This window comes from Megalops cyprinoides, chromosome 2 (genome assembly GCF_013368585.1).
Source record: "Megalops cyprinoides isolate fMegCyp1 chromosome 2, fMegCyp1.pri, whole genome shotgun sequence".
Lineage (NCBI taxonomy): Eukaryota > Metazoa > Chordata > Actinopteri > Elopiformes > Megalopidae > Megalops > Megalops cyprinoides.
In genome coordinates, this window is record NC_050584.1 from 64,298,940 (window position 1) to 64,368,991 (window position 70,052).

A 70,052-nucleotide genomic window follows, 5' to 3' on the forward strand; every position below is an offset into this window, starting at 1 on the left:
ACATGACTGTGGGGAGCAGAGTAAGGTAGAGCACTGGATTCTGAACTATTTCAGTTAAACTGCTGATCATTTCTGTTTTCAAATTGCCTTAAAAGAAAAACAAAGGCACCGCTGCAATGTTGGCAGCAAAGCCCATTGGGTGCCTCTACCGCCCTCTGCTGGCGAGCGTTCTTGCACTTGAACCCAGAGAGTACTCTGTATTCTGGTACTGCCAACACACAAGTATGTCTAAGACGCATATACTGTATGGAGACATTTGGAATTAGGGGCATTTTAGGAGCTGCTGTCACATGCCATTGCTTGCTGGATCAATTGATTTCAACAACAATAACAATAACGAGCTCATTCACAGAGGTATAGAGGTGTTTCGTATGTACCAAATTTCATAAAAAGTTGAGATGTTACTGTCAAATACAAGGGCTTTTTACAGATAGATCTTTATGTTTAGAGCACAGGTTTTTTTTGTTTGTTTGTTTTTTACCTTGTATTTCTTACTGATAATTTAAGCAGATGCTGCGAAAAATTCTTCAGTGCGTCTCAAGAACAGAACCCTGCTGTTTTCGGGAACAGCGATAAATTTGCTGTTTCAACTGTGACCACATGGTGGCAGCATATTTCCATATTATGGATCTGTGGTATTGAAGCATAAAGTGAAGATCCAAATACGAGGATATGTGAGCCTGGCTGTAGAATATTTCTGAGACAGTAATCCCATGACATCAGTTTGTGACAAAAACTGACCGCATATTGGAATATGGCTAAAATGATCAACTTGAATCAAAAATACCTAGCAGTACCCTTTCTTTGGAAAACAAGTCACGGTGTTACCAGTTTATTACTATTTTGTAGGGAAAAGGGACCAATTCAGTTTTCACCAACACCTTATCAGAGATACAAATTGTTTTTTAATTAATCACCGATGTTGCAAAAGACTTCCATGTGCTAATGAAACTCTTTATTTGGAGATCCTAAAGGTTCTGCAACATTGGTTAAAATCACTCCACGGGTAAGGCGCCAGAGTCAGTTAAAAAAAAATTAAAACTGTTAATGACTACATACACAACCCTGATTCAAAAGACATGTTTTCACCTGAAAAGCCTGGGTCATTTTCTTTCCCTCTCTCACTAAAGCTGCGGGTCACAGCCCTGCTGGTCGGACATGGTCATTTTGCTGAGGTCGATGCCGTTGCTGATGAAAGCGTTCTTGGCGCTGCTGACGGCGTCCTCTGGAATCCAGCGGGAGCGCCCGATGATCCAGGCGTAGTCCACGTGGAAGATCCCCATTATGCCGGTGCAGGAGTAGACCGCCGCCACCGTCTCGTAGTCAGTGTACAGGACCCAGTACGGGCTGTATGGCGAGACTGTGTAAAGGACATGCGCACAGAACGGGGGGGGGGGGGAGTAAACGAGAGAGAAAACAAGAGAGAGAAGGGGAGGGTGAAGGAGGGAGAGAGAGAGAAAGAGAGAGACACAGAGGGAAAGAGAGGGAGAGAGAGGGAGGGGGAGAGCAGAGGGAGAAAGGGGGGGGGGGAGAAGGAGAAAAAGAGAGAAAGAGAGAGAGACAGAAAGAGGGAAAGGTAGATGGAGAGATGGAGAGGGAAGGTGTGAGCGATGGAGAGAAAGAGAGAGGAATAGAGAGGGTAAGAGAGAAATAGAAAGAGAGAGGAGGAGAGAGGGAGGGATGTAAAGGCACTTTAGTGTTGTGTCCTTGAGGCCTGGGTCATTTGGCACAGCTGGTTGTTCCACTGTTACTTTCAGTTGAATGATGCACAGCGTCAATTCTAGCCAACTACAGTAAAAAAAAAAAAAATACAGTAAAACTCAGAAGTATATTTGACCCAGTTTCTCAGTCAGTACGTTTGCACACAGTAACGATATTTTGCCAGTAGAGGTGGAGGTTGGATCAAAGGGGCTATAACTGACTATAAGGCCTTCTGAGAGAACCTCTTTGGAAAACTAGTGAAGTTCATCTTGAAGCTCATCTTGCCTCAGTACTCACAGTAGGAGAAGCTGACTCCCAGCTTGGCCGGTTCGTTAAAGTCTTGCACGACTGCTGTCCCCTCCACTGTGTTAGGCTTTCCATTCCTAAGGGAAGACAGCCATGGCAGGTGTAACCCACATAACAAAGGTGAGCAAAATACTTGGCTAAAGAAAGATTTTTAATACAGATTTAATAAGGGCTGCAATATAACATAATGGTTAACGAGCAGGACCCTTAACCGAAGGGTTGCCAGTTCAATTCCCCGCTGGGGCACTGCTGCTGCACCCTTGGGCAAGGCACTTAACCCACAATTGCTTAGATAAATATCCAGCCGTATAAATGGATAACATTGTTTAAAAAAAAAAAAAAAAAAAAAAAAAGCTTTAGCCGATTTAAGTCGCTTTGGATGAGAACGCCTGCTAAATGCCAATATTGTAATGTATAAGTTTAAATCAAGAGGTTGCTGGTTCAAACCCACCTGCTGTGGTGACCTAGAGCAGCGTTTCCCAACCCTGCTCCTGAAGGCACACCGTCCTGCATATCTTCTATCTATCCCTGCTCTACCTACCTGACTGAACTCATCAGTGGCACTTTTGATTAGCTGAGCACACCTGATTTAGTCAAGCAGGAAGGATACATAGAAGATATGCAGGACAGTGTGCCTCCAGGAGCAGGGTTGGGAAACACGGACCTAGAGTAATGCATTTCAGATGCCTCTAGCAAACACCCAACTGCACAAACGGCTCCCTGTGTACCCAAGATGCAAAGCTGACGTCGCCCAGGATAAAGCTGTCTGCTGAGCCAATGAAGCACCAGCAATGCATTGCTTTGTCTAATTGACATCATGAGGAGCACGTGCTGTCCGCCGGCGGCATAGACACTCACATCAGTTCTGTGTTGACCACTTTGATGGATTCGTCAGCCCTCATTGAGTAATTGGCCTCTGCACATTCTCCTTTCTGCCAGAGGTTCGGCAGCCTGGCAATTTCATACCACTTTCCCAGGTACTGCAACAGGAGTCGAAAGAGAGGTGGAACCAAAAATCTTCAGTATTGAAATATATAAACTTTTAAATACAAAATGTACATATATCACATTCTGTAATGATGGGTTGTTTGAAATTGTTTATCTCCATTTCTATCTGTAGAAAATGTTCATTCTTTTTTTTTGCTCTGGGGCAGCTGTTTTGAAAACAGTGCAATACCACCTGAAAAGATTGATTGATTGATTGATTGTTTGATTGGTTGGTGGTTGATTAGTTGATTGATTGATTGGTTGGTTGGTTGATTGATTGGTTGATTGGTTGATTGATTGATTGATTGACTAGGGGGATTGTACCTTCTGGAGCTCAAAGTTGGGCTGGACAGTAGCATCTGGACAGGAGCCCCAGTGGAACACCTGGCCGCTGACGAGGGGCAGGAGCAGGGGCAACAAGAGGGCGAAAGAGGCCTTCATTCTTCACCAGTGTTCCTCCTGAAACAGCACAGTACCTCAGCAATGTCACAACAAATATGACACATCCCCCATCACTAAAAGCTGCAGATCCCCTGCCAAGAACACCTCCCACCCCTGAATGCTAAAGTTTCCACCCCAGGAGGAGACACCCCACCCCCAAATCCTAAAATTCCCCTCCCAGGAGGACATTGCTCACCCCTGAATGCTAAAGATCCCCTCCCAAGAGGACACGTCCCACCTCTGAATACTAAGGTTGCCCTCCTAAAAGGACACGTCCTACCCCTGGAATAAAGCTCCAGTCTCAGGTACAGCTGTGTTATTATGCCTTTTAACAGCATACAAAAATAGAAAATAAAATATAAAAATGTATACTCTCATATTCTCCCTAGGGCCTATGGGCACCAGCTAGGCAATAGGAACAGCTATAGGTTCTGCGGGCACTTCAGGAACATATAGAGATCCACTTCCAAAACCACATCGTGCTTAATGCCCAAAATCTCAACCAAACATGCCTGCACCCAAGCAGCTGGGATGTCAATTTTTGGAATGATGAGTTTTACTTTAACGTTCACGTTTCTCCGAAAGCAGAAACCAGATTATCTGTTGTTACCATGTTTTTGTGTGCAGGGTTTTCATGACTTTTGTAAGAGTCTGTGAGGTTGGCTTTCATCACCTTTATGCAATGGAGTTGGTTTTGCCATCTGATACGCTCTGTGTTTTACATTCTGCCCACAGCTCCGGCCCCATTCAAGGCTTCCGTGTGATTGTGTTGCTTTTGCAGTTACACAGGCTAAACCAGTCCCAGGATTAGGTATGTTTTGTGTTTAAGGGTGGGTGGAGTTTTTTGGGTGCTGTTCTAAATGAGGGTTTGTCGCAGTCTTCACAGGAGACCAAACGACCGCGGGGTGATTCTGGATACCCGATCCAGTCGGGGGGGGGGGGGGGGGGGGGGGGGGGGGTGGGGGGCATTAACATGCAAACGTCAGGGCTTATGTTCCAGTTGCTGAAACAACATAATCAGCAGGGCTGAGTGCTGGTTACAGAGCAGAATGTGCAATAGCTGCTGGCTCGAGTCCCCGGTTTTATACCTTCAGCCAAAGTACCGAACCTCAGCTACTTTAGCATGCACAAATGAAAAATGTTGTAGAAATGTCAGCTATGCCTGTTTCCCCAGTCCAGGGTGCCTGCTATACAAATAAATGGTATAAAGCTGTGATTTGTGCAAATTAAACAGCACTTGTACCAGAGGTGGAAAACCCCGGCTTCAGAAAGTAAAAGTCCTGCCACGTATTTGTTCTAGCCTTTCGCTAAACAAGGTGATTTCACTAATTAGCTCCTCTACGTGGCTGAAGAGTTGTGCTAATTAAATTCAGCTGGTGTAATGAATGGCTAGAACAAATATGTGGCAGGACTTTTACTTTCTGAAGCCGGGGTGTCCACCTCTGACTTGTACACAAGATGCATTGGTACACAGCTCGCTCTAAATGGTGCTTAGGCATGGACCTCTAGAGAACCTCTATTTCGCAGCAGTTTCATTCTCAGTGAAATGTGGCAAGTTGATAGTAATTTCATGTGTTAGAGACGCCTGGCTAGAGCCTAATCATGTGACAAATATCACAATGCCAAAACAAGATCTTTGATTTTTCTCTCTTGTAAGGGATTGTTTTTTTTTTTCTTTCAAACTATGAAAACCAATTACAACATAACCTGACCAGTCTATCCAAGGGAACCAGATCAAATGCATATCTGACAATGAGTCAAGTTAGGTCCAGAAAGACCCTTCTGAAGTGAAAAATACAGCAGACACAACAGGTGAAAAGACAGAAGCATTGTGGTTTTTTATCCTTACAATTGCTTTCATGGCATGAAGTAGCATTTGTGGATTTGGTATTTATTTCTTTGAATGTATTTATTGAATAGGAAAACAAACAAAATAAATGAAATGCATATCTCAGTCGGATGGGTTACGCAAGGTTAAAACCAGAGGAAGTCAGTTCTTACCTGTGTGTCTTCTTCAGATTGCTCTCTGATGCTCTGGGAGAACGCCAGTGTTTTTCCTCTCCTCCCACAGGGTTGCTTAGCAGGAGTGTAGTGGCTGAAACGAACGGCTGATTCAGTTTCACTGCGGTCCGTGAACAATAGCCAACATGCCACAAGGCTGGGTCTTGACCCCGACAGCCAATTGGAGGGGAGCGCTCTGATGATTTAACCGCTACGTGGCAAGTGGGCCACGTCCCCGGGGGGACAGGGGACTCGGTCACTCTGTCTCATGCTGCGTGTCACACCCTCAAACAGGGGCGGCGGTGTAGCAGTGCAGACAAGGAGCAGGGCTCGTAGCTGTAAAGGTTGCGGGTTCAATTCCCCGCTGGGGCACTGCTGCTGTACTTAACCCACAATTGCTTCAATAAATATCTGGCTGTATAAATGGATAGCGTTTAAAAATTGCAACCTGTATAAGCCACTCTGGATACGAGTGTCTGCTAAATGCTAATAATGTTATGCAATGAAACAAGCGCTAGTGTTTTGTTAGACCGTGCCTCTTCTCTCCCACCACCACTTACACGGTAGGCCACTCAGACAAAGCCCAGGAGCCAGCCCCCTCCCTGGGCTGGCCTCCTTTACTGCTGACCCCGGTGGGTCCTCAGTCCTGGATCCTTCGGCACAGGTGTCCAGGCGCAGGTTTTGGTTCAGGTCCAAGGCCCTTCCAGACACAGTCAGCAAGAGCTGCTGCAATACCTTCCCTGTTGAGATTTCCATAGCGCTGGAGGCTCAAACCCATCCTGCATCTGGAACGTCTAAATCGCTATCCGAATCGCCTGCATCTGCATATGCTCGAACTCAATCTTCTCTTCCTATCCATCAGAGATGGCAATCGGTTCACACCCGTGGGCCTTTGTGATGCGCAGCTCCACTTTTCCCCCTTGCATGGAGTGCAGGAAGCTCATGATTAGGCCTCCATTTCAGCGTTCTCCGGGCTCTGTTACCTGAATGTGATGCCATCTCTATCAGTGGCCTCATCTGTTTCAGAGACAACGGGAGAACTTTGGCACTCCACCCTGCCTCCACGGCCTGCTGTGGCGGCAGGTGACATTAATATATCTTTATCTGTGCATGGGTGTCTGGCAGGAGAAAGCAAGATTATTGGATAGGAGCCAGAAGCGCCGAGCCCTATAGAATCTGGAGAGGTGGAGCCCTGCCTTCCTCAATGGCTGAACTGGCATTGCTCATTGTCAGGGTGTGCTGTGCTCAGTATTGTATGTTGTATAAGACCTGGCTTCTTCCAAAGAAAGAAACTTCATTTATCTGTCTAGGGCTTTGTTTTTTTTTTTTTGTTTGTTTTTTTTTTCTATTCACCATGACTTGGTTTTAATTTCAGTTTGATTGTATACACTGCAGCATTTCTAACCTGCGTCATCATTAATAAATGATATTCCGTATGTACTTCACAGAGTAAGTACAAAAGATGGTGAAAAACATTCAAATAACTAATTTATTTGTTTCTCTTAGTCACTCTTGATAAAAAAAGGTTTATTATTAATCTAAGATGATGGAATGGAAAACAACAAAGTTACTAACATGTATGAGCTTGTTTTGGAGTAATGCTGATGTTTAGAAAAAAGGTTAGGGGTGGAGGGTGAATTTGGCAATCTGGAAAACATCACTCACAAAGAGGTAATTCATTTGTTGGAAAAGATAGAGGCAGTCTCATGAGCTAGATAGATAGATAGATAGTTGTTATTGAATTAAACTACAACTTAACACAGTCATCATTAGAGGGTAGGTAACTGAGCAAGCTGGTTGTGCATTCCTATTAACATTAGGTTGGTTAACATTGTTAACATGTGGCTACAAGCCCTGCTCTTTACCACTACACCGCACTGCTACACCCATACAGTGCATTGTGTGCATTTAACTTCTAAGCAAGGGACGAACACAGATCACTCAGTGCTGAGCCCGATGCGTCATTGGCTGTAGACTCTCCACCAGCGAAATAAAATGTGAGCAGGGAATTTCCCCAACAGGAGAGACTCAGAGGACTGAAACGATAGAATTCCAGAATTTTCTCACAAACAATTCCGTCACCGGGAAGACTCTGCTGTCTTTCTGTAAATGACATTAAAAAAGACCTCATTCGTATGAGTCACCCTTCCCTCGATTACCCTAAATGGCTCCTGCATGGCCTCATTCTCTTGCTTGCTGAGCAGAAAGGAAGAGAGCAGGGGCAGAGACACACGTCTTTCCCTGTTCAGGTGCACAGAGGTCATCTCTGTTACCCACGCTGACGTGTCAGGAGACGTGTCAGTCTGAGACACAAACAGGGTTTCCCTACATCACTCTGAGGTGCGGTTAAGGATGCCAGATGTGTATCAGAGATCTTCATAGGAAAAAAATGAAAGTTGATTCAGAAAGCATTGGTCCTTTTACAAAGCTTCCATCAGGAAGAGCAGGACTACTGGTGTGGTAACAATGACAGACTCCAGCAGCTTTTACCAAGATCCTACTGTGAACCCATCCACACAGCAGCACCGATAGGACATCCTGAGTAATTAAAACATAGCAACACATGGTGGTGAATGGCAGCCCCCAAAAGACCTGCAATTAATTTAAGAAAAGATCTTAGATTACTCAATTTTTCTTTACTTCAGCTTGCACTCAAACACTTAAACATTCCTGTCCACCACCAATTTCACGTACTTTCAAGAGAATCTGGGAAGGCCTTACCAAATATCGGTCTGATTTTACACTGACGCTTATACATCTTGCTATGATTCTATCATTGATCATTTAAGCACATGCTCTTACAGGATGGTTAGAGCCATCATAAATGCACAGTACACCCCACCGCTGTCTATGGACACAACAGGAATATGCTGTTCTACCTGAAACCACATGGTGGCAGTATACCTCCCCCTTTTAGACCAACAGGACTGAAACTGAAAATGAGTTGTCCAACAAAAACACCACAGGAGAGTCTGGTTTCTGGAATTTTATTTTAATTGCGAATTACGTTAGTAACCCCACGATATCAACAAAAAAAATTAAATAAATTCTACATGTTTATTATGTGGTTGCAATTATGAATTCTCAGATAGGACACTTGAATTTTTCAAACCGTCTCAAATCTGTCAGAAATGAATGGCAAAGTTACCTTCTTAGAAGGACACATCCTACCCCTGAAAGCTAAAAATAAAGCGTTATTGTACCTTTTAGCAATATACTTAAACATACTTAAACTTAACCTAAACTGTATTAAAAATCTATTAAACTAATGGCCTACTTTTTTTAGAGAACATTTTTAAGCTATGCCAGTTACAAGGCAGATATTTTACACCAGAAGTTAAGGGGTTGTATTCATAAAGCAATTTTAGGAAAACCTCTTGCTAAAGAAAGGAATTATTAGGACTAGGAATTATTGTAGTTTATTAATCACAAAAGTTGCAACAGCCATCTTTTTTCTGATATAGAGACCGTAAAGATTAAGTGCTCGTGGTTAAAATTACTTTATGAATAAGGAGCCGAAGCCAAACCTTCCCTTCATTTGAGAAAAAAATAATAAAATCTGCTGATGGCCCTATATAGGCCGCTTTTCTCTCTCTGTCACCTAAGGCTCCTTCTCGCAGCCCTGCTGGTCAGTCAGGATCATTTTGCTGATGTCGATGTTGTCGCTGGCCAGCATGTTCTTGGCGAAGTTGATGGTGGTCTCGGGAAGTGTGCGCGTGCGGCCGAGGATCCAGGCGAAATCCACATGGAACAGCCTCACCACGTCGGTGCACGAGTACACCACCGCAGACGTGACGTAGTCGGTGGACAACACCCAGTACGGGCTGTAGGGCGTGACTGTGACACAGAGAGAGAGAGAGAGGGAGGGACAGAGAGGGACAGGGAGAGACAGAGAGACTTAACTTGTACAAAGCTCTTTAATGTTTCTTAAATGTATTATTCAGAGAAAAAGTACCAAAAAAAAATTTTTGAAAAACTTTCAAGCATGCAAACCTACATTTTCAAAAACCAGAACTCTCTTTGCTAATATAGTGCTCATCGATTTGACGAATATATGATATAATTATTTATCGGAGGGAGAAGGAGAGAGCGTGAGACAGACGGGGAAAGGGAAAGAGAAGGAGGTAGGAGGGGAGAAAGAGAGAGAGGAAGGGACAAGGAAGGGAGAAATTCAGAAGAAAGGAACGGGAGAGAGAAAAAAGAGAGGAAGGGAGAGGGAGGAAGTCATGCAAAGTTCATTCATACTGACGATAATCCATTTACGCAGCACTCCATTCCGTACCTTGTTAACCGCCCTACTCATAAGGTGAACCTCAGCATACTGCATATTGAGTAAAACTTAAGCTGTACCCAGAGAGGTTGCTGGTTAAAACCTTGGGGGGAAGATGGGACGCTACTTTTATAAATTTGATTCAAGCCTTAACCTGAAATGCTCCAGTTTAAAATATACAGCTGCGTGAATGGATAACATGTAAACTGGTTTGCTATTCTAGTCACCCAGAACTGTTCGGTGCTCTCTGCTTGAGACTTGGGTTTGGTCTCATTTGGCACAACAGGCTCAGCCAGTCTTGCTTTAAGTGCATCATAACTTGCTTTATGATGCACAGTGGCAGTTAGCAGCTCTAGCCAGCCTTGTAATGAACACTGTATAGCAGAACACGCCAGACACGTACACAAAGAGGATGACCTTTTACCCCGAGCTTCCTGCTTATTACGTCTGCCTGACAGCTATTCGTTCCCCCATGGTACTCACAGTAGGAGAAGCTGACTCCCAGCTTGGCTGGCTCTTTGATGTCTTGCACCACAGCCGTCCCTTCGATAGACCTCACCCTCCCTTTACTGTGGGAAAACAAAGCAAAAAAAGTTAGCAAAGTCGTTGAGAACTGAAACATAGGGTTAATGACATGAAACATACTGTCATTTATTTTCTTTGGATGCATGAAATGGATTCAGCATACCAACAGCAATTACTGGTTATAGCTCACAAGCAATATAACCAGTAATGAATCAGAAGGTTGCTCATTCAAATCCTTGGGTGGGGCACTGTGGTTGTAACCTAAGGTATATTATTTCAAATGATATAGTGCTGTATATCAAAGATGTACGGTGCACCAAGATCCATTGGTCATCCAGGCTAAGGTAAAACCATAAATAAATGTTAGCGCACTCTCACACATAACTGACGCCGTGTTAGGATATGCCACGTCAGCACACTTACAGGAATTCCGTGTTGAGAACTTTAATGGTTCCATCAGCTCTCAGGGAGTAATTAGCCTCTATGCATTTTCCCCTCTCAAAAGACGCTGGCAGTTTCTCAATTTCATACCACTTTCCAAGGTACTGCAGTTGGAGAATTAGAAAAAACATCATACAACAACCAGTTAACACAATACACAATAACACAAGTGAACAGTGGCACGTATCGTATTCTAAAGAGCCTTGGACCTCGAGGGTAGACAGCCATGGTCCCGGACTGGCAGAGATGTTTCAAGTTTTTTGTTCCATACGAGCTCCTAATAACATTATTGGATTAATTATTATGCTAAATTAATTCAGGTGACCTCATGCTTGGGCCTGTTATTCACTTAGTGTAATAATTGATCCAATTATGTGATTAAGGGTTCAGAAAGAAAAAAAAAAAAACGGAAACATCACCAGCACTCCAGGCAGTACCGGAGAGCTACCTCTGCAGTAGGGTTTCAGTCCTGGTCTGGGCTGTTGTGAACTTAAATATAGCACTTTTAATCTTACAAAATAAAATTGTATATTAAAAAAATGTAATCTAATGGTTCAGCGCACTCGCTAGCTTTACCTGCTAGTTTGTACCCTGGCCAACCATTGAAACCTGGTCATGCAGTGCTTCTAATATTGTTGACTCCGTATGGTTATTTGCTTGTGCTTTATTCTACTTCACTTATAAGTCGCTTTGGATAAAAGTGTCTGCCAAATGACGCTTTTATCCAAAGCAACTTACTGTAAATGTAAGTGTAATGCAATGCTCCTGGAATCATTCGGCTGCACAAATGCTTCACAATGGTCGTGATGCGAAAATGCCAGTTTCCTTCACATTAGTGATGGGAGAGTATGGATTTGTAGATCCAAAATGGGTGGACCTATCACATGCTATCAATGACTCATCCTGAAGACATTTTTCACCTCCTTCTTGAATTTGTCCAGTGTGCTTCAGACAGCATAACTGAGACTTCCCTACATACCACCATCCAAAGCTAGGTAAATCAGCCTGATTAACTGTAAACAAGGCCAGTATATTACATGCAGCAGAGATGAATTGCCATACAGCCTAAGCATGAAGGATGCATCTGAAGTGGTCACAGTGGTACTTATATTTGGCTTGGAGTCTAACAAAAGGGATGGACCTCCCATTTGGACAGCATGAACAGGGAAAACAAAAAGGGATAGGAGGGATGCTGTGAACAGGAAGTGGTAAGCGGGGTTTTTACTGTTGTGGCTGGGACCAGTTTGTCAGTTGCTTGGTTAACTGCACAGAGGCTGTTTGAAAATTGGGAGGGACAAGATGGCACCTTTTGGAGGTTGAAGTTGGGCTGGACGACGGGCTCTGGACAGGGGCCCCAGTGGAACACCTGGCCGCTGACGAGGGGCAGGAGCAGGGGCAACAAGAGGGCGAAAGAGGCCTTCATTTTTCACCAGTGTTCCTCCTGAAACAGGCAGCACAGTACCTCAGCACCCCTGAATGCTAAACTTCCCTTCCCGAGAGGAGACTTCCCACCCCTGAATGCGAGAGTTCCAGTTCCAAAAGAACACATCCCACCCCTGAATGCTAAAGTTCCCGTTCAAAAAGAACACATCCCACCCCTGAATGCGAAACTTCCCCTCCCAAGACGAAACTTCCCACCCCTGAATGCTAAAGTTCCCATTCCAAAAGAACACATCCCTCCCCAGAATGCTAAAGTTCCCATTCCAAAAGAACACATCCCACCCCCGAATGCTAAACTTCCCCTCCCAAGAGGAGATGTCCCATCCATGAATGCTAAATTTTCCCTCCTAAACAGACACATCCTACTGCTAAAAGTCCACTCCCAAAAGGACATATCAAAACTCTGAATGCTAAAGTGCCACTCCTAAGCATGACAGACACATCCTACTCCTGATAAAAGTTACTCTCCTAGGTATGGCTCTGCTAATGTACCCTTCAGAAACACACTTCAGCAACACCCTCACCCTGAATCACACTGAAACATCCCGCGGCATAAATGGGTAATGTGTAAAAAATGTAACCTATATAATTCACCCTTGTAAGGCCGCCAGCTAAGCAAGAGCAACAGCTAAAGGCTCCGCTGGCCGTTATGTGCACCTTAGTCAGTAAGAGCTGGGAAATACAGAAACAGATCACAAAGATCTTAACGGTGATTCTGATCATCTGGCACACAATTAATTTTGTGTTGTCTACGAATTCAGCTTTCCCGCTTCTTCGAACCCGGACACCTTTTTACTCCACAAAGTTTTTTTTCATCGTGGATTTTTTTACTCTTTCATGTGACGAGGTGCACTGACGTTGGAGACAGTCTTGTTGTGGCGATGTTGCCCAGTGATAATGCCTAACAGGTGTAGAGAGCTCGAGCCGGGGCCTTAAGCTTAAGGCGCAGGACTTTGTAACCGGAAAGTTGCTGGCTCGATTCCCCACTGGGGTACTGCTTCTGTATGCTTGGGCAAGGTACTTAACCCACAGTTATCTTAGTAAATATCCAGCTGTATAAATGGATAACATTGTTAAAAAAAACTGTAACTGATGTAAGTTGCTAAGGATAAGCATCTGCTACATGCCAAAAATGTTACAAAAAAAAAAAAAAAATGTAATGAGCTTTAGCTCTGATTCCAGATCAAGGCTTCTGTGTCCCCCCATGTTGCTATACCTGTTAAGCCGGTCTCAGGGTTGCCAAGGCAACTGTGTTTTATGTTTTCATGTTCACTGTGGGCGGGATTCTAGGATGCTTTTCCCTCTGAGGGTTGTCCCTCATTACAAAACAAGGACCCAAGCCACCTGGGGTAATTACACACACACACACACACACACCTGAATGAGTAACCCACACAATAACGAGGGGCATAGGGCAGTAGTTACTAAACTAGGTGTATGGAGTCAAAAGGTTGCAGGTTCAAGCCCAGCATCACGCAGCTTTAAGCAGAGCTCTCAGGCTGAACTGCTCCTCTGTTTAAATGGATAAATTTGTATAAATGTTGATGTCAATAAAGGCATCCCCTGAGGAAGCAAATAATGTAATTTAGTGGTCTAATAAAATGTCCCTGCATTTGAACAGTATGAAACAATGTTGTTGAATTCACATTACACATAGCTGTGCATTTAGTATGATGGTTCACTGTGCCACATTTTGAGATGATTACGGGATATTTTCTGCCTTGTTAAATGCAGAGGCCTGGACAGAGTGGTTACCGTGTCACTTCACTGCAGAGGACAACCTCGTTATGCATAGAATGAATTAAACACTTAAACACTGCGACCTGACAATCTTGATACGTGACGTGGTAGTCCAATTCACTGACCGAGGAGCCTCTAAGCAATGACTTAACTTTCAGTGAACAAAATGCGGTCACAGCAATGCAGTCAAATTCAATGAAAATAAAACCACCCCGCTTGAACCCATCTACAGGCGTATGTAAAACGTTGCGACAAATATATGTCTTGTCTTTTTTTTTTTCTTGTTCATTTGTTTTCGAACCACCAAAAACTATTGTTCATCTGTTATAAAGCTGTAAATTGCTTACCTGTTGCACGAAGAATCAAGTCTAATGTATTCAGAGTTAAATTCTCTCCTTAGTCAATCTATTAAAGTAATTTCTATGACAGATTTACTACGCGTTTGGTCCTTTAGACTGCGTTTGTGGTACACAGCAAGTTAGGTTTGTTTGGTGTTAAGAGCTTACCTCCGTCTGTAGACAGCTCTCGGCCGCGCTGGGACTCTCGCTGATGCGTCGCTTACGGAGGATGAACGACGGGTTTTGTTGCGTCAGGAGGCGTTTCTAACATGGACTTGGTGATTAGCTAAATTATTGTCATGGGACATTCCAGGGCTAACGTTATTAAACAGACTCTCGCTTACCTTTCTGTGAGAGGCCACTTTTGTTGCGTTTTTTTCCCCGTTTATTAACTTTTGATTTAAAAGAAATAATAGAAGCATATCTCTCTCACTACCCCCCTCTATAGATAATATATACAGAGACAGAGGTATACAGAGGGAGAGAGAGGGGGGGAGGGGGGATGGAATAATATTGTATATTGTGCTTTACCAGTAATGGTTTCAACAAACAATGTAAGAATGAGATCATGTATGAATATTTATGAATATTTAACTAATAAGCATTGGGCCGTCTTTTGTCGTCAAAACAGCTCCATACGGGTTGGAATGCTGTTACACAAGTTTTGAACTCCTTCTGCTATGGTATTGGACCGATCTTCAGGAAGAAGTCTTCAGGGCTTTCAAAATATATTAGATCTGCTGCATTGGTTTAGAAACTCGCATATTAACGTGGTTTGTTTCAAACGTGTTTCACAGCAGGAACATATTGCTAATTAGTATTTACATTAATATGAAGCACACGTGTAGACGTAAATTGGGACTTAGCTACAAAATGCGTGTCTTTTTTATATATTCGTTTCTCTACTCCCTATGCATAATTCCAAATAAGGTTCTCTCTTTAATTCTGAGTTTTGTACATCTTGTGTGTCATTTTTGATCTTCAGACTAATGCTGTCATGTAACACCCGATGGAAACGACCCGTTCACATCCGAACTGCTGTACCGCAGTTCTAACATTGAACACAGGGGGTCGCGTCTCACCAGAATAAGGAATGAGAGAAGCCAAAAGAGGAACGGGAGACGTGCTGAATGTTCCTAATGCAGTTTTATTGTTACTATTCATTGTATAAGGTCACACACTGCACACATTGTCGATACTCAGATATATCAGGAAACAATGAGTTACAATCATTCAAGCAGGAATTCTCTTAACGACGTGCCAAATATTAGGCCTAAGTAGAAGTTAGCGTGTAAAGAAATAACCACATTCACCTTTTCGAGATTTATTTGTCCTTGTCAAGGCAGCGTAATAATTTGTTTCAGTGTTTTTCTGTTGGGCGCGTTATGGAGAAGTGTCCGGCTGTGGGGTGGAGTTAAAACCCGTGGCCGGATCTCTTGCCTTTGGCCTCATGCCACATACAGTTAAACCCAGGATATATGACCAGCACCAATTATACTCGTGCCAGGCCAAGATAACTAGCCCTCACCCGTGTCTCCCAAACCAAAGGTAGCCTGTCTGATTCATTTATGAGTGCCCTGACTTAGCCTGCTAAGTGTCGCTGCACAGGAGGTGTCAGTTTGAGGCGGTCCCATGTGTTGGTCAGTGGTCACCTGATAGCGTCAAAATCGGTAACAAGCAAAGGGGGACTCGCACCAACCTGGGCGATTACGCAGGGGGAAATCGCCTATCTACAGCGGGGAAGTGATGAGAGTCCCATTGACTGAGAGTATTAGATCGTGAATGTAGGCTTATATATTTTTTTTTAAAAAGCCCTGCGACAGTAGCGCTCCCTGACCAAAAGATTTTTTTTGTTTGTTTGTTTTTGTTTTTGTTTTGTTTTTTTCCTGCCTGTGTGGCCTTGATCTTTTCTGAGTGTAATAATGAAATCCGCAAACGCCACAAAGGGCAGAAACGTCCAGCTTCAGGTGCTTAAAAACGAGAGCTCCACCCTGCAGCCGGACACGCCGCACGCACGCACGCAGCTCGGGCAGCACCGGGCCTCACGCAGCCACAGCGGGAGCCGGCGACCGCGACAAAGCCGCGCAACCGGTCTGATCCGTCGCCGTCATGCGCGCCACGCTGATGCCGTTGTAGGTTAGCGTGCTGCGCAGCTGCTCGACGGTAGTGGCGGCCAGAGTCCGCGACCTACTCAAGATCCAGGCGAAGTCCACGTAGAAGAAACCCAGGTAGTTAGTGCAGGAGTAGACGAGCGAGTAGTTTTCGTAATCTGTGGACAATACCCAATACGGGGCACTGGGCGCACCTGAAAGGGAAGGAAGACAAAGTACATAACGTTCGTTTAGCACAGCGCTTCCCAACGCTCTCCTGGAGGACCCCTTGTCCTGCATGTTTTAGATCTCTCCCTGCTCCAACACAGCTGATTCAAATGATCAACTCGTTATGAACTCTGGAAGCTGCTTAATAACAAACTGATCATTTGAATCAGCTGTATTGGAGCAGGGAGAGATCTAAAACATGGAGGACAAGGGGTCCTCCAGGAGAGGTTTGAGAAACGCTTTAGCACACGCTCCTGTTTAGGGCGGCGAACACCAATGAGCTGTTTTCCTATTTCTAACGCATCATCAAGACCAGAGTACAGGACCTGAGTCTTGACACGGCGGCAATTTAAAGCCTCGACACTCGCACATCAGTGCACCACCTATTGACAACAAATTACTTCTTGTTCCCTTGTTAACGCTTCTCCAATACCGATTTTTAAAATTTACGTCAGATTACAAAATTTACCCTCAAAGAAGCTGACTTCCAGGATAGCTGGCTGCGAGGGATCCTTCACTCGAGCCGTCCCCACGATCTCGTTCACAATCCCGTCAGACCTGGAAAAAGGGTAAAGCAGAGGACTCTTACAGACAGCAGCATCACAGTGGCCGGACTCCGGCGCGGCTGGATGCCGACGGGCGCGTTAGCACTCACAGCAGCTCCGCGTTCACCACCTGGACCACGCCCTCGGGCTTCAGGGTGTAAGTCGCCTGGTTGCACTTTCCCAGCTCGAAGGCCGCGGGCAGTTTCTCGATCTCATACCACCTTCCCATGTACTGCGGGGAGGCAACGGGCAGGTTGTCAAGGCAAACGTTATGTTTTGGTGCGGCGAGTTACTGGTGTACGGGTGTCAGTTACAATTGCACGATTGTTACATTACATTACATCATTTAGCAGACGCTCTTACCCAGAACTAAGACACTTGCAGTCTTCGTTAAAACTTATTTTCACTCTATTATCTAGCTACTGCGATTCGAAAAAGACGGATATATAGTCTATGTATGATACCATACTGGAAAGGACAGTTTTCTGCGAACCAACGAGAACAATTGACCAATCAAGAAAATATTGTTTCTTTGGTTACAGCACAACCGTTTAAAAGTCATCAGCTGTGAAATGGGTCACCTTAGCGACATCAAAGGTTAGCTGAACGGGCGGTTTGGGACACCTCCCCAGGTGGAAGGACTGGCCGTTCACCGCAAGGAGGGACCCGAGGGTCAGCAACAGCGCCTGCAGAACCTGCATTTCCTCACGGTGTCTGTCAGAGACTGAAAACCAGAAAACCGGGACCGGTGTAAACAGATGCTCAGATTCTGACAGGATAACATCCAAATTCACTCGTACAGAGTTTAATGGCATTTGTGTGGCCTGCATTTTCTGCGAGATATTTCTAGTATTATAGTCCAATGTTGGCCTTCTGTAGAAGAATGAATGACAATACTGTATGTATTGTTAAGCAACTATAAATATAGACACATAGTACAGCACCACCATAAAATGAGGAAAGTGCTTTCCTTACCTCTAAGGGAAAGCTGTTCAGCCTTGGGTCGTCTCGAGTTCAGATGATTCGATGTAACAAATGAGGTTGGCGGTCAGCTGGCGGTAGGCACTTATATAGAGAGTTTTTGGAGGAGAGTGTTGCTTAACCGTACAAACAACAGCTAAGACCTTCACAATGACCATTAACACTTATACAACGTGTTGACACAAGAGTGGAAAAAGACTCTTAGATGGTGACACGTGCGCAGATAGAGACAGCCAACTGCATGTGCGCACACGCGGCTCTGTATAGACGCTAACACGCTTATGAAACCCCTTTGTGAGGCTGTACGTCGCCTGGTTTTATTAGCAGTAAAGCGCAAGACGCTCACGTTTGACATTCATTGACTTTTAAAAATCAATTCATGCGAGATCTCCAGAGCAAGATTTCAGAGTAACATCTGAAATTCAAGTACGTTTCAGATGTGTCGTCCACTACAGGCGTTAAATGTGAATACTATTTTCAAAGTTCCTCAAAATATTTTGCATGCATAATGTTACATCCATCAAAATAAAACACAAATTAAACACATCTTTGGCCTTTTCTTGACTTGAACATCATTAACATTGCAGGGATTCTTTTTTTGTAATGTTTGCGTTCTCCAAGAAGAGTTTAAAGTCAGTTTAAAAGTTGTTGGTTGTTGAAATTATGATTGCAAATGACTGGCTGTCCCTGGATATCATTCTTGCTCTAGTCAAAAGTCCCAAAACATACCCTTTCTGGTAACACTGAACTCTATAATCAGTCCACTTTTCTAGTGAGGTGAATCCTTTACCACTCAATACATGTATTAGCAAGCATATTGAGTTTTTTTTTTTTTTTTTTCGTTCTTTCTTTGTGGAACTATAATTCCAGATCAGAGAGGTGTTCCCTCTGCTCCAATGACTGAATCTTTTCCAGGTATCTGTTCATGGTGTAAAATGTAAATTGGTTTCAAATTTAGTGCAGTGTCAGTATTTTTGATCACTGTACAGTTTTCTACCAAGCCTATGTACATCTGTGTATCTATTTACTCTTTGTTACAATTGTTGTTGTGTGTCCAATAAGGTGCTGAATATAGATGGCAAATAGAAGCCTGATCACCGTTATCAATACAGGAGAAAATTGTTCCCACAGTGACGAGCTGCCTTCAGCATCCTACAGCATGTATCCCTTTTAAAGAACCACAATCACTCATCGATGGCTTTGGATTACTGATCCCAGAGGGTCCCCGGCATGGCATTATGCTCTTAGACAAATCCTGGTTAGCCCTGAACTTCAAGCATCACACATGAGCATCTCCTGAAACCTCTGGTACAGAGAGTAATTTAAGTGCTTACGGTATTAAGTGTTACTCATTGTAATGTTCCCTGCCATATAGTTTAATAATCATGTCATATAAAACTTCTCTGAACAGTGTAATGTCTGGGTAGCTGCAGACAAAAAAAAAATTCCAGAATCAGTTGACCTGACCCTGAGGGTCTCTGGTTTATTGGACTTGTATTTTTCAGCTTTGTGAATAAGTTTTATTAAAGCTTTGAATAAGCTTATTTCAGCTTCATATTTAACATTTTTAAAACTAAGACAATTATTGTGACAATTCTGTGGCTTAAAAAATAATTACACAAATGCAGAATTTTTATATATAGAATAGTGGTCAGTGAGAATGAACAGTCCTAGTAAACAAGTGTTACTCAACACCATTCTACCCGTCCATTATTCAGCTTGTCAGAAAGCCAGTTTCTGTATTTCAAAGCAAATTTATCTCACTTTTGTGAAAACATGGAACAGTCTCTGTATTTCAGAAGCCATAGAGCTTCAGTTCCTGACAGAATGACCGAGAATAACAGTCTAGCTGATTGTATGATGGGTTTTCATATCAAATATCAAACAGCCTGCAAGACGAATGAGAGAGTTACAACATCAGTGTGACATGCTCGAAAAACTAAGCAATCACATTACAGTAATCTACAAAGGAAAGGACGGCTTTCAATATTTGGTGTGATAATATGTTTAAGGTGGTGCTCTGCCGGTGCAAGGACGTGCCAACAATACAAGGTGAAATATACCATTACACAAGTGAATGGGTCCCTCAGTGTGAACATGTCACAAGGCCGAGCAAGACTTGACATAGAAATGCAAACATTTACTTTTCCCCTGTTTCAGTTATACCAATGCATGTGTGTGCTGATGTGTATAATAATTAATAATAATTTTTCCCAGTGTACCATTGATTTGTTTTTCCTGATCAAAAAGTCTTTGGTTAATGCACATATTAAAAATCGAGACAATGTATTCATTCAGCCCGTGACCATTTTAACATGTACAGGTGCTATGGGCCCGTTGATCAAGAATCAGGTTGGTCTGCGAAAATTTGTCACACCTCTGAGATGATGTTATATTTGTGTGAATGCAAACATGTGGTGACATTGCCATGCAATATAAGGGGTTAATAAATGAGATTTTAATTAATTATTTAGATTTTTTTCATTGACAGTAGTAGCTACTAATTATAATAATATCTGGCTACAAAAATTTATAAATTAATTGTTTGCCTGTTATAGGATAAATGCTAACACCTGTATATGTTGTTAGCATTAATAAGTCTTTAAACTCCGTAGCTTTGTTAAACTCAATACCAACATCCCATTTTTGGCCTGTACCTTGTGATGTGATGAATTGGGCTTTAAACTACACCAGGCCAAACTCCTCTTCTGTTCATAAGCAGTCAGCTGCTGTTAACTGTACACGCTTGGGCTGCTCTGACCTTGTCTTTCACCAGATTATGCATGACCAACCAGCTGGATGCTATGCTGTTAAACAGTTCTAATATGTGTCGTGCAGTTATCTGATACATGGTTAAAGGGAGGTGACTATGCTGGTCTTGTGGATCTCAGTTACAGTAAGGAGAGGCAGTGTCATGCCAACATCATGCAAATTTTGAGGCAGGTTTTTCCAGCTCTTTGGGGGATCTGAGGGGCCAGGTCACCAGCAACGGGTGATGATGTGGCCTGTCTTCCTGCGGACTGCACAATAAAACACTGTGCTGTAATATTGCATCTTTATTGTATTGTACTGTAATGCATTAGCTTTACATTACAACACATTACATTAGCTTCTCACCTTTCTCTGCATGGAGGAGACAGTTGTGGTCATGAGGTCATTACATTATTGGCATTTAGCAGATGCTCTTATTCAATGTTATGTAGGTCATAGTTGTTTTTTTTTTTACAACATTATCTATTTATACAGCTGAATATTTACTGAGGCAATTGTGGGTTAAGTATCTTGGCCAACAGTATAGCAGCAGTGCCCCAACAGGGAATTGAACTGGCAACCTTTAGGCTATAAGTCCTACTTCTTAACCACTATGCTACACTGCCGCCTCAGGGGCAGTGACTCTCTCTTCTTGCCCTTTACTGTCTCCTCATACTGGGACACTAACTATGGCGGGCAGCTTGCTCCTGAGCAAGGGCAGTTAGCGTGTACTGGGGGAGTATATAGGGGACGATGTAGGACGCAGTCTATAAGTCAATAATCTTATTTTCCATGTGATGGAAATGTTTTTCATTCGGCCACTAGAGGGCACATGACTTCCAGTTCACACAAAAGAGTAAAGAGAGCCTCATGTGCCATCTGGTTTGATTTGAGCTTAGTGTTGTCTCCCGTCCACTACAATCATTGTCCAGAGCCATGGGTTTGTAGAGACTTTACATAATTATTATCAATATTAATGACTTCATTTCCAACACTGAGGACTTCTCTTTTTTGTAGTTGAACCTCCTAATAGAAATCACCATTAGTGTGACACAGTGCCCTCCATAATTGTTCATGCTCCTCATTGAATCGGAACGAACATATATTGCAGAAAAAGAAATGTACGTACCGGATAATTTATTCTGCTTAAAATGTGTTTTAAATGTTAAACATTTGTCTTAATAGGTGCACAGACTAAAGTAATTGTTCAAAAGAAGAAATATTTAATGAATTTTCAAGTGAAGCTGCTGGAACTATAGCTCCTGGTCGAGCATGTTAATGGGCCAATGCAGTCGTCGAAGTCTCCAAAGAAATTGTTACCCTTGGCCATCTCAATCTCAATCAAAAATTTGTAGTCTGAATAACAAGGTTGTTTACAAAAGAAAACTACAAGCTATGTGTTTTGCCAATGAGGAAGTGGGCACATGATACTTGAAACTGGTTGCAGCCCCAAAATTCTGCCTTGTGTGAGCTGAGACGCCAATTCAGCCACTTGGTAGCCAACCAGCCAAGGATATATTTTACTTGAAAAATGTCAGGACAAAGAAGAACCTCAAAACACATCTCCGTTACAAACATGAAGAAAGTTTTAAAAATACTTTGTATTTTGAGTAAGTACCAGCCCCTACTCTTTGACTTAAGAGATTAATCTTCTATGATTGTTTAAAGACATAGCTTTTGGGTTGCTACAAGCAAAGGGCAAGAAGAGCTGTTATGGTATTTCTTTTTTCCTTTGCACAAACTGCATATGCTCTTGACTTTGTCAGGTAAAATAAATGAATTGATGACTTGCTTTCTATAGTAACGTGTTTGCACATATATAATTTGGGTTATAGTTGTAGCAGTACAACATTTAGCCCTCTCAGGGAGAACCTGAGGTGTATAGATTTTGTATGCCTCGTAGGCATGTTATCCATTGACACAAGTGTGAAACCTCAAAACCTGCTGAATTTGTACATGGAGAATATATCTTGTTACTGACAAATAGAGCAGGCGAAAAGGCAAGTCTATTAAAAACCTATTAACTCATTTCGATTTTTTTTTGCCATGCTAGGAGATATAAACAATAGTTGTGACACATTCTGTGTCTTGGTTTTGATAAGAATCCACTATTTGACCCCTAACTGGATGCTTTGTTAAAGGATTATCTTGCTTATCTTTTACTGCAATTTGTGTGATACTATGCCTATGTTTGAAGTCTGATTACACCATTATTCTAAGATTATAGTTTTGATGAAGCCACAATGTTGTCATTCATCCATTTAAAAGCTGTCGTTTAGAATGATCTATGTCTTATCATGACTCTTACTATCCTCTCTATCGTCTGAAGTGGCTTCTTTGTCTCCTTCCTAGTAACAGTTTACCTTGAGTTTCAAATAATATTTAATTCAATATTTGGTTTTACAAACAGGGCATTCTAATTGTTCAGGTAGAGGGGGTTGTTTTTGGGCTGTGTATTTGAAATTACACAGAAAATGGCAAAAAAAAATCAGGGTCACATAAGAATCCCATCACATGAACTAGCTCTTTATTTACATGATTTTTTTAAACATGTTTGCCAATTTTTATATTTTTAACAAGAACTCAAATGTATTTAGTCCCAACCAAAATATAACCCAGGAAAAAGAAAAAAAAACATGTCAGATGTTCTCTGGAGGCCACAGTATAAACATGAATGATGAAGTATACTTGAGTGATTTTACCTGATGATACCTGATGATAGTTTGTTTCTGTGTGTTTCCAGGTCTATTTCTGTCCTTTGTTGTGGGTGAGAATCTGAATGAGACTGCAGGAGGGACAGTGTCTTTCCCACATTCAGTGAAAAAAGAAGGGGTTCTGAAGTATGAGAATGAAACCATTGGCCGAGTCACTGACGGTCAGAGCCAGACTAACCTTTCAGAGCATTTTGCCGGCAGAATGTTCTGGAACAGCAGCAATGGATGCTTCAGCATCACTGCCTTGAAGACAGAGGACTCTGGAGAGTATAAGGTGCACACTAATGGTAGCTCCAGCTCTTACAATCTGACTGTGTCTGGTGAGTTCTGTATGACTGTCTCTGTGTGTAGACTGTAACACAGACGCAGCCTAGAGGCTTAGGAACAAAGCTGGTGTCCAGACTTTGGCAGGTTCGAATCCTCAGTGAGGCAGTGCTGTTGTACCCCTCTCCATTTTTAAAAACGGAGCTTGGCACATGCAGCTCCAGGCTCCACTACGTATCACACCTCATTCAATCTGCTCGTTAATCTTCTCTCTCACGATTGTGGTCCGTGATGACATTCGTGACACAGACCTGAAAGACTGTCTGTGAAATGGAACATGGGCGGTCAGTTTGTTTTGAAAAGTACTGGGGACAACGACGGGTTTGACGTGTTCACACCTTTTTAAAGTGGTGGGGACGAAATGGGCCATGACAAAAAGTGGTGGGGACATGTCCCCAGTGTCCCCAGTGTAAATGACGACTATGAAATAAAATGTTCTGGGGAAGGTATATTAAAGGATTACATGGTTGTGAATGGGTAAAATCTGCCTCTTCCCCATCAATCACATTAGGAATTTTCTGTTTTAAAAAAGTGAAACTGTAGTACTTTCCAGATCATATGATTTGTAGCCTCAGAGGAATGTTATCTGCATTTTTTTCACATTTTGACACTCTCCTGTGTTATATTCTGTGCTTTTTATTCCCACATAAGCAGGAGTTCCTTTCATTTCAATTTAAATTTATATTCATGACAGCTACTGTACAAACTGTCATTCTTCCGAACGTTGTTGTACACTGTTGCTAGAAACTGAAAGACGCTATTTGCAGAATGACGCTGCAAATAAATATGACTCGTGATGTAACCCCAAAAGGCCAGCATGGGTTTCTGTTCCCCTAATGTGTGCAGAGTATTTTTCTCTGATTTCATGGCGTCAGGTAGTTTCAGCTCAGGTAGAGTGGAATTCTTAATCTGTGGCTCTGGCGTGTTAACAGGTGGATGACCTTACCTGATGACGTTTTTTTTTTTCTGTGTGTTTCCAGGTAAATCCTTCATTAAGGATATAAATAAGACTGCAGGAGGGACAGTGTCTTTCCCACATTCAGTGAAAAAAGAAGGGGTTCTGAATTATGAGAATGAAACCATTGGCCGAGTCACTGATGGTCAGAGCCAGACTAACCTTTCAGAGCATTTTGCTGGCAGAGTGTTCTGGAACAGCCGCAATGGATGCTTCAGCATCACTGCCTTGAAGACAGGGGACTCTGGAGAGTATAAGGTGCACACTAATGGTACCTCTAGGGTTTATAACCTGACTGTGTCTGGTGAGTCCAGTACCACTGTCATTGAATGTGGCTGATGATAGCTAAATGGGGTCATGTTCTACGTTGTTCACATTTTGACAGTTATAGGGCCATATGTATCAATCTTTGTGTACGACTTGCCGTAGGACCATGCGAATGCACAATATCACGAATTGTGTACGGAGGTTTTTCGTCAGAGTTATCAAACACCACGTACGCCAAATTATCATCGTGAGATTATGTGCACACGAACGCGTATATCGTCCATTCCCACAATTGTTCTTACATGTACCGACACACGCCTTTAATTCGTCGAATTAGCATATAAAGGTCCCATGTAAATCTGAGTGAAATGCAGAAATTGATGTTGAGGATCAATGGCAGGACGTAAGAAAAGAAATTATTCGGGCACGGAGACAGAGGTGATGGTTGATGAGTATGGAGAGGAGAAAAAATGTCCTTCTTGGAGGCCAGACTAGCGGCATTTCAAATCGGAGGAAAAATGCGTAGTGGCTCAAAGTGGTGACTGCTATGAATGCAGTTTCACCAGAGGAGCGTACGGTGGAGGAGGTGAAGAAGTGTTTTCGATTCACAAAAACAACTTCATCCTCTTTTGGTGCCCGTATTGCAATGTGAGTGTAGTCGATTGCGCCGATTACACTAAGAAAACCAGCCATCGCTGCAAAGTGCATTTTGATATTGGCCTGTTCCGCCGCAGTGTAACGAAATGTTATATACCTTGGAGTCATCTGGGTGATCCCTTTCCACACTATGGGCGTGATACGGGTCAGAGAGGATTGTGATATTCCCGTCCTGTCCACAAGCTCTCTTTGGAATGTCCCGGTGGCGAGAAAACCCAAGGTGGTTAGAACTTGGAGATGAACCGGTATTGCATGGTTTCTGCGCGTTAATCCTATACGTTGCAAATGAGCCTGTTATATAGGAGTAGGGGAGCGCGGGGAACAACCTAACACGGGGAAATTTTTAACACGGACTTCTTATGTTGTTATTCAAGGTCAAGCAGCGTGTGCTTCTGGCCACATTACCACATTTCCTAGCCACGGTCTCCCGCGAAAATTCAGAAAGATTTGTCAGCGTTTTGAAGAAATCTGTGCCAAAGAGTGTTTTCAGGGCATGCAAGTAATTTTTTTCGTCACAAGTGTTTTTGAGTTACTCAGCTTTGTGTGTAAATCACAAAATCCAACTTTATATTACTTTAATCACCATCTTGTTGCCTACAACGTAGCACCGTTTTGAAACATGTAGCCTAACTAGCTCACAGCAAGTACTAGCTAGGCTTAAGTGCGGGGTTACAACTAAGCCACCCTTACTAAACAATGACAAGAAGTTACTTCCCTCTACAAAAAAAAAAGTAACAACAACAAATTTCCTGGAACTTTTTTCACAGAATGAGGCATCGAATAAGAAAAACAGATAAGGAAGTCTCATGTCAGTGTTTATATATAATTTCACGTGTGTGTGTATCGATTGATCTGTCTGTCATATAGATAGATAATATATAATGCAGTATGGATGGAAATATATTTGTTTCATACAATGTAGAATTATATTGAATTAACTTTGTTTTCACTAATTTATTAAACTACTCTAGCGAGTGTTACAATAACCCTCTGTCTGTTACAATTAGCCCCACCCATGGGGTAAGTTGTAACATTGCACTTCCCGACATTTCCGGTGGAATTGCACATGAACGGTAGGTGCTAGAAACCAAGTTCAAGTGTTCGTTTGTAGCAGAGATGTATGTTGCTTGTATGAAAACATGATTATTCCAGATTAAATATTTTAAAAATTATTTCGCAAAAACCAAAATGTGTTATGTTGTGCCCCGCGCTCCCCTACGCATTAAAAATGTTAGATTACACATGGTGATCTGTGACGTTTTCATTTATTATTTTTTAATTACAAGGCCCAATTACAATGTTAATATAATAATGCCAAATTGACAGTCAGTTTTGCCATAATGTCCGACGTTGTTCACAGTTTACACTTAAACCAGTATTTCACGTGGATGCGTGCGCGATAACACTCATCAATGATTGACACAGGACCGTTAGTTCCTCTTGGTGTCGCCAAGCTGCAAATGACCGATTTTATGCGTACACCACCTCGACACCATGCGCAGAGGTACGCATGTTTTCCCGGCAAGTATCTTTTCATGAATACCATTTCATGTGTAGAAAAGTGCTCAGCACGCACCGTTGATACATGTGGCCCATAGTCTTTATATATATACAGTGTTTATAAATTGGTCATAAAATTCATGCTGACCGTGGCTTCTCTGTACCTGTATACAGTATGTTTGTGCTGTGCCTTTAGAAAATCTGGCCCTCTGAATTTCACGTTCGGTATTTATTATCAGTGGGTCTGTATCCCACTATTGCTGTGATTTTGAATGTATTGAATTGCTTCCAACAATTCTGGCATGTCATGGAGGCATGATTTTCAGGTTCATAGTGAAAAGGCCAATCAGAACTTTAGCTTCAGGACTGCAGTGCCACCTAGTGTATGCTGTCTGCCAGCCTTAACAGTTGTTTTAAATCAAAGAAAGTCATTCAGACATTACTTTTTATCATCTGACAAACTCCCAGAGGGAGTCCCATGCCCTGCCACTCCATGTAGTGTTGCAAGACTCCATGTCATGGTGGGGGGGAAGTAATGATAAAGACTGAGTTTCATAAGCTGAAATACCCAGACGCAAAAAAACATACCTGAAAATCAGCCACAGGATGCTGTTGCAGTCAAAGGAGAGAGAGTAACTCGATTACACATTGTGGCACATTTGCTCGCAGCATCATCAGAATAAGACAATACAAAAAAAAAAAAAAAAAATCACAAATTAGCTGAACACTTGTGCCTGGAACAGAAAGCTTGTGGCTGCCCATTTCGCCATTGTGGCCCACCATTTCAGCGTAGCGCTGTGGAAAAAAGAAGGTGCTGCTGTTGCGATGGGATTTACTAGCATGGGACACAGGGAACAGGAAGTCTTAGCGCTGTCATTTGTCTCTGCACAGTTGCCATAAGCAAGCCGACAACAAAGGCGTATAGGTATGGAAACGGAACCTGCATTGCTTTGTGCTATACAAATGATTGGAATCACCGGCTCCAATGGGTTCGGATGAGTGACAATCAGACCATGGCGCAACTGTACACCCCCAGTGAAAAACCCTGGCTTGGCCTGTTACTGAACGGGGAAGATAAGGATAGGTACATGTGTGTGGTCAAAAAGCAAGGTGTGGAAAAGTTCACCATCATCCAGAAAAAGACCTTCTGCAACAGTGAGTATTGTGTGTATACTTTGAATCTGTTGCTTCTCCTGTTCCTTCTATCTTTGCATTTTTTTTTTTTATTATATTTTATTTTTTATTTTTATTTGACTTTCTGTGACCAGGGTCGGTTTGATTGTGATATGCAGCAGATCCTTGGGGATATGTTCTTGATATCCCCATCATGGGGAGATCTGTAAATGACACGATACAATACATTTTATGCACCTCTGGATATACTGGATATATAATGACATCCAGTAAAAATGTAACAAGCTATTTCAGTTCACCTGAAATACATATTCAAAAACAATTTTCAGTTCTCTAGTTGAGTTTTTGATAGTTCAAAAACTATCAATAAAAGCATCTCCATTCACTTATATTGCTACCAGTAATTATCCATACTTGAAAAAGGTAATCTCTCGCACCTGGGAGACAGATCTGCAGTTCCCCGAATCACCTTAGGAACAGGTGGGGTCTTTAGGGACCCGGACAAAATTCACCAGTGAGAAATATCTTCTGAAAGCGTATGTTGCTCACATGTTACTCTGTTCACATATTTCCTGAAGTTGGCTCCAATTGGCTGGTGTTCATCACATGGGGTGTCTGGTCATAGTCATTGATCTTATTACCATATTGGATGATTTGAGGGCTATTTGAAAAGTCATAATGTTGTTTCCATACTTGCAATACAGGTTGCTGGTCATGCTGGACTGATCATTCAAATTCCAATTACCCAGTATCTGTTTTCCTTTTTGACTTGAAGTGCAGCGTACAGAATATTTCTATCACCTTAAATCACAGTTTGAATTACAGACTTCTTAAGCGTGTCTATTTGTGCTATTTTATTTTGTTATCTATATTTATTTATCATTAATGTTCTGAAACGTTCACCTCTGAAGCATGCTCATTATTTCCCCGTCACCTTCCCACACAGCTCCTGTGTCAAAGCCCAAAATCGAATTTTCCGGATGCCATCTTCACTGTTCTGTAGAGAACGGCACAGATGTTACCCTGTCCTTGTTTCTTGGGAATAAAATGTTTGTGTACATCACCGACCCCTCTACCCCACTTACGTTGTCTGTGATTGTGGAAAAGAGAGGCATCTTCAGATGTGAGGCAAAGAACCATGTCAGCAATGAGACACTGTCAATCAAAGTGGATAACATCTGCTCAGGTGAGCTTACTGTGGTATATTCACACCTGCTCACACATAACCATGTTACGCTGCTGCCCATTTTGACTCCAGTGAACTCTTAAAGCATTCCGGCCCTTGTTGTTTTATCAGAGATGGCTCAGACTAACTCTATATCAGATTCATGGCCACTGAAAGATCCGTAATCTCTCTAGTCTCCATTCACTGTACAAACATGCAACCACTTTGACTTTCCGTGGTTCTCTTGTGGGGATCCGTAAAGGCATTTTGTTTCCTCCTTGTATATTTTTTCCTCATCTTCCTTTTAGCCAGAAACAAATTTGCTCACAGGTGCCAGTTGCCTTGCCAAAGTGTCAGACTGTCGAAGATTATGCATGATTTGATGTACAGTAAAATATGATGCAAGAGATCAGTCTCCTAAAGTATGGCTATGAGCTCCCACAGAGGAGTTATACTATTATACAAACAGTCAAGGGCAATGACCTATTTGACATCATGGCTCTCCTTTCTTGCTACAGCACCATCAAGAGCTTCCCATCCAGTCTGTGAGTACTGTTCTCATGGTCATGGTTTCTGCTAACATAACATTAAAGGAAACGTGAAGCTATCGCATTTTGCAAAAAAAAATATTTGAGATCTTCTTAGTGTGTGAGGGTTGCGAACCAGCAGGCATGCAGCACAGATGAATGGGACATGTTGGGTGCAATTTAGACATTGTGGGGATGCTGAGTGAGGGCCAGTGATTGTATTAACTTTAGATTTTCAATCCATATTTTCAATCCATATAATCCATCATTTTTTTTTCAGTGATTTCTTCGAAATGATAAACAACGTTAGCGTTTATCACTTGATGCATTTTTCACACGTCTCATGGTTTACCATTATTTCTATTCAAATGCTTCTTGTCAGCAGCTACCTACCTACCTAGCTACCTAGCAGTAAAGCTATTGAGGAATCCTTTGTGATTTTTTTGTGCTGTTGTTGGTGAAATTATCAAAAAAAAAAAAAAAAAAAAGCTTTGCCCAGCATTTGCTCACAGTGTGAAGCTTTTCTCCTTCAAAGTTTGGTCAAAATGTTTCAAAATTGTACTGATTGTTTGAAATGATTGATTGTTTGAAATGTATATTGTTTTGATTTGGGTTTTAAGGGATTAATATTTTATTGACATTTATATTGTGATACAATATATCTTTCATAACTTGGAATACTGGCTTTGCAGGTTGTCATTCTTTTGTTTTGACCATATCTGAAATGTATTTGAAATTGTATTTTTTTTATTTTTTACCCACAGGCAACTATCACTTGAAACAATCTTTCCTTGCTATCTTCATTCTTCTTAGCGTTTCTACTGTGTTGTTTTAGATCAGGTATGTATTGACCAAGTTGTTTAGCATTCAGTCAGTGCTGCACACATTACATTAAATTATTGGAATGTAGCAGACGCTCTTATCCAGAGCAGCTTACATTAGTTACAGCTTTTTACAATGGTAACCACTGTCCTGAGACAGTTCGGGGTTGAGTGGCAGCAGTGCTCCAGCAGGGGATTGAACTGGCAACCTTTCAGTTACGAGTCCTGCTCCTTAACCACTATGGTGCCTTGTACCCCACAATCTTATCCATTTATTATACAGCTGGATATTTATTAAGCTAATTGTGGGTTAAGTACCTTGCCCAAGGGTGCAGCAGCAGTGTCCCCGTAGGGAACCGGCAACCTTTCGGTTACAAGTCCTGCTCCTTAACCACTATGCTGCACTGCTACCTGCACACAAAAATCCTCCCATTTCAAGTAATACCTTTTAAGGAGTAACGGGCTGACTGTTGTAATTTTCAGTGTCTGCATGTAAATATCTGTTTTAGGCAGACAGATTTTGCCTTACTGATCCTTACTGGTCCAAATGATAGTGAGGCACTTCATACGGTTTAAAGGAGTGTAAAGTTTGAGCAGAGGATGAAGTCACTTTACATGGGAGGTTTACATTTACATTTACATTTATTCATTCAGCAGATGCTTTTATCCAAAGCGACTTACAAGTGAGGTAGAGTATGACAAAAGCAAAAAAAATCATTGAGTCTACAACAATAGAAGTGCTGCATGACCTGATATCAATGGTTGGCCAGGCAAGGTCCTTGACATATATATTTAAATGGAACCTTAAATCGCCTGCACAGGTAAACACAGCTGTTTCAAGATTGGGATACCTTTTGATAAACATTCACATGAAATGAGCACACATTGTGACTCGAATTTCACTCCATCTATCATTATACCAACACAAACCTAACAGACCAGCATTTAAAATTACACAAACACCAAAGTCTTAATATATCACACCTGCCATAATAAACCAACATCTCCCTGTCATGGTAAAAAATACTCTTCACACAGCTTCAAATATCTGCTCTTTCCACCATGGTAAAATACTAAGATCATGTACAGTCATGTAACTCAAAAATTGAATTTCCCATATATTAAATCCCTTATCGTAAAACAAGATATACCTATCATTGTAAAATACTCCTGTAACAGAAAATTCCCGCTCCATCAGCTTGGTTTTGCCTAGGTAAGTACTACATATTAATATAAGTATTAAGCAGCTGACCCTGCTTATTAAAGCTACTTCTGTGCATCTGCCTGTCAGCCAGTGTGTTATGTCAGTCCAGCAACCAGTTCATGAAAGTTATGGATTCATTCTCTTTCTCACCCACAGACCAAGAATGAACCCACCACAGAGCGTCCCAACACCTGATGCCTTTTTTTTTCTTTTCTTTTCATTTGGATGTTTTAGATCCATTACCTAAACAGCATATTAGCTTGTCCCTTTACATTGTTCATGTTCCGTGTTTTAGATTTTTTTTTTTTTCATTTTGTTATGTTCTCGTTTAGTCTAGGCAATCTTGGAGCAGTCAGTACTGCATATGAATAACTGTATGATTATGGATTGTGTAAGTGAGTATTGGTGCAAAACCAAAAAAAAAATGGATGCATTTATGGGGAAGGGAGGAGGGAGTGAAACACAGATGCATAAACAACATGTCAAGAAGCATTTGTGTAAGTGACCAAGTGCAATTATTTCCACCTGAAACACTACACCCCCCCCCCCCCCCTCCCCCCCACTGAACCATTAATCCCCCCATAGGACCAGACAAACACTATTCAATCCATTTCACATGGAATCCATTTCATGCTGCACCTGGCACTTTTTGTACAGACAAAAAAAGATCATTCATTAGACATGCTGCCATAGAGTCATGCTGCTATTCCCCTCCAAATGTTTTCAAAACTGAGTGTATTGATTATGGATATATGTTGTTTTAGTTCTCTTTGTAATTTATATACACTGTTGATATAGGAGAAACCGCATTTCATTTTTGATTGTACACAAGTGCATGATAAAATGACAATAAAGGAAATCTCAATCTGAAATCAATTTAATAAAATACACTGAATAAAACAAGGTACTCTGATATATTTTCTACATCTGTTTGATGAAATTACCACATTTCAATAAAAATAAAAATAAACTAGTCTACTGGGATTTCTAATACCACTCAACAATCTCAGATAAATGGCGCCATCTGCTGTTGTTAATAATGACATTAAAAAGTCTAGTCCTCCCATGTAAGACAACCTGACTTTTCAGATGTAATTTCTGAAGTAGAAAAAAAACCGCTGTCTAACATTCAGGCCAATATGGAAAGTCCAAGTGTTTCTTCAACAGTATTTAGTGTATTAGTTGTGGCAATAGGTCAAAAGGTGCAGGAGATGTGCCTATTTTAAGTGCTACAAACTGATTGTATCTTAGCAGCCATACTATTTGGACACTGAACTATGTGTTCATTTTCCAATTAGGACCTGATATGTAATGATGTAATGATATACAAAAAACTGGTCGCAATATCTGCTTTTCTTTGTGTGGTCTGTGCCTTGTGATGTCCATTAGAACAAAATGTCATTAAAAACTAAGTACATGGATGTTTCAACCTGTTTTTCAGTATAGCACCCCAAAGTGTCCAAATTTCACTAAACTTGCTGTGTCGCACCCAGGCCTAATTATAAGCATGTGTATCAACTTTTATGCCAATGAACAAAAACATTGCAGAGATATGGCCGCTCTTACTTTATGGCGACTTCACAGGTGAATTTGTGGGTACACTGCGGCCACATTGTTCCACCCGTCTTAACAACTGTTAAAGACAATGGTCCAAAGAGGTAATACACAAAACCTCATTGTGGCCCCTAATAATAATAAACCATGGGAAGGTTTTTGGTTGGACACACAGAACATCTGTAAATCAGCTTTGTAAGGATGTGTTACCTATTATGTGATTGGTAAGTCTAGCTACACACATTCCCCAACGAGTTGTTTTCTTTTGGTCAGTGGAAACAGTATTCTAACTTCTTGTTTTAGCTCAGGACACTATATATTTATATATTTACATATATAAAATTTTTGCCACAGCTTTTTTCGGGTATGAGACTTGGTACATGGGGACAAAATTAATAATAAAAACGAAATTGAAGTCAAGTGGAACCAGGGCGTTAAAAACGTTCTGTTTACCGTGAACATTTCCAAATAAGCTCATTTTCATTGCTCATACGGCAGAATTCATAACTATGACCAAACACTACAGCACTCAACAGAAGAGCTTCCACTGCGATACGAGCCTTCTGTGACATCATAGGCCTACAACTCCATCATCACAATGAACTTAACTGCCGCTGCCTTTTAAATTGACTCGTCTTATTAGTTATCACCATTCTTCGATTGACTGCATGAGAATAAGCGAATTTACTACAACTGTATATTCTGAGTGATAATTTGTTGGAACAAACAAATTATTATAGAGGCCAACAACCAACAGCAAAATAGCTTGCCAGTATGGCAGCTATTTGGCCTTGGTACTTGTTTGTTTTTTTATTGAATTTAGGCATACCGAAAAACGGTATCCATGACAAGTCTGTGGAGTGCGATCCATGTCGAGATGAATTCTGTAAGGGTAAGTATTCCGGTACGCAAAAATGATTAACACGCATTAACACGACGCTCCAATCCGTATAATAGCGGAGCTACTGTGGAAATAGCACATCCCTAGCGGCGACATGGGAACTTCTCACTGCTAAACTTGTGTGATTAACAGTTCTTTTCAAGGTGAACAGAATATAAGTGTCTTATCGCTAATACAGAAACAAATACCTAGCAGTTAAAACATTATAACTAGCTACATAGCTGGCTAGCTATCCATATAGCTTCATACAGTTCATTATCCATGCAAGCAAACGATAAACGGGAAACCCAGTTATCTCGCTAGCTAAATATAATTTTGATATTTGGAATCACGTGGCAAGTTGTAGGCTATATGAGCATCACCCCGATCTCTGATTGAACAATTGCTATATACAGTGGACGGGAGACCCAGCCCTACATGTACGTTTTTGAAATAGCTAAAATAGCTTTGTCACAGAGCGGAGGATTCTGTCTTAAGTGAGCTGTGCCGTCTGTGTAATCAGAATACGCTTTTTCCACAGTGCTGCAGTGCCTGTGGGAGGATCCGCAGTACTCGCGGATTGATGCCTGCGTCAGCGGGATAAATGATTGCGCAGACACTGTAAGCACCTTGTTGAAACTCGAACTGCATTTTGTTGAGAAGCACTTTTTGGCAGGTTTTGTGGCCTTGCCATTCTTCAGCAATGACAACCGTTGCTCAATGTATATTACAGTGTTGTACTGGTCTGGAATTTTAATTAGAATGGCATGAAAACATCTTTCTTTTTTTTTTCAATTCAGGTAACAAATGATGATGACACCAAAGACCTCAGTGCTTTGCGTCAGCATATGTGTCTACCACAAGATGAATTCCTTTGCCTTGAGGTAGACCGCCCAGCTGCAGGTGACTGGCTTACGTGATTCCTTTTAATATGAACATTCAGTGGTAAGGTGGGTGATTTCTCATGTTTCAACATCTAAAACTTTATTTGCTGTTTTCAGATAATACCTCTTATTGTTCTGAAGATGACCATTTCCTGACCGGTGCTTCTGATATTGTAAGTTATGACACTTTTTTTTACTTTTTTTAGGGTTTGAGTTAGTTAGTCACTGCTTGATGCAATTGAATAACTGCATCAAGCAGACCTAAATGTCCTTTAGGATTTTACTGTTTGGCTGTTCTACTAATGTTGATTTGTAAATGGCTTTAAAATCACCAATACAGCCTGCAGAGTTTAAGCGTGGGTGTAAGGGGGTGAAGTTTGTTAGTAAAAGTGGGTTTGATTGGCCCAGTGCAGCCCCAGGTAGCGGGAGGTGTTACCTGAATTGTTTTTGCTGGTTGTTGTTCAGCTCGCCAGCCTGCTGGGGGAATGGCGGCCGGTCTTCCTTGCTGTGGTAGTGGAGGTTCTCACCATCGCCGCCTTCATCTGGCAGATGGTGCTCCATGTAAGCCTTTTTGTATTATTACTGTTCTGTGGTCCTTCCTTCATATGTTCCCACCGTGTCTGGTTTAGCTACTCTGCACAACATTCCCTTGCATGTATTTAAAGACTGTGTATTGATAATGCTTTCTTTCTCTTCTTAAGGTTAAAAACAGAAAATACCTGGGTATGTATTGCTACTTATATTCTGTCATTAATGTCGTACTTGCCAGGTTATTGTGAAATTTATTAAATATTGTGACAATGTTTGTTTTTATTTCCTTTTTTTTTAGCCACAGAAAAGGAAAAAGCCAGGCAGCTTTCAGATGAGAAGAAATGTGTGGACTTGGAATTAGCCGACCTGAAAGAACAGGTAAATTTCAGAAGAACTTTTCCTGTATGTGTATGTCCTGGGAACACCTTCAAATCATGTTTCCTGTGCTTGTCTGCTTTAGAGTGAGACGCTGGAGATGACCCTTCTGTTCACACAAGCAGTAGCGTCCTTTAAACAAACAAAAAATAGGGAGCTGCAGGTGAGGAGCTGAAACGGTCCATTTTATTAACATTGTTAATAACACCTGTCATACCAATAACCGTGACACATCTCAGTTGACTTTTACACGGAATCTGTTGCTTCAGAAAATGGAACTTCACTCCGTACAATTCCCATTGTGACCATTTCATATTTTAACAAAAAGGAACAGATCAACAAGCTCCAGAACAGAAACAGCAGCTTGGCAGGAGAATTGTCTGGCCTGAAGAAGACCGTAGGTGATCAGACAAAAGCCCAGGGAAACCAACGCAGGTCTGCAGAGAGTAATCTGGAGAGGCTGACCAAACTGGGCCAGGAAAGAGAAGACGCTCTAAAGCAGTAAGTATCAAGGAAAACGTGATGAAAGGAAATACATCTGTACATATATTCATTGTCACATTTATAAGGATCTGGAAGCACCAAAAGTGCTTACAGAGAACCATAAATGATCAAAATTAATATGCCATAGCTTTGGTATGTTTAGTTTTGTGTCTATACCAAAAAAGTTACTAATTTCTAAACTTGTTGAAATCCTTTGATGGAAGAGAGACGTGTAATATTTACTGAAAATGCAGACAGTATGTAGAAAATGGGGTGAAAGTAATAACGAGTTGTGCAGTGGAAGGCAGAGTCTAGTGCTTTGTGTGCTGTAGGGAACTGGCTCAGGAGAGGACGGATCGGAAGGAAAGGGAGGCTAAAATCACCCGTGAAATTGAGGACTTCCGCAAAACCATCAAGAACCTCCAGGAACACAATGAGTCAGCTGAGAGCACCTGCAAGGCCAAGGTGAAGAAGTCCAGCTGATACTAACGCAGTAGTCTTCCGTCGTTGGATTTTGTTTTACATAAATGTAGGTCTTGGGAACACATTTCATCACCACGGTGCCTGTGCTCTTCTGTTTTAGATCAAGGAGCTGGAGTCCACAACAGAGCAGTGTAAGACACGCCTGCGGGCAGCTCAGTCCGAAAACAGGGAGCTGAAGGTGAGGAGCTGAAATTGGCATTTGGCCCATTTATCAGTATTGTCAATGTCAAAAATACCTACCACTGTGATACCATCTTGGCATCTGAAGTGCATTCAGAATTGTGACTTGCATCAAAAGCCGTGGCTAAAATAGCCAGCATCTCCACGGGAAGATTTTATATTAACATTCTTTCCAAAAGAACACGATCAACGAGCTGTCCAAGAGGAGCACAGATGTGGCAGAGGAGCTGTTTGGCCTCCACAAGTCCATCGAGTCTGAGAGAGAGAGTTTTGGGAAACTCCTGAAGAAGACTCAAGAGGAGCTGGAGGCCGTCACCAAACTCTGCCAGGAGAAGGATGCTGCTCTGCAGCGGTAAGTGTGAAGCAAGGCAGTACACAGGGAAAGACAGGCTTTGTGCACTCGTGGCACTGAAAATGAGGTAACAGACATCTGGATTTAGGATCTTAACTTTGGCTGTGCGTCTTACATCTGTGTGTAAAGTTAACAATAATTGTGCTCGTGAAGAAAATAATCACTTGTGCTGTAAAAGGCCCCGTGTTTTCTTGTAGGAGTCTGGCACGGGATGATGAATACCAGCTCGAGGTAGATAAAATCAGGACTAATTATGAGCGGAGGATACAGGAGCTCCTTAATGCAGGAAAGGAAAAGGAGGCCTCCCTCACAGCCCAAGTGAGCAATCATCACCTATATCAAAAGATTAAATATGAATTTAATACAAGTTTATCCCTGTCAATTGGACATGAATTAAACATTTAATAAGGTTCTGTAATGATGCAATTACAGACAAGAATGTTATAGGGGTAGGTTAGTGAGAAATAGTTTTGCTAACTCCAATCTCCAGGACATGTTTACTGACAATTCAGATTAAGGTAGATGTACCACTTTCATTGGTCATTGTCAAAAGAGCTCTTCCTGGTGTTTTCCTGTCCTGTATGAATCATGACTACTGCTTTCAGTGATTTTCATATCAGAGCTTGTGCTTTTTGTCTCTCTACAGATCAAGTTCCACCAGAGGAGGGCGCAACAAAATCTGGTATGAAGAACAGAGTCACAATTCAAAGCAAGTGTTTTTATTTGTTTGGAAAATAGGGAATATTTATTCTTCTTTTCTTCATCTCCAGATGTCTGCCTGCCGATCACAGCGAGCTCTCGAAGATGAAATGGAAGAGGCAGCCGTGCTGCGTGAACAGTGAGTTCAGTAACCAGTGAATTCAGCTTAAATGGGTGACCAATGAGCATAGGGATGGGTAATGGCAAAGTACTGATATTAAATGGTAAAACTGGGTCAATTAAAAGTTCAGTGCTGTCAGTTGTGGTGGTGAATGTATTCAGTTCACTTGGATATCCTTTAAGAGATATAGAGGCTGATATTGGTATCTGATTAGTATGCTTTTATCGTTACCCAGACTGGCTGAGGTCAACGCCAAATTGAATGAAGAGAAGAGGGATTTGACCCAATCCAACAGTGGGCCAAAACAGCAAGTGCTGTGTCCTGGAAAAGGTAAGCCCTTGTCCAGTGTGGCTTTGATCTGTCTACCCGTAGTCAAACCTACTCAGTTCTACTGAATTTCAGTCTGTGCTGGTTGAATGTTCAACATTTCAGTGAATGGTTTAAGTGACTAAAAAAGGATATTTTAGGCTATTAGTCAGCATGACATCAGTACCTACTGAGCATCTAACTTTATCAGAGGCTGGTGTACACAGTCTGAATCTGCCATCCAGCATGGTGGGGACTAGTGACAAAGAGCCCTGACTGCTAGACCTGGTGCGTCTGCCTACGTTGTCTTCAGCTGGTGGTTACTGTAGATTGGTGTGCTCTGTTGAGCCTTCTCCCTGATCGTCCTATGCTTTGTCTCTTCCAGACGTGACAGCCCCTGAGATACGTGCCAGCTCCTCTGGAACCGAGCTCCGAAAAGGAAGATCAGGGCAACAAGATGAGATCGCTCTCAAGCAGTAAGCATCGAATAAGACACTGTCAGGGGAAGGATGGGCCTTGTGCACCCACTTATTTTACATGTATTTGCAATTTTATCTATATCTATACGAAGAACTCTACATATTATTATCAAAAATACCAGATAAGCTACACAAGAAGTCGTGAACTACATCACCACACTGTAATTTCTTAAATTGTATATAGAAACATATTTACGGGATTTTCTCAAACTATGGTATGTCATAAATGCTGAAAAGTACAGGAATTAAGGTGTGATTACACTGGTTTGTACAGTGAAAGCCTGTGTGCTCTGTCTTGCAGGAAAATGATTCAGGATAAATTCTTATTTCATATGAGAGCAAAAAAGCTTGCTAAGGAGCAGCAGAATAGCCAAGGCTCCAGCCAGTCACAGGTAAGAAAGTTCAGATAGGACTAATATAGAGCATGCTCTATGCAAGACTACGCTGTGTGATTCTATAGAATTTTATTCATGCATTTTCAGCATTTAAATCGCGATTTGTAATGGACTGTCCCTACAGTTTGAAACAGTACTATCAATACAACAAGACAGAATGTTAAATATTTGGAATAGTGTTGTTCTACTGTAAGGTATTTTTTATTGCACTTATGAGTGGAGCCATGTGTGCATTTGTAATGTTGGCCAGATGTGGTTGTTAGTGTCCTGATGTGTGACTTTTCATTCCACTTTATTGTATGCGCTTTGTAAGTCACTGAGGATAGGAGCACCTGCTAAAAGACATATGTAAATATCACTGTTCTTTCCCTCCAACTGACATCATGTGCAGCAAAAGGAGTCAAATGGAGACAAGACTCCGCCAACTGATGGAAGAGCCACCAGAAGACTACAGAGAAACTTCCATCAACACTGTGACCGCTAGAGGAAACCATTATTAAATTCATATAAATAAAATGTAAATTTTGTCATTGTAAATAAATATATTAATAAATAAAACAAACCTATTGTGTTGTGTTGTGTTCACTGTGCAAGTGTAGCAGAGCTGAAGTAACAGCTTGTGTGAGTCCTGCTAGTCAGTGCTCCCGCCCCCTAGCCGTTGTGTTTTTGTTTTTTCCCATGTGCTTTTGTTTTTCCCTTGTGTTTCAGCCCTGCCCTGCTCCCCGCCCGGTTCTCCACCAGCCTGATTGCTTATCGCATTCACCTGCCCACCTGCACACCTGCTTCCCATCCCCTTGTCAGCCCTGCTGTTCGAAACTCGCTCGCTCGCCGACCCACGTAACATCTAATACACAACGCAGCAAGATACCACCCGTTACACAAAGGCCTTTTTGGAAATACTGTGGTTCCGACAACAGAAAACAATATCAAAGCAGAAAATGCACTGAAATCAGGTGGAACCAAGAATGTTAAAAAATGTTCTGTTGAGTCAGTGTGTGCTGTTCCAAAAGATTATTTTCAAATAATATATTTTCATTTGTAAATAGCTCACAAGTGATTTCTAAAAATGGATGGCTTCATGTTTTAAAAGGTTAGTTTCCATTTCGCTAATGCATGTTGATATAAATGATTTTTAATAATGGTGGTTTCAATAGTAAAAGCTACAGGTGAATTCTTGAGGCAGTGTAAATGCATTTATTTCACCAGTGGTGAGGCATTTAACAGTGAAACGGCAAAAGTCCAGGCTCAGAATGCATGAGAGTTTAAGATATTGAATGTAATATCAGGACATAAGGACACAAGACACACATTTGTCACATTTAAGGCTTTAAATGGGCTTGCCCCCCCCCCTATCTTAAGGACCTTCTTCATCCATATCTTCCGCAGAGAGCCCTTCGCTCCCAAAATGCCGGGCTTCTCACCATTCCAAGAGTGGGCAAAACTACTGTAGGCGGTAGAGCCTTTTCCTATCAAGCCCCTCTCCTGTGGAACAGTTTACCCTCTGAGATTCGGGGAACAGACTCTCTCTCCACCTTTAAGTCTAGGCTCAAAACATATCTACAGTGCTGGCCAAAAGTATTGGCACCCCTGCAATTCTGTCAGATAATGCTCAATTTCTCCCAGAAAATGATTGCAATTACAAATGTTTTGGTAGTAATATCTTCATTTATTTTGCCTGCAATAAAAAAACACAAAAGAGAAAGAAAAAAAAGTCAAATCAAGTATCAATTTACACAAAACTCCAAAAATGGGCCGGACAAAAGTATTGGCACCCTTTGAAAAATCATGTGATGCTTCTCTAATTTGTGTAATTAACAGCACCTGTTACTTACCTGTGACACATAACAGGTGGTGGCAATCACTAAATCACACTTGCAGCCAGTTAAAATGGATTAAAGTTGACTCAACCTCTGTCCTGTGTCCTTGTGTGTACCACATTGAGTATGGAGAAAAGAAAGAAGACCAAAGAACTGTCTGAGGACTTGAGAAGCAAAATTGTGAGGAAGCATGGGCAATCTCAAGGCTACAAGTCCATCTCCAAAGACCTGAATGTTCCTGTGTCTACCATGCGCAGTGTCATCAATAGGTTTAAAGCCCATGGCACTGTGGCTAACCTCCCTAGATGTGGACGGAAAAGAAAAATTGACGAGAGATTTCAACGAAAGATTGTGCGGATGGTGGATAAAGAACCTCGACTAACATCCAGACAAGTTCAAGCTGTCCTGCAGTCCGAGGGTACAACAGTGTCAACCCGTACTATCCGTCGGTGTCTGAATGAAAAGGGACTCTATGGTAGGATACCCAGGAAGACTCCACTTCTGACCCAGAGACATAAAAAAGCCAGGCTGGAGTTTGCTAAAACTTACCTGAGAAAGCCAAAAACATTTTGGAAGAATGTTCTCTGGTCAGATGAGACAAAAGTAGAGCTTTTTGGGAAAAGGCATCAACATAGAGTTTACAGGAAAAAAAATGAGGCCTTCAAAGAAAAGAACACGGTCCCCACAGTCAAACATGGCGGAGGTTCCCTGATGTTTTGGGGTTGCTTTGCTGCCTCTGGCACTGGACTGCTTGACCGTGTGCATGGCATTATGAAGTCTGAAGACTACCAACAAATTTTGCAGCGTAATGTAGGGCCCAGTGTGAGAAAGCTGGGTCTCCCTCAGAGGTCACGGGTCTTCCAGCAGGACAATGACCCAAAGCACACTTCAAAAAGCACTAGAAAATGGTTTGAGGGAAAGCACTGGAGACTTCTAAAGTGGCCAGCAATGAGTCCAGACCTGAATCCCATAGAACACTTGTGGAGAGATCTGAAAATGGCAGTTTGGAGAAGGCACCCTTCAAATCTCAGGGAGCTGGAGCAGTTTGCCAAAGAAGAATGGTCTAAAATTCCAGCAGAGCATTGTAAGAAACTCATTGATGGATACCGGAAGCGGTTGTTCGCAGTTATTTTGTCCAAAGGTTGTGCTACCAAGTATTAGGCTGAGGGTGCCAATACTTTTGTCCGGTCCATTTTTGGAGTTTTGTGTAAAATGATAATTGATTTAATTTTTTTTTCATTGTCTTTTGTGTTTTTTCATTGCAAGCAAAATAAATGAAGATATTACTACCAAAACATTTGTAATTGCAATCATTTTCTGGGAGAAATTGAGCATTATCTGACAATTGCAGGGGTGCCAATACTTTTGGCCAGCACTGTATATAGTAAATCCTTCAGCTGAGGGACATGGCCTGGTGCTGGCGTGGATCATAGAGTCTCTGGTGGACTAAGTGGTCATTGCTTTCATGGACCCTGTGCCGTGATCTGGTGTTGACTGTCTTAGGGTCGCCCTCATGACTACGCCGGTCCCTTGCCTCCCGTCCCCTAGGTATGCTGCCATAATGTTAGCCTGCCGGGGTCTCTCCTTGTTGCACACCTTTTTCTCTGCCCCTCCTCTCCTGCCTCTCTGTTTTACATCCCTGCCATTCTTATCATCCACTAACCACTGTTTTCTGTTTGCTTCCTATTCCCTGCTCCGGGCTCCTGTCCGGAGCTGTAGCCCAAGCGTCTCATCCCGTTTTCCAGTCCTGCTACCTCGCTGCCCTGCCCATCAAAGCCAACTGCATTCCAAGACCCGGACATCCTAGGAGACATTTTTATAATTACTCTACTGTTAACTACTATTGTTCTATCTGCCCAGTGCCGGCCAGAAGCAGATGGGCCCCCCCATGAGCCCGGTTCTACTCAAGGTTTCTTCCTGATAGGGAGTTTTTCCTTGCCACTGTTGCCTTAGGCTTGCTCTCAGGGGGTTTCAGGCCTGGGAACAATGTAAAGCTGCTTTGTGACAACTTGTATTGTAAAAAGCGCTATACAAATAAAAATGAATTGAATTGAATTGAATTGAAAAAGAGGACGTATGGTCACTCTATCTTATTTCAACATCTACGCGGTTTTCTTTGCATAACAGGCAATCCGTTAAGCGTGATTTCAGTTCCTCATGCTGTGGTGTGATACTGAAGGCGCAAACACCTACACATCGGTCTACAACTGGTCTCTACCTTGGCCTCATACAGGACCTTGTCCAAACTACAGGATAATGTTGGGTTTCAAAGCCATTCAAGCTTTAAAAAACAGAAAAAAAGACTTCATCTCAACAAGCATATTATTACAAGCAGTGAAAGGAAAGTTGCGCCTCTGATGAAGCACGTGACTACATGTTTTGCTTTGTAACAAAGTGCACTACACTACAGATAAGATCTACCCTTGCTCCACCTACCTGACTGAACTCATCAGTGGCACTTTTGATTAGCTGAGCACACCTGATTTAATCAAGCAGCAAGGATAGACAGAAGAAATGCAGGACAGTGCGCCTCCAGGAGTAGGGTTGGAAAACACTAAATTTACTGTCTAGCAGCTCTTCACTTTGATTGTGAAACAAAGAGGCTGGATTCTGTCCTCTTAATTACGGCTCATTTGGCTATAAAGACACATCTTTAATTGCTTTCCTTCGAGCGGTCCAAGAAACTCTGGCAACGGAAAACGGCACACTGCAAAGCGCGTAATCGGAGCACCCATAATGCATTTCACTAATGTGCTCTGCCTGCTACTGCAGGATTGCAGGCCAGGCGCGAGGCCCTGTGCGGTCGCACGCTTCGCACAGCCCGTGCGACGGTTCTGCCAGTAATGATCGGTAAGTGATTTTCTGTCCATGTCAATATCATCATCCCGTAAAGGAATAACGTCAGACCGTGTAGATTGATATGTTACTGAGTATCTTGCAGCCATTTTGGTCAACTGTGGAATTTAAATTAAATTTTTAGGGTGATCATACGTCCTCGTTTTGGGACCTAAAACATGCGTCTCTAAACGAGGACATGTCCCGGAAAAAGAGGACGAATGGTCACCCTAAATTAACTAAATCTGAATAAAAGTAGAACAATCTGAATGATTTTTTGATGTCACGTCGCTGTAGCTAGATAGCCAGCCACGATCGTTTGAGACAAATTTCTGGATATCAGCTAACTAGCTAGCATGCCGTGTATTGGCCTCGACAGATAGTCTAAGTTATCATTCATTGAATGTAATGCAGCCTTAATGTGATGGGAACAGATTGTGATCGTGACATATTTTGCTGTCTTTTGTAATCATTTTACTTGCAAACAGCCATTCATCAAGGTTGATTACTGTTAAGATAGATGTAGATTCTATAGGGCCTATCTACATTACATTGTTGGTGCTTAGCGGACGTTCTTATCCAATGCGAATTACATTGGAGACTATTTTTACACATCTTGCTGTATAAATTTTTCCCTTTATACAGCTGCACATTAAATGAGGCATTTAGGTTTGGGGTTAGCTTAAGTACCTTGCCCAAGGGTACATAGCATTGCGCTAGCGGGTAACTGAACCAGCAACCTTTCAGTTACGAGCCGTGCTCGTTGCCACTACCGCCGCAATATGTATTTATGATTATAGGAGGTGATCAGACACCCAAAGCCGTCAGGAGTTGAGGAAGGATGCTTCAGAGAAGTTTGTCGTCTCCAGTGAAGACTGACGGTCTCCACAAGCCGCTAGGTGTAATCAGAACAAGCACATTCTCGGTGCAGGACCTTCCGGCTTCTTTGAGTGCTCCCCAGGTAAGACTGCTCCACGCTGAAGACAGCCCCACCCACAGCAGGTGGACCCAGGGACACGAGGAAGAAGTCGGTCTGTGGGAGGACGAAGGAGGGTTGCTGGTGACGCCACCATCCTGCCCCCAGCAGTCAAATGGCAAGTATCAGCTCTCCCAGGTGCCCGTGTTGTTGCATTTCATTTCATTATTTGACTGTAGAGCGACATCCGTTTTTCACCATAAGTGGGATTACATAGAATTGCGTACATACAGCAAGTATTTTATGATCGTTCGGAGGGGTCACAATATTGATTTCAGTTCAGACTGTTGCTAGGATATTGCTAGGATTGCTGGGTAAATACTAATTGTTCTGTTCCCTATGTTAGCTTGCAGTTGCTTATAAGATGTGAGTTTGATTCATGTCTAAACTTTTTTTAAGCGTTTTTGTTCGTGTCACTTTTTTTAGGGAAAGGGTTGAGACTGAGAGGAGTTTATGGCAGCACAGACCAGCTCAGGTGATCAGACAATGCGCTGGGACGTTACAAGTACTCCTGGAACAGAGGATGTATTTTTGTTCAGTACCCCACTAAAATCAGTGTGTGGGATACAAAAACGAACCATGGCCAAAAAAACAATTTTCTAATACAACGATCCATATGCAGAACCTGGTGTAATAAGTAAATGGCAATAGTCGGGCTTTCATACAGCCAGTGGATGTTGTTGCAGTGTGGTTCAGGAAGTACCACACCATGGAGTAGCGCGTGTTGGTTAAGGTGAACCATACTTCAGTAGAAAGGGTAGCGAGGTTGACAGTTGTGCACTTATTTTGCTTGTATTTATTTTTAAAAATATACAGTTAAAAACAAATGTGTTTTCCGGTGAGTCATTGCCCTGTCTCATACGAACAACGAAAGTCAACTAAAGACTAAAGGTCTTTAGCATGAGAATTTCAAACAGTTGGACAACGCAGCCACACTGGAGTCTCTGAAGCACATTCAGATGAGATATAAATAGCATATCGGCTGAAATACAAGGCAGGTCTGATTATAAGATGCACCCATTTCAAAGAAGAGAAAACTGCACTTTATCAACCCTCCTGGAAATGTAATCGTACAACTTCAGACCTCAATGGGGGAAAAAAAAGGTTTCTTACCACAGTTGCTGCTATCAGTCCTTTAGAGCTTGTGTTTATGGTACAGTTATAAGCTTTTAAGTATCACACCAATAAGATTTTCATGTTTTGCACAAAAATTGAATTTATCCTGTCAATTGTAAAAAATGAGAGGTGTGACATTTCAAAAATTGTGTCACACCATACATGCAGCGTACGTCACACCATAGCCTTACACTAATTTCCCTAGTGATGGTGCATGCCCCTGCGCAGGTGTCCAGGCTCTGAGAAATCGTTTTAGAAACCATTAGTTGTAGCGCCTGTTTCTGAATTTGCCCTTTGGGTTTGTGCCCCTCTGCTGTGTTACAGGACAATGGAAGATAACGACAGTGGCTACAGAGATGAAGGTAAGAAAAACTTGAGATGCCTTATGATCAGGTTAAATTGGTAGAAAAAACATTCAGCCCATGCATCCATCCTTAAATAATTGAATACCACATTTTATGAATAATATTGTAGATTTTTGAGTGGGAATCACATAACTGGGAAAACTGGATGGAATATGATTTTTTATATTATTAAAGAGTAAACCTCAAGAATACTGTAATCACTTTAATTCTCCACAGCTGTTCATGTGGGATGTATTATTGTCAGACTAAGCAATCAGATCACCTTTTAGATTAGACTTTACTCACTTTACTTAGACTTTACTCACCTCATATCATTTCTGACAATGTGTCTACCTAAAACGGTTCTTGGAGTGTTCTCTAACAATACAATAAGAAAAATACTCACAATTTTTTTCCTCAGCTATTCCTCTTATAGATGTGTTTGTTTATAATGTACTTGGAGGACCTTTTCCATTTTTCTTTCAGAGAATAGAGTGCCTGATGGTGAACAGGACTATGATACCCAGGAAGAGCAAATTTTAAACTGGTCTGATCTGTAAGTGTGTGGCAGAATTGTAAAATTAGTCACCTATAGCCTGTGAAGCTTTGAAACGCTCATTATGGAAATTGGGATATGTGTCTTTATGTGGTAAATAATGGCATCCAAAGTATCAGAAGTATTTGTAGCATGTGATACCTGTATTTGTAATATGTGTCATGTCACACACCATATCAAACATATTAATTGCTTCCTCCTTTTCCTCTTTGATTTGTGTAGTTGTAACCCTTTATTTGATGTATTTAGCCTTACTTTAAATTTTAGTTCACGCTATAGTGCACTTATTCCATCAGCTTAGAGCCAGCAACTACAGTTTCAAACTACAGGAGAATGTGAACTCAGGACCAAAATGACCAAAAAATAACTGTATATAGGCGTATCATAAGAGAATGATATGTGTCACAATATAGTCCTTAAAATGTAACATGCACAGGAAATTTAGAAACTAATTTAATGAGTAACGGATACTACATATGAGGTAACAAAACTTTAATATGATTTTTGGCTTTACAAACGTGTCCCTGCTGTCTGGGACGTAGAGCAGTGTTGTCCAGTGAGCCGTTGGAATGGATGCAGAAGAAGATGGGTGGACTGAAACGCAAACGAGCATCACGCTCTAACCCTTGTCCATGTGTTTGTTTTCCTGTCCTGAAAGAGGCGCGGAGGGGGAGAGGGACGTGATCGCCAAGCTGGTGCACTCCAAAAACCGGCTGAAGAAGATGAACGCGGAGCTGCAGGAGTCCGTGGACGTGACGGAGGACTCCAACGCCATCCTGCGCTCTGAGAACAGCGCGCTGAGGGACCAGGTCAAAGGGTGATGACACTGCTTGCGTGTCGTTAGCGCACAGAGTAACACGCAGAGGTTCGCTTAGAGCCAGCAGGCTTTCCCCTCGGGAGCCTTCTGCTGTCCAGGAGCTGAGGCTAACTAGGGCTGGGCCTTTCTAGTACCCTGATGAGAAGGAACCTAGGGAAACCAGGTTACTGCTGACAGTGGTGATGGACAGCCAGTAGGGGGCAGTCTTCCTTCTGAAATAAATGTATGTTGCATCAGCGCAGTGATCAGGATGCTGTGCTGTAAGAGACGGTCTCTCAGATGGGGTGTTCAGTAATGGTCCTGCCTCACTGGGGTTGTAAAAGTCCCATGACATTTACCAGAACGATTGCAGATGTCTGCCACAATACTGGTGTGGTTATCTAAGTCTGGCCAGGAATACATGCACTCAGGGGATAAAAATGACCAAAAAAATCATAGGCATGTGTTTGTCAGCATATGCACTATGATATAATGCATGAAACATACAATTTAATGAATAACAAATTATGTGAATACAGTTTTAAAATTCACATGGTCTTAACACCTGTTCTCTATCTGTGCTGTGAAATTAACCAAGTCACTGCCTACAGGCAAACAAAACTGCCTACACCTGCCGTTTTCCTTCCCAAAATTGTTCCTGCTGTGGATTCTAGAAGGTAAAAAAAGTGTTCCTGCGATAGCTTGCCCTCCAGGAGCAGGCCTGAGGCTGTGTTTAAGGCTGAGTGAAGGTCCTCCTCTCTGACTGCCGTGTGCTGTCCGCGTGGTCCGTGTTTCGCAGTATGAAGCAGGCCACACGCGAAGCGAAGCTGCTGACGGAAGAGCTGGAGGAAACGCGTAGCTCCCTGACCGAGCAGACCAAGGCCAACGGCGCGCTGGAGGCCAGCGTGAAGCAGCTGGTGCGTAACGGACAACGTTCCTTAAACCTTTCCTCTAACATCCGGCCATGACTCGTGACACCAGCCTCATTCAAACAAGCTGTGAACCGAGTCTACCAAACTGTTCATGAATTCAGTGCTATGTAGGGCGGCAGTGTAGCAAAGTGGAAAGGAGCAGGGCTTGTAACCAAAAGGTTACTGGTTCGATTCCCCACTGGGGCACTGTTGCTGGTCCCTTGGGCATGGTACTTAACCCACAATTGCCTCAGTAAATGTCCAGCTGTATGAATGGATAACGTAAAAATTGTAATACATGTGAGTTGCTCTGGATATGAGCATCTGCTAAATGACCGTAATGTAATATACCATGTTAGAGTTTTCGGGCTGGAACAACTACTTTGAGCCTCTGTTTATATTTAAGACAAGCATTTATTGGCACGGTTACTGTAAGGGTGGAGCTTGTCCCCCTTTCTGTTGCGTGAGGGAACTTTACTCTTTGGATTGCTGTTAAGGCTGCTGCCAGAAGTATTTACTTTATCTTTGCATCATGACAGGAAAAAGAAAATGAAATGCTGAAAGACCAGCTGGAGTCCCTCACCACTGAGGTATGTGCTCCGATCTGGCAGACTTTTACCCATTCGCTCATGAAGGCTGCTGGGGTGCTGTTGTCACCATGTCTGTCTGTGTCAGTGTCTTTGTGCTGTTACGCAGTGACTCACAGACACATGTAGCTTCAGTCAAAAGACACACCAGAGCTGCATCAGGAACAGCTTGAGTGAGTTCTCTCTCTGTTCACCTTGATCTGATTTTTAATGCCACAGGGATAAAAGTCAGAGTGCACTGGGGCCTGCCACCTACTTTGGTTTGTGTTTCTGTGCCCTTTCCTGAAGTTCAGTATGAAATGACACCACAGATATTTTCATTGCAGATGTCTAACGCTTCCGCAAGACAAATAGACAAGGGGAAGATTCTTCAGCTCAGTAGCCTCCTGAGAGACTTACAGGTACTCCAACACAGAGCATCCTAAAAATATACAGCATCCCCAGCTCTGAAAAATCGTGATAACAAGAGAACATAACATTGTTCAGATTAGTCTTACGTACCAATTCAGCCATCATCTCCTGCAATTTTAGAAACAATGGATATGGTTATAACTGAGGTAGATTAATCAGTTTGAATTAATTTCCTTGTGTCACAGCCATGGCCGTGTTGAGGTAGTGCTTTGGTTAATACAAAAAGGCTTCATATGTCATGGAACTTGGTGCTTTGTTAAATCCATGCAGGAGTTAGATTCATAACCTGTTATGAAATAGATAAAAATGAGATGCCAGGTAGGATAGGTTATTCACCACACAGGACAGTAATGGCATTTGAGTTTTTCTGTTTTGTGTGTCTGGTTTATGTAATACATGATTTGTGTCTTTCAGGAGGAAATGGAAGAAACCAGATTAACTCTTGACCAGAAAGAGGAAGTTATTCAGAAGGTAGGTGTATATACAGTACATTCTCACAGATAAAGACATATGGATAGGCAGACAGATGGATAGAATATACATATATACAAGTTGTGATGACTGTATCCAGACTTTGTTCTAGTCATGCTTTGTAGGGAATGAGTGTTTTGTTCATGTACTGAAGTGTGACTAATGTATTTATTTCAGAAAGATTTCCAAATCGAACAGTTAGAAAACTCCCAGACAGAGTACTCTTTGATTGTACAGGTCTGTATACTCTTCTGTATTAACTGTTTCTCTGTAAATGCTGCGTTATCAAACTTTTGACAGTGGTTTTGTCGTGAAGGCCACACACCATACCGAGAATAATTTTTATTATCATTTATGTCTAGGATCTGAAAGAGAAGTTGAAGGACCTGGAGGACCAGTTGGCTGAAGCGTTAATGTACGTACAATATTTACTGTGTCAGTGTGTTCAGACTAGGGCTGGGCGATATAGCCGTCGCGATATATCGAATAGCTATTTTTAGCACAATAACAGCTATCCCTGGTATGTGGCGTTAGGTTTCTTCCCGTATTTTTTTCCCTTTAGTAATGCCTGATGCGGGAGCACACCTCCAAAGTTCAGTGAAATGCTTCTGAGGCAGAAAAATATCACTTGTATCTATATGTTGGTTAACTTACCCATTAGCTTTGAAAAACGCATAGCATATTTTTTTCACTCTTTATCTTTGTAGCCATGTGTTTCTATCTACCGCATGGAAGCAGCATAGTGCTGTTTCTGTGATATCAACATTGAATAGATACGAGTAGCGTTTTTTCCCCCGGAGGCATTTCACATGGCCTCGAAAAACTGGAGGTGTGCTCCCGCATCAGGTATGACTGAAGGGAAAACTAAGTGGGAAGAAACCCTAACGCCACATACCGGGGATAGCTGTTACTGCGCTAAAAATAGCTATTTGGAATATTGCAACGGCTATATCGCTCAACCCTAGTTCAGACCCACTGGACAAAAGTCAACCTTACAGCGGTGTTTTCCCGCTTGCAGTGCAGGGGAGGGAAGCTTCCAGGAGCTGGACGGCACTTTCTCCCCTGCTACTCAGCGTTGCGTCTCTCTCGGGGAAGAGCTGCAGCTGGTTCAGCAAGTCATGGCTCAGGTGTGCCTTTTCCAACAGCTTCAGTTCCCTTCATGCTGCGGGCCAGGGGTGCCGACCTCTGCTCTGGCCCTCAAAAACTATACAGCGAAAAGCTCACTCAGGTTTTACAGGCATATGGTTACCTCTTTGCTCCATTTGGGAAATGGCAGTGGAGAAAATCATCCATTCGGGCATCCAGATCGTTCAATTAGGCGATTAAAGGCTTGGAATGTTCCACACTGCCTCAGTCATCCAAGCTGTTATTTTTTACAATTCACAAAACACTGGACAGAGTAACATTAACATTATTGGCATTTAGCAGACATTCTTATCCAGAGTGACTTGCATCTGTTAGTTTTTTTTATGTTACCCATTTATACAGCTGGATATTTACGGAGGAAATTCTGGGTTAAGTACCTTGCCCAAGACTACAACAGCAGTGTTCCATCAGGGAATCGAACTGGCAACCTTTTGGTAATGAGTGCTACTCCTTTCCGCTACGCTATGCTGCCCTCCATGTTAAAATGGTCAAACAAGCCTGGAGTCAAACCTACAATCTTCTGATCTGCATTCGGACGTGTTATCCATTGCGCCACTAACAGTACAATTCTCCTGCTCTTTTTGATGAAATTACAGTTGAGTCCACCCTGTGGCAGTTTACAGTACTGCAGACAATTGTGGTTGGCCTGAATAAGTGTCTGAAATAGTAAGAGGTTGTTGTTGTCAAAATAACTGTAATTTTCTCTGTAGGAGCCCGGTGAGGAGGGGAAGGAGAGGGTAGAAACAGCCAATGATCCTAGTGTTCCCAGACAAAGGTAAAGTCATATTGCTTACTATGTATTTAGTTTCATCAATCAATCAATCAATCAATCAAATTTCATGTGTAATAGTCCACTTCTACTATGGGGTTTGTCACAAAGCACTGAACATGGAGCACTGAAAATCCAGAAAAATCAGAGAACCCAGGGCCAATTGGGGAAAAAAATAACAATAAATTTTGTTTTTTGTTTCATTAAAGAAATATCTGCATCTAATAATCTATGGCAAAAAGGAATCAATTAGGTTTGGTTTTTTTTTTGTTGATAATTACCTTTTGAATACTGTGTTCATTGATGATCATAGATGATTTTCCTTACCTCTAAATGTACTCATTCATTTTAATCTTTATGTCTGGCATTGCAGGCAGTGTACAGATTAAGCAATGGTGTTGTACTTAAAGGAGGACTAGGGTCAAACATTAACTGAGTTCTAAACCTTGTCCTGCAAACCTGAAACCTGACCCTCCTCCAGTCGCTGACACATGCTTGTAGCGCTAGCAGCAACACAAAACAGAGCAAAGCAAAAAACTAGCTTTCTTCAGTAACCCCTGGACTTGCAAACAAACCAAGTCAGTGTCGGAATGTGGGATTTCTGCACGGGTGACGATTTCATTGTCCAAAGCAGGCTTCTTAGATTCATCCTTGGTTGAAAGGATTAGGGGGGCATTTCCAGTTACATTTTAACTCTATACGACGAATTTGTCACCAAATTGTCAGAAATGCAGAATCACTCTGTCTTCTGGCGGCATATGCCACGACCCCGAACCCTGAGTGAAATGTAACCCTGGTTATTCTTACACACTATGATTATGTTAGTACGATGCAAGTTAATGTTGCTTTTAAATGAGTCACTGTGAGTACTCTAAAAGAACAAACGTTGTGTGCTTATTTTAGCACTGTTATTTATACTGATGTGCTATCACTGCGTTACTGGCCGTTCTATACGTATGCAATATTAATGTGTTGCCATGACAGCCCTATAAGTCATTGTGGATAAGAGCACCTGCCAAACACATCAATAAATAGCATAAAGCATTTCAGACGTTCCTTTTTTACTGTAGTTCTCCTTGAACTGTTCCTCTGAAATGGCTTCCATCCCACAGTCCGTTGCTGTGCTGGGAGATTGAGTTTTCCTGTAGCGGCTTGTTTCCCTCCTTCGTTTGGACAGGAAGTGCACAAGGCTGAGGAGGGGTGCACGCGCTTTGAGGGTGCTCAGCTTTCGCCTGCTGCTGCCCCTGGGCCTGGTCAGCGCCATTGTGCCCATCTACTACGAAAACCCAGGCCTGAGCTGTGGGGAGATCCTGTGGAACGCTGCCCATCGCCTGATCCAGCCCTACTGCTCTGTCCATCACATCGGGCTCCCACCTGTCTGACTCAGTACTGACTGTCTCACAGCACACAGTATCCCACTCGTCTGACTGTCCATACTGACTGTCTCACAGCACACAGTATCCCACCCGTCTGACTGTCCGTACTGACTGTCTCACAGCACACAGTATCCCACCCGTCTGACTGTCCGTACTGACTGTCTTACAGCACACAGTATCCCACCCGTCTGACTCAGTACTGACTGTCTCACAGTACACAGTATCCCACCCGTCTGACTGTCCATACTGACTGTCTCACAGCACACAGTATCCCACCCGTCTGACTCAGTACTGACTGTCTCACAGTACACAGTATCCCACCCGTCTGACTGTCCATACTGACTGTCTCACAGCACACAGTATCCCACCTGTCTGACTGTCAGTACTGACTGTCTCATAGCACACAGTATCCCACCCGTCTGACTGTCCGTACTGACTGTCTCACAGCACACAGCATCCCACCCGTCTGACTGTCCGTACTGACTGTCTCACAGTACACAGCATCCCACCCGTCTGACTGTCAGTACTGACTGTCTCACAGCACACAGTATCCCACCCGTCTGACTGTCTGTACTGACTGTCCCACAGCACACAGTATCCCACTGGTCTGACTCAGTACTGACTGTCTCACAGCACACAGTATCCCACCCGTCTGACTGTCAGTACTGACTGTCTCACAGCACACAGTCTCCGACCGGTCTGACTGTCAGTACTGACTTTCTCACTGTGTGCTGCGAGACTGTCAGTATTGACAGTATGAAATATTAATGCTGTGTGACAGTCTCACACACCGACACACACACTCTCATACTCGCACACAAACACACGTACACACTCACACAGCCATTTTAGTGTTTACAGTTACACGCAATACAAATAAACATGGTGTAAAGTGAAAAAAATGATCACAGAATACACTTTTACACACACACAAATCTCCCCTGAACTTCCTTGTGCATGCGTGCATGAACACAAGTATACACGCACATACAGACTTCTCACACAGGAACACACACACAGCACAGCACACAGCATTTAGTTATTTAGTTCTTTAATATGCAAAGTTTATTCAGAAACTTAATTTAGTTGACCTGCAATATTTTCCTTAAGTAATTCATTAAAAAAAAAAAAACTCAATACCCAGTTTGGCTTATGTCCACTTTTAACAGTTTTTTTCATGCCTGTTTTATGTTGCTGATTTAATAAAACATGAGATTCAACCAAATACCAATTGATGTTCTTCCCTCTTTAAATATTTGTGAGACAATTACTACAGTTTAGCTCAAATGAACCTGGCATTTGGTACAAACAATGCAATGCACCTGTAAAGATGTAATCGGGTGTGGTCTTCATGACTTTGCTGGCTGTGGTTTTGTGGACTTTGGACACAGCAGGTCCAAAGTACCTTTACATTTACATTTATTCATTTGACACGCTTTTATCCAAAGCGACTTACAAGTGAAGTAGAATACAACTCGAGAAAAAAAATGTACGGAGTCAACAATAATTAGAAGCACTGCTTGACCAGGTTTCAAAGCTTGGCCAGGCAAGATACAGACTAGCCGGTAAAGCTAACGAGTACGTTAAACTATTAGATTACATTTTTTGATATAATTTTGTTTTATGGTTTAGTAGCCTGGAAGGTGGAAAACACAACAGAGAAAGAATCGGTTCAAAGTGCCGTCGTTCCTCATTACAAGCAATACAGTTAAAGCAAACAGTGGTTGGTTACCCTTGCCGGAAATGACATTACGGAGCGTCACCGCGTAACCCCTACGTACCCCTTCGTGACGCCATCAGAAAATGGCCGAACACTAGTGCGAGAAATAAAGGTACCCTGTGTTTGCAAAATGTTTTTACAATTTTGAGTGTTACACTTACCGATTTATAATGTAAGTTACTGTAGCTAGACTTCTTTAGCACAAACGGGTTATGAGATTATTGTGTGGGTGTGATTATTGTTGTGTGGGCGGACTATAGGATTTGTAACTTGTTATTCCAGCAGCGAACAACGTCTCCTTTCGAAATAAGAGCTCTTTGTTGTGCTTGCAGGAGGGAAGATTACTTAGTTTGACAAGAACATGGATCCAGTTTACACCTTAGGTTAAAAGCGGTGTTTAGCTATCGAATGGTCATGGCTACATAATGCTATTGAAATATTCTATGTGGCTTGTTAAACAACTGGAAGCTGAAACGAAGTGACGCTGCATAGCTTTTAGATGTTTTCCTAATTTTTAAATCGAATGAATGGCAGTAGCAAAAGTTAAATGGCTTCAGGTTATTCGCTAGCCAGCTTGCAGCCAGTATCAGCACAGCTGTCCTATCAGTCAGAAAGTTGAAAGCTGTCAGCCAGCTATACTAGTGTTATGAACATGTGGTTATGCGATCCACAGAATTCTGTTAAATCCATTTGGGTCCTCCAGGTTCATATGAACTTTTTGGACGAAGTTGTCAAATCGGTGTTATCTCCGCAGGTGTAAGGTATCGCCGTCGTCTCCAGCATGCCGCCTCTTCACCACGGCGAGCGGCTTCTGTTCCGCCTGAAGCAGCAGCAGCAGAGCGGCCGTTTCTGCGACTGCACCGTCGCCGTCGGGGGGTCCCGCTTCCGCGCCCACCGCAACGTTTTGGCGGCGTTCAGTGAATACTTCAGCTCCCAGTATCAGGCCGCAGGGGTAGGTGATCCCACCACGTCCCTGGATCCGGAATACGTGAGCGAGGAAGTGTTTCAGAAGCTGCTGGATTACGTTTACACGGGGGACCTAACCATCGACAGGTGATCATGCGCTAATTAACCCACCGCGTCTCATTTTATTTACATTGCACTGTTGTCATTTAGCAGACACTTTGATCCAGAGCGGCTGACATAGGTTGCAATTTCATCCATTTATACAGCTGGATATTTACAGAGGCAGTTCTGGGTTAAGTAAAAAAGGCCACTTTTTGGTGCTACTGTTTGATCGCGTTCTGTTTCTGGCGTCTGGCCTGCAGCAACAACGTGGATGACATAACCAAGGCTGCCACTTTCCTCAAGATGGAGGACATCGTCTCGCAGTGCGTCCTTCTTCAGGAAGACGTGAAGCCCTTCTGCGTCAGGGTGGAGGAGACCAACGACTGCCAGCAGGGGGCGGAGTGTGAGCCGGACACCCCCGGCCGGGACGCCTGCCACCCGGCTGAACCTGAGGAGGCCAGCGATCCGCCCGAACCAGAGGAAGTGTCAGTCCACCATCGGCCCGAAACAGAGGGGGAGACGGAGGGCGAGCGGGGGTGCCCGGAGCCCCCGACGCGGGAAGAGGAGGCGGTGGCGTCAGCGCCCAAGCCCAGGACGTCGAAGAGGGGGAGGAAGCCCAAGGTCATGTTTGACGCCAGCCCCCCCCAGGCACTGTGCACTGTGTCTCTGCGCAGGCTGACCCGACAGCAGATCCCACGGACCGCCCGGACCTTCGCCGACGCCAACAACGCCCCCCCGGGCCAGGCGGAGGGGCGGGAGGAGGGGGCTGCGCCAGCGACGGGGGGCGAGGAAGAGGAGGAGGAGGAGATGGAGGGGGGAGACCCAGCGGAGCACAAGCCACCCTCTCGGAAGGCTCCCCTGAAGAGGAGGGCTGCGAGGAAGGGCAGCCGGCTGAAGGAGAACTGCAAACGCGCCCCGGCCGCCACCGCCGCGCGGAGGGGCCGCAGGGGGCATCTGGACGGGGAGCTGAAGCTGAAGCTGAAGCCGGAGTGCGACACCTGTGGCCGGACCTTCTCCGAGTCCAGCAGCCTGCGCAGGCACATGCGCATACACAAGGGGGTGAAGCCCTACGAGTGCCACCTGTGCGGCCGCGCCTTCCGGCAGGGCAACCAGCTGAAGACCCACCTGCGCATCCACACGGGTGAGCCGCCGGCCGCATTGCCGCGTCCGTATGGTGTAAGGATCTGTGGATCTGTGCAGCAGCAGCTCTGAGCTGATGCCCGTGACCTAGCAGACGAGGTCCTCAGAATTGTGTGTGTGTGTGTGTGTGTGTGTGTGTGAGTGAGTGTCTGTTTGTGTTTGTGTGTGTGTTTTTTGTGTTTGGGTATATTCTTGAATCCCTTCAGTTCTCTGGGCTGATTGGGAAGGATTCTGCTTCTGTCTGTTGTTTCATCAGTCATTAGTTACCTAGTGAGGTCAACAGTTTAGACGCATTCTTGCTGGGGTGAATTCTGCCGTGTTCCTTGCTCTTTGGTGGGTGATATTTATTGGCTCAGATAACTTCCATTTCACATTTTTGTTTTTACGCCCTTCCCTCCTGGCCTGCACAGCTGCTTTGGCCCACCCACAAAATTCAGCATGGAAATTCCTTTATTACTCCTTTTTTGTTTTTAATGGCCGTCAGCGTTGCACCTTGTCCGTTGCACACAGGAGAGAAGCCCTACCAGTGTAATCTGTGTGACAAGGGCTTTGCCCAGAAGTGTCAGCTCGTCTTCCACTGCCGCATGCACCACGGGGAAGAAAAGCCCTACAAGTGTGAAGTCTGCGGTCTGCAGTTCGCCACGTCCAGCAATTTCAAGATACACAACAGGTGAGCGCTTCGTCCTGGGGCATTGTGGGTAGAGGATCCACCCCGACGCCAGAAGGTGTTATGGGTAATCCCCAGATGAGTCAGACCAAAATGGTACTCGTGAACCCTTGTGAGTGTAAACATAAATGTATCAACAATTAAGTATTGAACATGCAGTATTTAAACTACTGCTACACTTTAAATAAAGTATCTTCAGACGCTGTTTGCGATGAGTTGTATTGTCAGACTTCTCCCAGCTTTTGTGCCATTGAAGGCTGATGAAATCGTGCAATTTTAATTTGCATCTAAATTGTTATTCATCATTAATTATTATTAATAATGAACATGTATTACTGTTATTAATCATTACTATAAATTATTATACATTATTAATTCACACTTCAAAGGGGTTATTCTGAGGCAGAATCGGTGCTGTTAAGACCAGGAAATCCGCAGGCAGTTGTTCTAAAGCATTGTCCCATTGTGTTTCTGCTGCCCCCTGCTGGCAGGAAGCACAGCGGAGAGAAGCCGTACGAGTGTGACCGCTGCGGGAAGCACTTCGCCCAGGCCAGCACCCTGACCTACCACATGCGGAGGCACACGGGCGAGAAGCCCTACGTGTGCGACACCTGCGGCAAGGCCTTCGCCGTCTCCAGCTCCCTCATCACCCACTCCAGGAAGCACGCAGGTGACCCTGTTCGTTCTCCGTACCGCACGGGCACACGGCGGCATGGTGGGTGGGAGTGGGAACTCGTGATCCCAAAGATTCCCAGGTGGGCCGCTGTTGTTATACCCTCAGACAAGCTGCTTAGCCCTAGCTGCCTCCATCAATATCCAGCTGTATAAACAGATTACATGACACTACGTTATTGTCATTTAGCAGACGCTCCAAATTACTTTGCATTGCTGTCAGTTAGCAGTCATTTCTATCCAGAGGAACTTAACATAGTTTACAAGGTTTTCACATGTTGTCCATTTATATAGCTGGATATTTACTGAGGCAATTGTGGGTTAAGTACCTTGCGCAAGGGTACAGCAGCAGTGACCCATCTGGGATTGAACTGGCAACCTTTCCATTACAAATCCTGCTCCTTAACCACTATGCTACTCTGCTAAATACATAACATTGGATATCTGGGAGTACCTCTGGATAAGAATGTTGGCTAAGCATGTGTAATGTAAACGTATTCACTGCAGCCTTGCAGACACTCTTAAGCACTTGTTTATTCTCCGGCAGCACTTAGTCGGCAGAGAATTCATCTTTTTCCGGCTGCTTTTTGTTATATTTCATCTTCGTTGCTTCAAGTTTTAAACAGAAGCAGTAATGGAGGGGCGGGGCTGACCGTCATGTCTTTGGTCCTGAACAGGAGATTCCCCTCACATGTGTCTGATATGCGGGAAAGGTTTCTTGTCCTTAGAAGACCTCAACAAACACCTGCTGTGTCACACAGGTGAGGGGCTGTGTCTTCATCTGTGCCACCACTGTTGTCCACATGTTTAGCCAGGTGGTCAAAAAATCATTTCATTGCCACTGTTGCCTGATTCATGGCCTATGTTAAAATTGCCATCACAGCTCAATGTTCTTCAGCTGTTTGTGACTTAGTGCAAAGTCAAAGTCAGGAAAATAAGCAACAGGCAGTGCCTGAAAGCACACATACCCAGACGTCATCCCCGTATTTTTTCGCTCTCCCAGGTGGGAAGCGTTTTGAGTGCGAGTTCTGTGGGAACAGCTACACGGACGCGAAGTACCTGAGGAAGCACAAAGTCAAAGTACACAAAGGTAAGCCCCCGGATTTCGCCCTATGCCCCTGTCCTCCTGGTCGCTCCTGGTCGCTCCCGCCCTAACGCCTGCATTTTGTCTGTTTCTCCGCGCCCCGCGTGAGCAGAGGAGCTCCGCCAGGACCCCGTGCACGTCTCCTTCCCTATGAACATCCCCATCGACCACCAGACGCTCATCTCCCGCCTGCCCCCGGGACCCGGCACGGCGGAGCTGCTGACGAGAGCCGCCGCCGCCGCTGCAGCCGCCAGCCAATCGGAGGTGCAGATCGCCCTCCTCCAGCCAATCAACTGAGACCCCCGTCCACCGCGCTGCTCCTTGTTCCTCTCGGCGCCCCGCCCCAGCTCTCCGTGGAACGCTGTACAGAGCATCCCGTCTTAGATGCCCGTAGGAGCCGGACAGGTTATAATACTTTGCCCCAGTCCCTGCAGTGTCTGCAGAGGTGAACTGCTTAGCATTCTGACTGTTCGCTTTGTGCAGGTACCTGAAAAAAAATATATTATTCCACTGTATTTGTTGAGAGCTGCACCCTCTGGGTAGAGAGAAAGGGCTAGGAGGAAGGGGAACGGGTGCCTCATGCTTGTTAATATCACTCTGCACGGGGACTTTAGTGTGGAATAGTGGGCTGGAACCTGGACTACTGTCAATATTGTGGAATTGATGCTCAGGTGAGATGTTGAAGGGGAGAGAGGCGTTCTGTTGCAGTAAATACCCACCTTTCTACATAGCTTACAGAATGTATCATTTGTAGCGGAGTGAAGTGACATTAACTCTGTGGGCATCTGGTAAGTAAACGGATAAGGTGATGGACAGAATGGAGCTCACCTCAGTTTCAAATGAAGTCTGTTGGACACTGACACTGCGTGACTTTTGTGTGCTTCGGAAATGCAACAGAACTCGAATGTTATTATTATTAACTAACTTCTCAGGATCAGTAAAATACAAATACTTTTTTTCCTCTTTTCTAAAAATGCCCCTTAGTTTTCCACCTTCTCAAGAATCCCCAGTGGTGTGAAGGTGTGAAAAATGCACATTCAGACCACTCGGAAATGTTAGTGGAGCTGAACTGCTTAGTGTTGTGACTGTTGCACATTCTATGGGTGGTGTTATATGTTCAGGAATGAAATTCATCCCCATGGCAGCGTTCTGCTTGTTTAAAATACATAATCAAAACCCTTGTGTATTTTTATTTTATTTTAATTTTTTTTACGGAGGGGTTTTTCTTCTGTTCTGAAGGGTTCTCTGTAAGTCAGTCATAGCATCTCACAAGTTTGACCCAAACAAATAATTCCACTTTATATTTTGGCATTAAAATAAAATGACTACTGGAAGTCTTCTGCACGTGTGGGCACCAGACATCAATGTTGTTAAACCCCTTCGAAGGTGGATAACCATGTTGTTCCTAACAAACTGTACCGCTAGTTGCACAGGTCATTCACACTCCAACAACGTCCAGCAACGATTATAATTCGACGTCCCGTTTCTTGGAGGGTGAATGAACGGAACCTTGCAGCTGGTAGCGAAAAGCCAGCGCAGGTCTTTGTGTACGTCTACAAAACCCTGTCATTTCGCTTTTGTGGTAATTAGACTGATGTATGTCTATGCGTTCTTTCGTTAACTTCTGTTTTATGAAGGCCTGTCGTGTACTGACGACTACCAAAGCATCAGTGAAATAAAACACATCTTTTTAACTAGAAGTGCATAGTACCATACAGTGAAATGTTTATATTTGGTTAACGAGAGGACAGCGGATTTCATTGACCCACATAAACTGGCGTGATGAAACGCACAAAGAAAACCTGTAGCGTACACGTGTGGTGGCACTCGAGGCAGTGAGGTATTATTCATTATATTTTCATATGGCTGGTTATGACTGTCTGCATATATAATTTTGTGAGACAGGTTCGTGCATAACTACTGAAAACCGAAGACGCAGGAAGAAACGTGCAGGAAGCCTCGCAGACGAGATGTGCAGATCTAGGAGGTTATCGCCCACCCTATCGCAACTTGACCTTGAAAGGTCCGGTACGATAAGGTCCAGTGTGAAACCAAGATATTAACTCAACCATTCTTTATTTTAGTCAAAGGCGTTGTTACACAGACTAGTAGGCTACCTTGGGCAGCTGCCTTAACACGGCGTGCCAAGATGCTGCTAGTGCGCATGAGTGGTTGCCATAGGAATTCAAACAGTTGATAGATTTCATGGAGTAGAATGCAGCAAATTTCATTTATTTTGGGAAGGTGGATGTAGCAAGGCAAGCGGGGAGTTTGGTGTTCCTCATTTTGTTAGGTAGCTTAGCTATCTGCTATCTAACAACATATTTAACAATCTTCGCGGAATACGATATGAACCGATATCTAACCGACACGTTCTCTCATTACGAAAAGTGTTCGGCAGAAGTTGGTCAGAAAAGTTGCAGTTAAATAACGAAGCAAGTAGGCTAACTCTGGATAGCTTTCGTTGCTGCCTGGACTTCACTTAACGTGGGCTGCTGCTGCTGCTTTTGATCGTCGAAATGGGAACCATGAAAGAGCGCTACTCCGCCGTCTGTTCAGAGCTTCAGCTGCCCATCAATCCGTACGTTTTGCAAGTGCTGGAAGAAGCAGACGGACAGACAGGGTAAGGACGGGGCTTGCGAACAGTAAGATAACCAGCTTTTACGTCTTAATTTTGATATTCATTAGCTACGTAGCTCGGCAGTCAATTCTTGCAAAGAGAGAGACAAAATGAAAATTCAAATGTAACCAGATAAAACATGTTACGCCTGTTCTGAACAAGGGAGGTCGTGCTCAGACTGACAGGGGACAGCAGGCTGCCGCCGGTTCAAAAGCTGACCGATGACGACGTGCTTGCGCTGTCCGGAACCCTCCGCAATGACGCGTCTGTGAAAGGTACCGTGCTACACCCTAATTCAGGAGATCTGGGTGAAAAAAATGAACAGACATTACATTTCATTAAGCCAAGAGTCTTCGTACGTGCTTGCGGTTTGCTTTTTATATAGCTAATTAACTTGTTCTCTACAGCATGCTGAAATGTTGTGTACTTAATCCATGGTGCATTTGATTGCATTTGTGGAAAACCAGTAGACCAATAATTTTCTACACGAAATTTGCCCGATTCAACGAATGGAGTGGAGTTATTCTCAGCAAGCGTTGTTACTTATGTAGTTTCGTTCTTTTTAACTTAAATTGAAAAGACGATATATTTTTTTCATATCATAACTTTTTTTCATTTGCTGTGGAAGTGTAAGGATATGAAGAGGTCTTTTAACAGTATTAAAACTGAAAAATGTCAAAATTTAGAAAAATATTTTTGGGGTACCTTGTTTTTCCCGCTGTTAGTGTAATATCAGCTAGGTTTATTTCGACCTTTTTGCAGCCCTGGATTTGAGATACAACAACATCACAGACGACGGAGCCAAGCACCTCGCCGCCCTCCTCCAGGTACTGTACGCTTACCTAAGTTTGCGATAGTAACCAACGCGAGGCAAAGCGTCATTTTCGAGAGGCTGGGCACAGCAAAAAGCTCCGAAACTTCCCCAGAATTATAAATGCATCTTTCCTCTAAATTTAAAAGAAGCGCATAATACAGTGTATCTGACATGCATAGAATGCCTTACTGTGAAGCTTTGCGAGGTTATACTTGCATGCCAGTCAGTACCAGTATGAAATGGATTCCAGGTATTGGTAATTATGTTGTTCTTTCAGGACAGTTTTAGACTGTAGAGTAATACGGGCGGTAACACGTTAGTTTTTAGTATGTTTGCACAGTTTAACCGATGTTGACGTGTTTCATGGCTTTTGCCATATCGTCTCGCCACAAGCCCCCCCCCGTAACATGGCGAATGTTTGTTCTTTACAGGAGAACGTGTCCCTTCGGTCTCTGAGTCTCATGGCCAACGACATAAAAGCTGACGGAGCCATAGCCATTGCCAAGTGTCTACACGTAGGTGAATTACATTCACTCTCTCGTCATACACTGCCCGCCCCCCTTCTGAGTGCTTTCTCATAACTTACTGAACGCGTTTTTTGCGCTGCATACAACACTCTTTTTTCTGTCTTTTTACAGCTGAACACGACGTTGAAAACGTTAAGGATGACGGGGAATAAGCTGGGCTTTAGAGGCACCATGCACTTGGCCACGATGCTGCAGATGAATTCCACTTTAGAGGAGCTGGATGTCTCAGACTGTGATCTGGTACTGCGTTAGAGAGTGCGGGAAGCTCGGAGCTGTCTGCGCAGATCATTGGTAGAAAGTGGTTCTTTCGCGCAATGAGGAGAATAGTGTCACTCTGTTCTTGTCCAGTAAGGTAGACATGCTGTGCATCTAATGCACGAGTACCCAGTGAAAGTGTTGTCTCTCTCTGTCAGGTCACGCAGAGTGTAATTGGCTACGCTATAGTCCTGAGCAGCAACAACTGCATCCGGGCCATTGACCTCAGTCGACCCCTGCTCTTCAGTCATCAGGTAGGACTAAGCAGACGGCTGATTGTTAGTGGTGGACAGAATACGGAACTGTAATTCTATTGGTCAGAAAATGTTGCATATCACTGAATTTGCACTTGTGGAGTCTGCATTACCATTACACATTTAGATTTTTTTTTTTTTACGTTACATTGATTTAGCAGATGCTCTTATCTAAAGCAACATTCAGCACGAAAGAACAGAAGTGTATTCATTCAGGTTGAATGAACAACAGTGTCAGACCAGGCTAACAACACTCTCAGACCAGTGAGTGTGAGTGTCTCACTTTTCAAGCCCTACCACACTGATTAGGCAAGGGAAGCCAAGTATAGTACCATACATCACAGTCACTAGATCACAGAATCTAAAACACATTGCGACACTACACCTGAAATAAACAGCAAGTAACACAAGTGATACAAGTAGCAGGTGTTAGGGGGTGGGGATTGAGGTGAAGTGATTTTAGCACTGTTACTGAAGTGTTTGGTGGCGGTGTTTGATCAGAAGTACAAATACTTTTCACGTCTGGGTGTGAATCCACAAACAGTGCTCTAAGTTCTGCCCTTCGTATTTCATGGCAACTCCCCCCCCCCCTATTTCTTTTTTCCCCAGGAGGAGACAGCAGTGCATTTCGCTCAGATGCTGAAGGTGAACGAGGGCCTTCAGGAGCTGCACCTGGGGAAGCATGGCATGACGGACTCGGGCGTGGAGAGACTGTGCGAGGCGCTGAGGGCCAACGTCACCCTCCGCTACCTGGACCTTCGCTGGTAAATCCCTCCTGAAAGTGCAGTGGACACGATCGCCAAACCACCATGTGTGCCGTGATAACTGGTGTCTCACCGAGAGAACGGAGGCGCTTCGAGAAACTTCAGTAAGTGCGGCGAGCGGCGTAAAATCACGTGTCCTGAAACGCGTTCATCGCCTTTGCAGCAACAGGATTGCACGGGACGGGGCCCGGCGTCTCGCGGAGCTGCTGAGGCAGAATTCCGCCATCCAGATACTGGACCTGTCCTGCAACCGAATAGAGGACGAGGGAGCGGCACACCTCGCCGAAGCCATCTCCCTGCACAACGGCAGCCTGAGAGCGTACGTCACGTCCTTTTTCTTTTTTTTTTTTTTGGTCTTCATAGACTCTGGGTTCGGTTTCGTAAAAGGGCGATCAGCAGCACATAATAATTTCCCACAGGTGAGACTTTCTGCAAGGTGACCATATAGGAGAGGGCTCTTAAAGTTGTGATTCTATAACACCACCCAGCCATTGTTTGAGTGTGTTGGCTCATAACAGTTATATTCACCTGGATAGTTACGCCAGTGAAGTGGAATTTTCTACTTGTAATTCTACCTCTTTGCACAGTTCTTCACCTAGAGCTGGGAAACAGGCAGTTACCAACGGGTTTAAAAAGAATCCCAAAATATGAGGAAAGGACCCTGTGTTACAGGTGAGATGGGGAGCGATTGTGCTGTAGCCATGATGAAGGTGACCCTCTTTGCTTCCCTCCTGCAGGCTCTCCATACCCAGCAACAGCATCGGAGCACTGGGGCTGGTGTCACTGGCCAAGGCCATGGAGGTCAGCTCCTCCCTCTCCCACATATACATCTGGGGCAATAAGCTGGAGGAGCCGGCGTGCGTGGTGAGACGGCGTCATCGGTGTTTCCGCATAATCACCCTGCAGTGGCGCTGTTAGGGCTAACGTCACACGCACCCCTCATGCACACGCACGCTTTTTGTTCTAGGTTTCATCCGGCACATGCTGCAGCGTAACCATACACCTACAGGCAGCTTCCCTTCCAGGTTAGCCTTCCAGGACAGCGGTTTAGCATAGTAGTAAGGAGCAGGGCTCGTAACTGAAAAGGTTGCTGGTTCGATTCCCTGCTGGGGCACTACTATTGTACCCTTGGGTAAGGTACTTAACCCAGAATATCCTCAGTAAATATCCAGCTGTATAAATGGATAAAACCGTAACCTGTGTAAGTTGCTCTGGATAAGAGCGGCTGCTAAATGGCTGTAACGTAATGCAGGTGACCTACTGACTGGAGGAGGGAGCGAAAATCTGTGTGGCAATTTTGAATGTGATGAAGACATTGGTGTTTAATTGTAAAGCAATCTAGATAGGGATACCAGTACAGCCTTTGCTGGGGGCCTATACAATTTAGGTCATTTGTTTAACACTGTTTGTTTTAGCTGGGACGCCGGTATACAGTGCTTTGTTTGGGGCCCACCACAACTGTAGGTCATTTCTACTCTGTTCCCTATTACTGGGACTTGCACAACGGCATTTTGGGGGTCACCTTTTTCACCGCCAGCTCCATGAAGTCAGGGGTTGGGCTACTGCCGCTATGCCATCATTTTAAAATAAAAATAAAGTTTTTATTAAAATAAAAATAAATTAAAAATAATTATTAAAATAAAATAAATTAACAAACTACCGCTGCGGCTCCTGTGGCCGTGGAGCCCACAAGAAGCTGGCCCATAAGGAGATCCCCAGAGTCGGTAGATTGAACATGTGCTGGTGCGGATTGGGAGGCCTGCCTGATGCCACAGCACACAGTCAGGTTACGCTGGTTTTTCCTTTTACAGCCATTTTCATCATTATATTTTGAGCCAGGAAAGGCTAGTCTTGACATCGTACAGACAGGCTGCACTGCAGCATGAGTCAAGCTCAAGGTTGCAGGTTCAAATCCAAGGTGAAATATTGACACTGCTATTGCCCCCATGAGCAGGGTACTCAGCATGGCTTAATTCAGTAAATACAGCTGTCAGTAAATACCCAGGTGTGTAAATAGTTAATATGCAAAATGTAAGTTGTCCTGGGTTTCCTGATAAGGGCTCTGGTCTGGCAAATACGTAATATATCATAGAATGAAAATGTGGCTCTGCTGAGCTCCCTAGACCTGACCCATAACAGGGACTTGGCCAGGAACTGACTCCTTCTGGCAGTGGTTGGTTAGTGGATTTTTAAATTAATCTGCCATTTAATTTAGAAATCTTAGACCCGAGAGTGCTACCGTCTGCTGACGTATTGTTCTCTTTAACTGTGTTGCTTCCTGTTGCGCACCCCCTCTTGCAGGCGTTCGCCAGCCTCATTAAAAGCGGCCGCTTGCGTGAGGAGCACACCGACGTGTCCCCTTACGAGGTGGACGGCGGCGTGCATCTGGCGGTCTCCCACGGCCTTCGGAGGCACTACTACTGGACGCCCAGCAGAGGGCAGCAGTGTGACATGGCCTGCAACTCATCGCTGGCTTTGATAGGCACTCCGGAAAGCGACACCCCTCTCCTCTACTGAAGATTTTCCCTTTACTCTCGCCTCCCCGATCAGGGAGGCACTGGTTAACAAATAAACGTCATCTTTTTTTCAAAATTCCATTTGTGGTTTTATGATAATCATTGTTCAGTCCTTAGGTGACAGTAACCCTAACACCATGCAAAATGAAGACGATATGAATATGGATAACTGTTCCAAAGGTAGAACTCGAATATGGAATCCTTCCCAAATTATTCTGTATTAAAAATTAATGTATAAAATATTTTGCTTCTGTGAAGTTCTGGCAGGGCATGGTGACAGTTGGTTTAATCGGGGTACCAAAAATATCTGGTCGGTCCATAACTGCACATACAAATATTGCCTGTGCGACTTAAATGCATGTGAACATATGGCCTGTGTAATTCAGAAAAAAAACATTATGAACGGTATCAAAGGTGGAAAGACGGTAGAGTCAAATAGTCGGAGTGTTGACCGGTACATGCGTGCGTATTGATGTGTCGCACTCTCGGAAACATCCTTAATTCCCAGCATTTCGCGGAGAATGTTCGGAGATTCTGGCGTTAGTCGGTACACGAGAGACGGGAGAGATTCACCCGGAGGAGTGAAGTTCAGTAAGTAGTAACGAGCCGCGTTGTTGACAGCCAAGACGGACTGCGTGCCCTGCTTCCATGGATACAGGGAGGAGCTTTGACGGCAAGTTGCCTAACAGTACTAGTCTGCTAGCGTTACCTTCACGTAATGCGAGGTATCAGAAGTGTAGGGGTGGGTGAAAGTTTACAACTTTATGTAATCAAGCATTCATCAAAAAAAGAACTCGAAGCGACGGGGGTGCGTTAAAGATTAAAGTAAGTTTAGTCTGCCATGTTCAAAGTGCATGGCGATAAAGAAGGAAAGTGCGATTAAAAAAGAAAACGGCAGTAGCGTTGCCGAATTTACAGATAATTATACCAAGTTGAAGAACTTGCCTGACGCGTTGAGAAAGCTTCGGTGCATAAGGTAGTGTTTTTTTGGTAGTAGGCTTTTTGGCAAATGCTTGTAGTAACATTTATAATGAACTCTCCGATTTGTTGTAAACGGATTTTTTTCCTGCTCGTATTAGCAATGTATTGGCAAAGCTGCCTCAGCCTGTACTGGACTAATCTAAACTTTGCTGTTTTTCTCTGGCGGTGGTTTTCACCATTTCTGCAGTATTAATGTGCACCGAGAAAGAATCTCGACTTGCATTTGAGGGAAATTTGATTTGTTTTCCTCTGTTATTTTTGTTGATTTTTTCCCCACAATGCTTTCTGTCCGATTTTGTGACCCCGCGTGCTCAGCGCCGCACTCTGACTCCGGCAGAGAGCGCGCGCCAGAGACGGCGAACTTCCCCGCGCTCAAAGGTGGCACGAACAAGGTTCTGTTCCTGGACTGTTCTGCACGCGGACTGGTGGCATTCCCGCCAAGCCTGCTGCAGCTGGAGCACCTGGAGGAGCTGCACCTGGAGGGGAACCTCATAGAGACCCTCCCCTCCAAGATCGGGCTGCTGCGGAATCTCCGGGTGCTCTATCTCCAAGGAAACCGACTGGAACACGTTTGCGAGGAGCTGGGGCGGCTGACGCAGCTGCTCTCCCTGGACCTGAGCGGCAACCCGGTGGCCGACGGACAGCGCCTCCTGCTGGAGGTGGTCCAGCGACTCCGCGGCCTTCGGGAGCTGAGGCTCCACGGGCTGGGCCTGACGGACCTTCCGGACCGGATCTGCAAAAACCTCCACAGCCTGGAGCTGCTGGGGCTCTCAGCAAACAGCCTCACGACGCTCCCCGGCGCGATCGTCAACCTGTCCCACCTGCGGGAGATTTACGTACAGGGAAACCAGCTGGAGGTCTTGCCGACCGGGCTCGGTGGGCTGCCGCGACTGGAGATCGTGGACGCGGGGCAGAACCTGCTGGCGGCGCTGCCGGACGGGGCCTGCGGGCCAACCTGGAGGAAGCTCTTCTTGGGCTCCAACAGGGTGTCGGCCCTGCCGGGGTCCCTCCGCAAGCTGGGGCGCCTGGCTGTCCTGGACGTCTCCCGGAACCGTTTGACCGGGCTGCCCCGCTGCTTCTCCGCGCTCACCAGCCTGGTGGAGCTGGATCTCTCCGACAACCCGCTACGGACCCTCCCCCCTCA

General features: G+C 43.6%; 6 protein-coding genes and 1 long non-coding RNA gene across 7 annotated transcripts in view; 4 read left to right on the forward strand and 3 right to left on the reverse strand.

Annotated features, from left to right (window-relative positions):
* Positions 1–1,124: 1,124 nt before the first annotated feature.
* On the reverse strand, positions 1,125–3,449 carry LOC118773594 (apolipoprotein D-like). The gene is made up of 4 exons (XM_036522603.1): positions 3,319–3,449; positions 2,866–2,987; positions 1,999–2,084; positions 1,125–1,360 (listed from the first exon to the last, which is right to left on the reverse strand). The coding sequence occupies exons 1-4, from the start codon at positions 3,433–3,435 to the stop codon at positions 1,125–1,127; spliced, it is 561 nt and encodes a 186-aa protein (XP_036378496.1). The 5' UTR covers positions 3,436–3,449.
* A 5,390-nt stretch (positions 3,450–8,839) lies between these two features.
* On the reverse strand, positions 8,840–14,292 carry LOC118773194 (apolipoprotein D-like). The gene is made up of 5 exons (XM_036522023.1): positions 14,200–14,292; positions 11,979–12,113; positions 10,655–10,776; positions 10,190–10,275; positions 8,840–9,273 (listed from the first exon to the last, which is right to left on the reverse strand). Exons 2-5 carry the CDS (start codon positions 12,093–12,095, stop codon positions 9,038–9,040), a joined length of 561 nt encoding a protein of 186 aa, XP_036377916.1. The 5' UTR covers positions 12,096–12,113; positions 14,200–14,292; the 3' UTR covers positions 8,840–9,037.
* Positions 14,293–16,232: 1,940 nt separating this feature from the next.
* Positions 16,233–17,754, reverse strand: LOC118772121 (apolipoprotein D-like). The gene is made up of 4 exons (XM_036520388.1): positions 17,635–17,754; positions 17,164–17,285; positions 16,978–17,066; positions 16,233–16,495 (listed from the first exon to the last, which is right to left on the reverse strand). The coding sequence occupies exons 1-4, from the start codon at positions 17,752–17,754 to the stop codon at positions 16,233–16,235; spliced, it is 594 nt and encodes a 197-aa protein (XP_036376281.1).
* Positions 17,755–29,316: 11,562 nt separating this feature from the next.
* LOC118768868 lies at positions 29,317–32,258 on the forward strand. Its single transcript, XR_005004460.1, has 4 exons — positions 29,317–29,522; positions 30,020–30,046; positions 30,793–30,868; positions 32,210–32,258. It is a non-coding gene; the product is annotated as an uncharacterized LOC118768868 (long non-coding RNA).
* A 23,409-nt stretch (positions 32,259–55,667) lies between these two features.
* On the forward strand, positions 55,668–61,524 carry LOC118773157 (myoneurin-like). Its single transcript, XM_036521950.1, has 8 exons — positions 55,668–55,718; positions 56,361–56,659; positions 56,875–57,755; positions 58,265–58,424; positions 58,913–59,091; positions 59,771–59,854; positions 60,097–60,183; positions 60,290–61,524. Exons 2-8 carry the CDS (start codon positions 56,388–56,390, stop codon positions 60,472–60,474), a joined length of 1,848 nt encoding a protein of 615 aa, XP_036377843.1. The 5' UTR covers positions 55,668–55,718; positions 56,361–56,387; the 3' UTR covers positions 60,475–61,524.
* Positions 61,525–62,342: 818 nt separating this feature from the next.
* Positions 62,343–67,928, forward strand: lrrc34 (leucine rich repeat containing 34). Its single transcript, XM_036520401.1, has 10 exons — positions 62,343–62,800; positions 62,960–63,072; positions 63,560–63,624; positions 64,043–64,126; positions 64,250–64,378; positions 64,552–64,647; positions 65,257–65,411; positions 65,575–65,730; positions 66,149–66,275; positions 67,713–67,928. The coding sequence occupies exons 1-10, from the start codon at positions 62,697–62,699 to the stop codon at positions 67,926–67,928; spliced, it is 1,245 nt and encodes a 414-aa protein (XP_036376294.1). The 5' UTR covers positions 62,343–62,696.
* A 1,258-nt stretch (positions 67,929–69,186) lies between these two features.
* Positions 69,187–70,052, forward strand: part of LOC118772139 (leucine-rich repeat and IQ domain-containing protein 4-like) — a 2,977-nt gene continuing 2,111 nt past the window's right edge. Inside the window, exon 1 of the mRNA XM_036520414.1 lies at positions 69,187–70,052. This exon is cut by the window's right edge and continues 182 nt beyond it. Within this exon, the coding sequence (XP_036376307.1) occupies positions 69,187–70,052 (866 nt within the window).

What these genes read in the sequence shown, in the direction of transcription:
- LOC118773594 (XM_036522603.1), bottom strand. Translation starts at nt 3,435, where the DNA reads ATGAAGGCCTCTTTCGCCCTCTTGTTGCCCCTGCTCCTGCCCCTCGTC. An exon ending in GTGGTCAACACAGAACTGAT is followed by an intron (nt 2,085 to 2,865) that starts GTGAGTGTCTAT and finishes GTCTTCCCTTAG; the next exon opens with GAATGGAAAGCCTAACACAG. An exon ending in GGGAGTCAGCTTCTCCTACT is followed by an intron (nt 1,361 to 1,998) that starts GTGAGTACTGAG and finishes TCCTTTACACAG; the next exon opens with TCTCGCCATACAGCCCGTAC.
- LOC118773194 (XM_036522023.1), bottom strand. Translation starts at nt 12,095, where the DNA reads ATGAAGGCCTCTTTCGCCCTCTTGTTGCCCCTGCTCCTGCCCCTCGTC. An exon ending in CCAACTTCAACCTCCAAAAG is followed by an intron (nt 10,777 to 11,978) that starts GTGCCATCTTGT and finishes CTCCAACTGCAG; the next exon opens with TACCTTGGAAAGTGGTATGA. An exon ending in GGGAGTCAGCTTCTCCTACT is followed by an intron (nt 9,274 to 10,189) that starts GTGAGTACCATG and finishes TCTGTGTCACAG; the next exon opens with TCACGCCCTACAGCCCGTAC.
- LOC118772121 (XM_036520388.1), bottom strand. Translation starts at nt 17,754, where the DNA reads ATGCAGGTTCTGCAGGCGCTGTTGCTGACCCTCGGGTCCCTCCTTGCG. An exon ending in TAACCTTTGATGTCGCTAAG is followed by an intron (nt 17,286 to 17,634) that starts GTGACCCATTTC and finishes GCCTCCCCGCAG; the next exon opens with TACATGGGAAGGTGGTATGA. An exon ending in GTGGTGAACGCGGAGCTGCT is followed by an intron (nt 17,067 to 17,163) that starts GTGAGTGCTAAC and finishes CCCTTTTTCCAG; the next exon opens with GTCTGACGGGATTGTGAACG.
- LOC118773157 (XM_036521950.1), top strand. Translation starts at nt 56,388, where the DNA reads ATGCCGCCTCTTCACCACGGCGAGCGGCTTCTGTTCCGCCTGAAGCAG. An exon ending in GGGGACCTAACCATCGACAG is followed by an intron (nt 56,660 to 56,874) that starts GTGATCATGCGC and finishes TCTGGCCTGCAG; the next exon opens with CAACAACGTGGATGACATAA. An exon ending in ACACCTGCTGTGTCACACAG is followed by an intron (nt 59,855 to 60,096) that starts GTGAGGGGCTGT and finishes TCGCTCTCCCAG; the next exon opens with GTGGGAAGCGTTTTGAGTGC.
- lrrc34 (XM_036520401.1), top strand. Translation starts at nt 62,697, where the DNA reads ATGGGAACCATGAAAGAGCGCTACTCCGCCGTCTGTTCAGAGCTTCAG. An exon ending in ACCTCGCCGCCCTCCTCCAG is followed by an intron (nt 63,625 to 64,042) that starts GTACTGTACGCT and finishes TGTTCTTTACAG; the next exon opens with GAGAACGTGTCCCTTCGGTC. An exon ending in CGCTACCTGGACCTTCGCTG is followed by an intron (nt 65,412 to 65,574) that starts GTAAATCCCTCC and finishes TCGCCTTTGCAG; the next exon opens with CAACAGGATTGCACGGGACG.